The following is a 72,089-nucleotide window of genomic DNA, read 5'->3' as shown; positions in this document are numbered from 1 at the left end:
AACCAAAAATCATTGCCAAAACTCATATCAAGGAGCAATTTTCCTACGTTTTCTTCTAGGAGTTTCATGGTTTCATGTCTTTTGTTTAATGATATTTATGAATGGTGTAAATAAGGTTCTAGTTTCACTTTTTTCCATGTGAATATCCAGTTGTTCCAGCCCCATTTATCGAGGAGACTGTCCTTTCCTCCATTGAGTATTATTGGCTCTCTTGTCAAATATTAGTTGACTGTACATGGGTAGGTTTATCTCTGGACTGTTGATTCTGTTCTATTGATCTATTTGTCTGTTTGTTTTTTCCATTATCATACTGTTTGGGTTACTAGAACTCTACAGTTAAGCTTGAAATCAGGAAGTGTGATGCCTCTGACTTTGTTATGAAGATTATTTTGGCTATTTGGAATCTTCTGTGGTTCTACATAAATTTTAGAAGTTTTAAAAATATTTCTATAAAAATGTCATTGGAATCTTGATAGTGATTTTGGAAGTATAGACATTTTAATAATATTAATTCTTCTGATTCATGAATTCAGGATTGTTTTCCATTTATTTGTGTCTTCTGTTTCTTTCATCAATGTCTTATAGTTCTCAGTGTAGAGACCTTTCACTTTCTTGATAATTTATTCCTAAGTATAACGTAGGAATTGTTGTTTTTGATGTTATTGTAAATGAGATAGTTTTATTTCTTTTTCAGATAATTCATTATTAGTGTATAATAATGTTATTGATTTTGGTATGTTAATTTTGTTTTCTGCAACTTCACTGAATTTGTTGATTAAATTTAACAATTCTTTAATAGTCTTTAGGACTTTTTATACATAACATCATGTTATCTGCAAATAGAGACAATTTTTATTCTTCCAATATTACATTGATTGATTTGTGAATATTGAATACCTTGTTGCCGAGGAATAAATCCCACTTGATTGTAGTGTGAATAATCCCATTTTTAATGTACTATAGAATTCGATTTCCTAGTATCCTATTGAGAATTTTTCCATCCATGTTCATCAGGGATATTGACCTGTAATCCTCCTTCTTAGTGGTGTCTTTGAAATCAAGGTAATGCTAGCCTCATAAAATGAGTTTGGACATTTTCTTCTACTTCTACTTCATGGGACATTTTCAGAAGAAAAAGTATTAATTCTTTAAAAATTTGGTAGAATTCCCCTAGGAAGCCATCAGGCCTGGACTCTTTGTTGGGAGATTTTTGATTACTGATTCAACTTCTTTGCTGATTATGAGTCTGTTCAAATTTTTTATTTCTTCCAGTTTCAATTTTGATAGTTTCTATGTTTCTAGGAGCATAACTAATTTTTTTCCAGATTACCCAATTTGTTGGCATATAATTGCTCATAATATTCTCTTAGAATTGTTTGTATCTCTGTGGTGTTGGTTGTGATTTCTCCTCTTTCATTCATGATTTTATTTATTTGGGTCCTTTCCGTTTTCTTTTTGATAACTCTGGCTAGGGGTGATAATTTTTTTTTTAATTCTTTCAAAGAAGCAGCTCCTAGTTTAATTGATCTCTTTTACTATTTGTTGTTGTTGTTTCTGTATCATTTATTTCTGCTCTAATCATTATTATTTTCCTTCTTCTACTGGCTTTAGGCTTCAGTTGCTTTTTTATAGCTTCTTTATAGCTTCCTTAGGTATAAATTTAGGTTGTGTATTTGAGATTTTTCTTGTTTCTTGAAGTAGGCCTGTATTGTTATATACTTTCTTTTATATGTCTTTTTATGACCACTTTTGCTGTATTCCAAAAGTTTTGGATGGTCAAATTTTCATTTGTTTCCATGTATTTTTTTATTTCTTCTTTCTTTCCTTAACAAATTCATTCTTTATTAAGATGTTCTTTAACAGCATGTATTTGTGGTCTTTCCAAAATTTTTCTTGTAGTTGACTTCAAGTTTCATAGCATTGTGTTCTGAAAATATGCATAGTATGATCTCAATCTTTTCATATTTGTTGAGGCCTGATCTGCGACTCAGTACATGATCTATTCTGGACAATGTGCAATGTGCACTTGAGAAGAATGTGCATTCTGCTGCTTTAGGATGAAATGTTGAGAATACATCTGTTAAGTCCATCTGGTTCAATGTGTCATTCAAAACCATTTCTGTGTTGATCTTTTGTTTAAATGATTTGTCCATTACTATAAGTGGGATGTTACAGTCCTCTACTATTATTGTATTATTATTGATGAGTTTCTTAATGTCTCTATTATTTTTTTAAGATTTTATTTATTTATTTGACATGCAGAGATCACAATTAGGCAGAGACACAGGCAGAAAGAGAGAGGAAGGGAAGCAGGATCCTGCCGAGCAGAGAGCCTGATGCAGGGCTCGATCCCAGGACTCTGGGATCATGACCTGAGCCGAAGACAGAGGCTTTAACCCACTGAGCCACCCAGGTACCCCTTTTTATTATTTTTTTAATGTACTTGGATGCTTCCAAGTTGGGGGCATAAGTATTTACAGTTGTCAGATCTTCTTGTTGGAAGAACCCCCTTTTTTATGATATAGTGCACTTCTTCATCTCTTGTTATGGTCTTTGGTTTATTTATTTTGAGGGGGAAGGGGCAAAGGAAGAAGAAAGAGAATCTTAAGCAGCATGATCCATGCCCAGCACAGACCCCAACATGGAGTTTGATCTCACAACTATGAGGCTTAACCAACTGTGCCACCCAGATATCCTGGAGTGTCTGGTTTAAAATCTAGTTTTTCTGATATAAGTATGGCTTTCTTTTGATGCTCATTAATATAATAAATGGTTTTCCATCTCCTCACTTTCAATCCATAGGTGTCTTTAGGTCTAAAATGAGTCTCCTGTAGATAGCATATAGAAGGGTCTTATTTTTCTGGTTTTTTGTTTTGTTTTGTTTTTATCCATCCTGATACACTATGTCTTTTGGTTGGAGCATTTAGTTCTCTTGCATGCAGAGGGATTATTGAGACATGAATATAATACCATTTTATTACCTGTTAAGTCTTTTTTTTTTTTTTTTTTTAAGGTTTTTCTGGAGATTTTCTCTGCTCCTGCCTAGTCTTTGTCACTTTTGGTCCTTTTTTTTTTTTTTTTCCTACTGAAAGTGTCCCCTTTAATATTTCCTGCAGGGCTAATTCAGTGATCAAGATCTCCTTAAATTTTTGTATTGTCTAGGAAACTCTTTATCTCGCTTTCTATTCTGAATGACATCCCTGCTGGATAGAGTATTCTTGGCTGCACATTTCTCCCATTCAGGATGTTGACTATATCATGCCAGTCTCTCTGGCCTGCTAAGTTTCTGTGGAGAGGTCTACTGCTAACTTTGTTTGTCTTCTCTTTTAAGTTAGGGATTTCTTTTCTCTGATTTTAGGAATCCCTTATTTCTGCATTTTGCAAATTTTACTATGATATATATGGCGTTCACCTGCTTTTGTTGATTTTGATGGGAATTCTCTGTGCCTCCTATATTTGGATGTCTGTTTCCTTCTCCAGATTAGGGAAGTTTTCAGCTATAATTTCCACACATAAACTTTCTGCTCCTTTTTCCTCTCTCTTTTTCTTCTAGGGCTCCTGTGGTACAAATGTTATTATCTTTGGGGTGCCTGGATTGCTCAGTCAGTTAAGCATCTGCCTTTGGCTCAGGTCATGATCCCAGGGTCCTGGGACAGAGACCTAAATTGGGCTCCCTGCTCAGCGGGGAGCCTGCTTCTGCTTCTGCCTGCCACTCTGCCTATGTGCTCTCTCTCTCTCTCTCTCTCTCTGTGTCAAATAGATAAATAAAATCTTCAAAATAAAAACATACTATTACCCCTTACAGAATTCCTGAGTTTCCTAACTCTACATTCAAGTCCAATATATTCTTTCCCTCTTCATTTCAGTTTCACTTTTTTTCATAATTTTATCTTCAATATCACTTATTCATTTCTCTACTTCTTCCATCCTTGTGGTCATTACATCCAGTCAGTTTTGCATCTTAGTTATTGCATTTTTTATTTCAGCCTGACAAGTTTTTAGGTCTTTTATCTTTGCAGTAAGGTACTTCCTTGGTGTCTTCTATGCTATTATATAGCATATGCAATATTATATATATATATATATATATATATATATATATATATATATATGTATAGCTATGCAAGCCCAGCTGTTATCCTTATGATTGTTGTTTTAAGTTCTGGATCAAACTTATTACCAGATGAAACTCTACTACTTTGAATAGATCCCTGGCTGTGACCTCTACTTTTTCGTTCTTTTGTGATGAATTCCTCCATCTTGTCATTTGTCTAGGTCTCTGTCTTCTTCTGTGTGTTAGGAAAGCCTGTTTATGGTTCCTGCTTCTGAGAGTAATGGTTTCATTAGGAAAAGGTCATACAGACACCAGGACCTGGCACTTCAGGAAGTGTCTCTGGTGTGTGCCATGTGCAATCTGCTGCTGTTTTGACTGTTGTTTCCCTCAGGTCAGTCCTCGAAAGAGTTTCTCCTTGCCTGTAGTGGGGAGTGATTAGAGCTTGTCCAGAGCATGGCAAGTTTTAACTAGGTGTGTTCTGGCCTGCTTCTTTCAAGAGGCCTGATCTAATTTTCACTTAAAGATAAAGATTTGTAGCATTCTTGGTGTAGGGAGGAGTTGTCCTAGTCTTCTGGGGGAAGGGGATCCATTGCTCTGGTTCTCAAGCACATTTGCCCTAGTAAAGAACCACCTGCAGAGCACAGGGGTCAGGGCTTGGTATAAGTGGCTCAGGCCTCCACTGTTGGCACTGTACTGCTCACTGAAGTCAGTCCATGTTGATGAGCAAGGAAGAAAAATGGCACTAGCACTCTTCCTTATCTCTGGAGAGGGGAGTTAATACCCACCACTCTCTAGGAAGCCCTCACTGAGAAGCAATTTTCCCTCATATATCCCAGGAATCCCTCAGATCCCTACCTTCACCTTTTCTGTATTGGGGTCATCTGCCCACCTGACAGCACAATATGCTGGTGTTTTATCTCAGACACATGAGCTGAGTTTCAAAACCAAACTTTAGGGACCCAGCATGCACAGACCCATACTGGTCCTCTGTGGGAGTATCTTGCCACACTGATTCTAGTGCCAGTTTGTCCCAGAAGGGCAGTCACACCAACCTGCAGGAGCTTGGAGTTTAGAGTAAAGCACAGCAAAAAGCCTGAGGATAGCTGCCCTCAAGCTGCCCTATGCTTAAGGGTCAGGGGAGTACAATGGTGCCTACTGGCTCTTTTGGTCCCTGAGAGGCAGTGCCACCTCTCCCAGATGCACTCCAAGAAGGTAGAAATATATCTCCCAGTACATCCTAGGACATCCTCAGAACATGTAACAAAAACTACATATTTTTGATGTAGTGTTCAATGACTCATCAGTTTCTGCCCTCTTTTGCCATGGGAGAATGTCAGTACCCACTGGGCTCAACATCAGCCATGGGGTGGACTTCTAAAACTCCATGAGTTCTGTTGGTTATAAAAACTCAAGAAAATCAGTCCCTCTCATTTTCCAGTTAATAGCTTTAAGGAAATGTTTTCCTCATGCTATCCCCTATGCAATTCCTTCTTTACCCCCCATCAGAGCTCCCTCCTCTCTGTAACATCTGTGATCTTTTTCTCTCACAAATCACATCTCTGCACCTCTTATGTTCCATGATGTGGACTCTTCTCTTCCTCTAGTTGTGTGGTTTGTTCTGTCAGTCCTCAAATCGATGTCTTGGATGTTCAGAATGATCTAATATTTATCTAGCTGTGTTCAAGGGACAAGGCAAGCATTGGGTCCTCCTATTATCTTAACTCCATCTCAACTCCTTCCTGCTATCATAACTCTTTCTAGCATTAATTCATCTTTAAATGGTTGGTGAAATTCACCAATAAAGCCATTTGTTACTCGGCTTTTATTCATTGGGAGATTTTTGACTACCAATTTAATTTCCTTACTAGTCGTATATTCAGACTTTCTATTTTTTACCGACTCACTCTTTGTAGTTCATATGTTTCAAAGAATGTTTCCATTTCTTAGAGATACTCCTGTTTGTTTGACATATTTTTGTTCATAGCTTCTTACAATTCTTTGCATTTCTATGGTACCAATTGTAATCTCTTTTTGGTTTGTTTGTTTGTTTATAATTTTGTTGATTTGAGTCTTCTCTATTTTTTGATTGGTTAGTCTAGGTAACAGTTTGTCAATTTTATCTTTCCAAAAAATCAACTCTTCATTTGATTAATCTTTTGTACTAATTTTATGTTCTCTATTTTATTTATTTCTGTTTTCATCTTTATTATTTCCTTCCCTTTGCTAACTTTGGGCTCAGTTTCTTCTTCTTTTTTTTTTTTTTTAATTTCCTGAAGGCATAGTTAGGTTGTTTATTTGAGATCTCCCTTGCTTCTTAATTTGGGTATTTATTGCTATAAACTTCACTGTTAGAACTGTTCGGTTACATCTCATAAGTATTATTATGTTGTACTTCCTATTTCATTTGTCTCAAAGCACTTTTTTATTTATCCTTTAATTTTTCTTTGATCCACTGGTTGCTTAGGAGAGTTTTGTTTAATTTCCATGTATCTGGGAATTTTCAAGTTTTCCTTTTGTTATTGATTTCTAGTTTTATACTATTGTGAACATCTTAATCTTCTTGAAATTGCTAAGACTTGTTCTGTGGCCTAACATATGGTCTATCTCAGAAAGTGTTCCATGTGTGTTTGAAAAGAATGTGTATTCTGCTGTTATCAGATAGAATTTTCTGTAGATGTCTCTATAGCATTGTTTAAAAACATGCTTGATCAATCAACCCACTGTTGAGAGAGGAGTATTAAATTTTCCAGCTATTATTGTATTGTTGCTTATTTCTCCTCTTAGAGCTATTAGTTTTGCTTTGCATTTTTAGGTGTTCCTATATTGGACACAAAAATATTTACAATTTTTATATCTACTTGAGTATTTATTATTAAATAATTACTTCCTTTGTCTCTCTTTTCTTTTTTTCTTTTTAATTTAAATTCAGTTAGCCAACATATACTACATCTCCATTTTTTTTTTTGATGTAGTGTTCAGTGATTCATCAGCTGCATACAACACCCAGTGCTCATCACATCACATGCTCTCTTTAATGTCCATCCCCCAATTACCCCATCCACACCCACCACCCTTTCTGCAAACTTTAGTTTGTTTCCCAAAGTCAAGATTGTCTCGTGGCTTTTTCTCTTTTTATCATTTTTAGTTTAAAGTCTATTTTGTCTGACATAAACCGAGCTATGCCTGCATTTATTTATTTATTTATTTTTGGTTGCCATTTGCTGGAAATATCTTTTTCCACTCATTCACTCTTAGGCTATGTATGTCTTTAAGGAATAAAGTGAGTCTCTTATGTGCAGCATACCATTGGATCTTGGTTTTATTAATCAAGTCAGCCATCCCATGTCTTGATTGGAGGACTTAATTCTTTATGTTTAATTATTGATAAGTAAGGACTTCTATTGTCATGTTGTTAGTTGTTTTCTGACGTTTAGTAGAGACATTGTTACTTGTTTATTATTCTGCTGTCTTTTTATGTGTGTTTCAATGCCTTGTGGCATCAGCATGCTAGGACTTTGTCATTTTCTTTTTAATTACTTTCTTTTTAATTACTACAGATTTTCCTTTGTGGTTATGATGAGGCTTACATAAAACATCTTAAAATTATGACACCCTACTTTAAACTAATAATAATTTAACTTCAAAAGCATTCCTAAGCTTTAGACTTTTACTTCTCCCTCCCTTCAAATGTTAGGTTATTGATGTTAAAATTTACATATTTTTTAATATTGTGTAACTTATAGATTATTGTAGTTATGGTTATTTTTATTACATTTTTTAACTATGAAACTAGAGTTACACACCATTTATCATAATACCAAATCCAACTTTGACAATATACTAACCATTACTAGTGAGTTTTACATTTCCCTCTTTTTATATTTTATGATGTTAATTAGCGTCCTTTTGTTTCTACTCAAAGAACTCCTTTTAGCATTTCTTATCAGACAGGTTTAGTGGTGATGAATTCCCTCAGCTTTTATTTCTACAAGAAAACATTTATCCCTACTTTATTTCTGAAGAAGGCCTTTGCCAGAAATTGTATTCTTGATTAATAACTTTTTCTTTCAATATTTTTCATATTTCACCTCATTCTCTTATGATATGAAAGTTTCTGTTGAGAATTCTGCCAATAACCTTATGTAATATCACATGTAATATCACTATTTCATTTTGCTGCTTTTAAATTCTTTTGTCTTTGAGTGACTTTTGACAATTTGTTTATTTATTTATTTATAATGTGTCTCAGTGCATCTTTATTTAAATTCAACTTATTTGGGATTCATTGGGCCTCTTGAGTCTGGATGATTACTTCTTTCCCCAGATTTGGAAAGTTTTCAGCCGTTGTTGCTTTAAACATGTTTTATGTCCCTATATCTTTCTTTTCTCCTGGAATTTCCATAATAAAATTTCTTTTTAAAATTGTGTACCATAATTCCTGTAGGCTCTCTTCACTTTTTGTTTCTTTTTTTTTTTTTCTTTCTGCTCCTCTGACTGAGTAGTTTCACATGCCCTATCTTCTAGGTTGCTGATTCTTCCTTTTGCATAGCCAAGCCTGCTTTTGAAGTGCTCTGTTGAATTCTTTAATTCAGTTACTATATTTTTCAATCCTAGAATTTCTGTTTTATATATATATATGTATATACTATATATATACTATACATATATACTATATATATACTATATACTATATATATACTATACATATATATATAGTTTCTGTTACTTTGTTGAACTTCTTATTTTGTTTATATATTGTTTTCCTAATTTCATTTAGTTGTCTGTGTGTGTGTGTTCTTATACTTCACTAAACTTCTTTAAGAGGATTATTATGAATTCTTTGACAGTTCACAGATCTCCATGTCTTTGGGTTTAGTTAATAAACCTTTATAAGTTTCCTTTGGCACTGTCCTATTTACCTGGTTTTCATGATTTTTGATCCTTTGCATTGGTAACTGCAAATTTGAGTAAGTGGTCTTTTTCAGAGTTTGTATGTTTGCTTTGGCAGAGACAATTTTCTTTACAATTCAACTCAGATTAGGTTTCTAGACAGGTCTTCTGGTAACATCTCTGGGCAGGTAAGGCTTGATGTTAGGGTCGATTTTGGAGTCAAGGCAACTTTTTGAGCTCTGAGGTTAGAGGTGGAGAGGGGGATTGTGCCACTGGCTGAGAATAGCTTGATAGAACTGCTGGCTTGGTTCCCTACCCAAGTGAAGCTCTAAGATGGGCCTTACAATTACCTAAAATCTCTGGTCAGGTGTATTAGATGATCAAGACTGAACACTTTATTTAGCAGCAGATGGGACTATGAATTTAGCTTCCCTGCCCTGACCAGGCAACTGGACAAGACCCAATGCTTGCATATCTCATTGTCTGGGGACCCAAATCAGGCAAAAGTATGCATTGAATATCCTGGTCAGGTGAGGCCACCAGTTTTTCTCTGGAGACAAATCTGTGGGCTGTGCTCTCTGTTAAAATGCTGCTGTAAATAAAGCTGTTGGATGGACAACTCAACATCTGTGTGCTCTGGTAGGCAATTAAATGGTCTGAAGACTGTATTCAGCAATAAGTGGGGCTACAAATTAGTTTCCCTGTTTGAGTGCAGTGGGAGAGGCAGCTCCAAGACCATTAATGTTCTTTGTGTGTGATCTTGACATGTCTCAAGTTCCTTTATTGAACAAGCACACTGGATTTTCTCCAAAGGTGATCAGTTCTACAAACTTGCCTCTTGGTTCAAGTTGTCAGACTATGCAGTTTCCAACTCTTCTCACCAGGTCTCCCTTTTAAATGGGTCTGTGAGCCATGCTTTGCAGTAGATATGGTTATGACTCTGGTTTCTGCTTCTGTGGAACTGGGAGGGTCCACTTCAGGCTAGTCCCAAATTTTCCCAAATATGTTTTCTATGTGAGAGGAGCTGGGAGCCATGATCCATGTGGGTAGGGCTATGACTGAGTTCTATGCCTGGAGATAGACAGACCAGGTTCCAGGGCCAAAAAACCCTCTCATCTGGGGACCTAAATCAGGCAGACCTGCACCCTGCCAAGTTTCCTGGTCAGACTGCATCCCTGGCTTAGTTCTGCAGATAAGGAAAACTGATGGTTGGGATTACTACTTGGACTCTGTAGGTAGGAACTCAGTCCAACAAGATTTGAGTTCTGGTTGTTGGAAGCCCCTCCCTAATTACCTGTTGTTGAGCTCCATAGATTCCCATGCAATCCCAATGCAGCAAAACCACAGTAGGAGCTCCCACGAAGTCACCCACAAAACTGGGGATAGGCCTGGATATCACTCCTGGGCTCTCTTTTTCTACTCTAGTAACCACAGGCTTAGGGGAGACCTCTTAGCATGTTGCTCTGTCACTGCCCTGGAGGAAGGACAATTCAGTCTCTTAGTCTTCTGATACAGTCTCTCTTGGTGTCTGTGGTACAGAAAGGCTCTCCAGCCTCACTCCTGTGTTCTAGGATTCTCACAACAGTGTCTTATTCAAAAATAGTTGTTAGTAGTGCTTCTTGTAAGGAGGAGCAAAATCAGGAAAAACCCATGTCATCATCTTGGTGATGTCATTCCCTCTCATTCTTTTTAAAACTTCATTTATCTACATGAAATGGAAGTAGATTATATCCCTCTGACTTGGTGACCATTTAAATTTGATCTCTTAGAGTCCACAGCCTTAGTGGTAGAATGCAGAGGCTGGATTAGATCAGTGCTTTAATTCTTTCCAGTTTTCACATTCTAAAATCCTGAACATAGTTTTCTTTTGTATAAATTCAAAGGAAATTCTTGAGCATTTTATGTGTCCTTGCCTATGCAATGATTTCAGGGATTAACAGAGGAAGTGTAGTTGCTAAGAGTCCAGAGTAGGAGGCAATCTGCTGGATGCAAAGGCTGACCTCACCACTTACTGTCTTTGAGACCTTGACCAAGGAAACCAGTCACTAATTCCCTTGATTCTAAAGCACCTCATTTTCAAAGTAGAGATTATAAAGGTGCTTGCCTCCCAGAGTTGTTTTAAGATTTAAGTTAGTTCATGATTATTTGAAGCATTTAGAATAGTGTCTGGCACAGAATTAGTGCTTATAAGTTTATTAAGTAAAATCTCACATATGGAACCAAACTTAGAAGAAGGATCTCACACATGGATTAAGGAAGGAAATTAACATAGGAACCCTTTTTGGGAAAGGTTTACCAAAGTTAACCTGGAATATGAAAAAGATACAAATAACATGTTATTATTAGATTCAGTGTGAATGGAAATTAGCAAGTGCAATATGCCTACTTGGAAACAACCTCAACATCAGGTTAGGAATATTTTCTTTTTTAAATGGGTTAATAGAATCTATTCATAAGAAGATTTAGGTGACACAGTATAAATGACTAAGGATTTTCACTTCTCAAGTTGAAGACAAACTGTCCTTCAAGAAATACCCACTAATCCAGTGTGTTTACTCTTCCCTTATTTAAATTACCAAAGCCAAGTATTTTGATGTATTTAGTTGTGTCCTTTGCATATGAAAAGGTATTTTATTTGTGAATTCTTAAGCATTTGCCATTCTTTCCTCTGAAGAGCCCCCCAAAAAACTGATGCCAACAACTTTATGAAAAATAAATAAAACCTTACTAAAAGACCTGTGTGAATAGCTAAGTGAATGGGTCAAGAGACATTCAAGAGGCAATGTGGGTGGAGATATCATTTCTTCCCACATGAATCTGCAGACTCAATGCCATTCCAAATAGAAATATATAGGATCATTAGCAAAAATTGACAGACTAAACCTAAAGCATGTCTTGCTATGTATGTGGGTTAGCAGAGCTAAAACAATGTTAGCAGAGCTAAAAAAATTAAAACAAAGATGGGAACTTAAGTGTCTAAGTCTTAAACCTATTAGAAATCCATGGGGATTAAACAATATAGTATGGACACAAAATTTGCAGTTTAGTAGAACAGGATAGCCTAAAAATAGCAATATGATTAATTCAGGAATTGATATAATATATGATAAAGATATCATTTAAAACCATGAAGAAAAAAGATTTTTCAGTAAATACAGGCACTAAAATTGACTACCAATTTGGAAATAAAAGTGAAATAGCTAATTCACATCATTTATAAGAGTAAATCCTAGATTAATTTTAGAGTTAGTAACAAAGAAAATAAAGAAATAAAGACAACTTAGAGGGGTGCTTGGGTGACTCAGTTGCATAAGCATCTGTCTTCAGCTCAGTTTATAATCTCCAGGTCCCAGGATCAAGCCGCATGTCTGGCTCCTGGCTCTGCAGGGAGTCTACGTCTCCATCACCCTTTGCCCCTTTCTTCTGCTTATGCTCTCTTTTTCCTTCTCTCTCTCTCTCTCAAATAAATAAATAAAATCTGAAAAAAAAAAAAAAGAAAGGAAAAGAAAAGAAAGGCAACTTAGAAAAGATAGGAGAACATCTTTATGACTTACCAGAGAACAAGGCCCCCATATTCAATTAGTGATAGTCTTAGAGGAAGAGATTGAGATATCTCACTCCTTCAAAACTAAAAACTTATGTATGAGCACAGATACCATAAATACATTATATTCAGATTATATAAAAAACACCTAACTACAAATAAGAAAAAAAAAATCAATCTAGTCAAAAATCTCCAAAAAAGAAGAATGATAGGCAGATAGCCTAAAAGAAAACACAAATGGCAATTAAGCATATAGATGTGTTGAGACTGAGATATCATTGAGCTACAAGAAAAGAAAAGCTACCTGGTTGCATAGCAGCCATTGTCTCCTAACATCACAAAGGCCAAGCCACTGGCCCACAGGGAAAGAAATGGAACACAGTCATGTGCCTTTCCCCTATCTTTAACAGCCCTACATAGTCATAACTATCTAAGTGTTCTTAATTGTTAGCTTTGACAAAACATAACATAAGTACATTTACCCAAGAGCATATGGAGCCAAATGTGAAAGATAAATTGGCAAATTTGCCAAATATGGAGGCAAATATGAAAGCAGACGTGGTGGGAAACATAAGGATGTGAATATCCTTCAGTACATTAATGGAGTATGAGCAGAGAGTTCTTTGTGTTGTTGGGAAAAACATCTTCATGTTTTATTCATGCTAATGACTTAAGTGCACTAATGGCTTTCTACAACTTGAATGGTGAAGCGAGGTAGTATTAGTGTAAAGGACACTAAAGTCTCTGATGTCATACTGAAGACTCAATATATATCTTATGTAGATAAAGCAGTGACATAAATATAGTACCAAAGTTGAGAGAAGATTACCAGCAGACATCTTCAAGCAGTTAGGAGTGCTTGCCTCCGGGAATGGACCCTGAGTTCGGAACTCAGAAAGAGGCCCCATTACTTCTACCAGAAGAATTAGATATTCAGCTAAGCAAAATAAATTGATTTTTTAGAAATAAAATGAAATAAAATGAAAAAATGGGCTATAAGCCAACAATATGGTAAAATCTCCAAAAAGGCAATTTCCAAAAATTTTTTACTTTAACAGTAAGCTGTAAGATTCATGTGGGTTTACTTATATAGTGAAATTTGTTAGGACTCTCACTTTATTTCCTTCCAAAGCAGAGAGTCAATTTTGGCACTTCTTACATCTATCTGTGGGAATAATTTCTTCACCACTCTAAATGAAGATTTCAAATACGTTCCAGTTCTTATCCCATTGACACTGATGGCCTCATCCCATGGGCTCATTTCTTCTCATTATCTTCCAGATGAGAATCGGGCGGAGGCGGGCCAGAATCTGTCCCTCAAGTTATTTACCAAATCAGTTTGCCTTTGAGGGACACATGGTATCTCTATTTATATTTCTTTTTCTTATTTTTATCTTAGAATTAAATATGAAGGAAAGAATTCATGAATTTGGAGAACATCATTCCTAAGAAAGTAAAGAAACGATAATACTTCTTTATAGATAAAAGGGGGTTATTGAGTTATATGTGGAAGCAAGACAAAAGAAGTGATCCTAATCTGATAACTCTTAGAGCCACCTGGGCAACATAATGAAGGAGAAACATAGTAGAGGGGCTTGAGACACTTTTACTGAAAATTATAATTTCTTTGCAAAAAAAAAAAAAAAAGTGACAATAGTTTTGTTTGATGACCAGTAATGACTTCCACATAATACAGACACTACTTCTTCTGGAGCTGTTAGATTCTATTAAACTAATTAATCTTATCTAGTCTACTGACAGATAAAATTCTCACATGAAACTAAAAGCGAAAAACCAAGAAGGAAATGTAAAATAAAGATCCAAAGAGACTTCTACTTTTCCACTCCTCTTACCCATAATGCCATCTGATATCTGAGCTCTCAAAAAAAAAAAAAAAAAAAAAAAACCTCAGCACCAAAAGTCCCAGCCAGCCAGGAGTCTAACACCCCTTGACTTGGCTGAGTTATCACAAATCTCCTTCTCTTGAATATTACTTACCTTATCTACTTAACCACCCCTGCCCTAAATATTCAAGTTCTCTTTCTACAGTGCCTGATCCCTTCAGTGCACACTGAGTCTTTAGTTTACTACTGAAATCAGTTTTTACGTTTTTCCTCTTTCTTTTATCTTGAGCTCTTTTGTTATTCTCATGCAGAGAAAGAGAAGTAATTGTATTCACCAGGTCCGCTTTAGGGGAATTGGCATTTGTTCAGAAGAAATTCCATGGTACTCAGTTTGGGATAGAAGTTAGGAGTTTAGGATGGCAGTTTAGGTGGGAACAACCATACATGGGGTAAGAAAGCTGTGAAAGTCCTTCCACTGTGAAGGGAAGAAAAAAAGAGAAGAGGGAAGAGAGAGGACATATTCTCCCAAATATTCAGTAAAACTAATGTAGATATTCATGGATTTATGTTTGAAACCAATGAAGATGGTTTGAAACCACAAAAAAAATGACACATCATGTCAAGAATTGTAGAGGTGAAAAAAGAATATTTTTGAGGATGAGGGAGACAGAGACAAAGGAAAATGTGGAGAAGGGGCACAGGATATCACAGAAACCCTAAGATTGGCTGTAGAGTCTCTCTACATGAAATGAGTGAGGTGGGGGCCAACACAGTACCATAGGTCTCAGTTCTGGTTTCACAATTATGATCTAACAGGTAGGGAGATTAGACAACACAGAAAACAGCTTTATTGCCAAAACACAAAAGCAGAGAGAGGAGTCCAAGATGGCAGAGGAGTAGCAGATCTTAACTTCCTTTAGTCCCAGGAATTCAGCTAGATAGCTATCAAATCATTCTGAACACCTGTCAACTCAACTGAAGATCTTAGAAAAGTGACCACTCTGCAAGATAGGAGGTGCAGAGAAATGAATCTGAGGTGATACATGGGAAGTTACACCATGGTGGGAGGGAGCTACTGTAGGTTGGCTACCAGCAAGTGATCTAGAAGTGGAGCAAAAAATCATAACTTTTAGAAGTCTGCTCAAGTGAGGCACATTGCTCAGGTGGCTAAATGGAGGTGGACTCCAACCTGGTGATGATGGAATAAAAGGTTAACTGAGGACAAAGCAGAAGCTGGCCCCTCCCCCTGCCCCATGTGATATATGTAACATTCCTTAGGCACTCTGACTGTCCAAAAGGAAAAACAAATGGTTAACTGATAGAGATCACAGTTCTGCAAGACAGGAGTCTCCTTCCATTTACAAATGTCCTTGTGATTTACAAGGAAGAAGCTTTCTTATCAATACCCTAACTTCCAGGGACCCATAACTCAGTTCCTAATGCCCTCAAATCACCCCCCTGCTCCATAAAATTGAGGGATGCTGATGTGGAAGGAAATGTAAATAAAACTGAATTTCTTCTAAACCTAAATCTCATTGACAAGGATGTGTGATAGGAGGAATGTAACATTCCTCAAGAAAATTCCCAACTGTCTTCATGTTAGTACCTCATCAGAGGGAAAAGCAGCTTGCTTGGTAATAACTAGGTCTTCATTATCCTGAGATTCTTCTTTACTATATGACAGACCTTCTGAACACCCCCTTTGTCCTCACCTCCCCAGCTCCTAAGAGTATAATCAACTACACCTCACAAACCCAGAGCAGTTCTTTCTGCCCACAGGTTCTGTCCCCATGCTTTAATAAAATCACCCTTTTGCACCAAAGATGTCTTACGAATTCTTTCTTGATTGTTAGATCCAGATCGTATCCCCCCAAACCTCACTTATATTCTAAAACTTTATCACTGGGACAGTGTGATCTCAGGATCCTCAGGGTCACAGGAAGACCAGAAATGCCTGAGTGTGGCAGAGCTTCCAGGCATTGGAGCCAGGAAACTGGCTGTAATCAGTGAGCCCAGGAGTGGGCTTTCAGCTCAGGGTTTCAATAAACCACAAACTGCAGCATAGTTGAGCTACTGCTCTCTGATCAGGGACCTAACAACACCCAAAGAACAAATAATCCAATCAAGAAATGGGCAGAAGTCATGAACAGATATTTATGCAAAGAAGATATCCAAATGGCAAACAGACACAGGGAAAAGTGGTCAACATCACTTAGCATCAGGGAAATACAAATCAAAACCACAGTGAGATACCACCTCACACTAGTCAGAATGGCTAAAATAAACAAGTCAGGAAATGACAGATGCTGGTGAGGATGTGGAGAAAGGGGAACCCTCCTACACTCTTGATGCAAGCTGGTGCAGCCTTTCTGGAAAACAGCATAGAGGTTCCTCAAGAAGTTGAAAATAGAGCTACCCTACAACCCAGCAATTACACTACTGGTTATTTACCCTAAAGATACAAATGTAGTTATCCGAAGGGGCACATGCACCCAAATGTTTATAGCAGCAATGTCCACAATAGCCAAACTATGGGAAGATCCCAGATGTCCATCAACAGAAGAAGGGATAAAGAAGATATGGTATATATAGACAGTGGACTACTACTCATGCATTAAAAAAATGAAATCTTGCCATTTGCAATGACATGGATGGAATTAGAGGGTATAATGCTAAGCGAAATAAGTCAGTCAGAGAAAGACAATTATCATATTATCTCTCTGATATAAGGAATTTGAGAAACAGGGCAGGGGGTCATGGAGGGGAGGGAGGGAAAAATGAAACAAGATGGGACCAGGGAGGGAGACAAATTAAGAGTCTCAATCTCAGGAAAAATACTGAGGTTTGTTGGAGGGGAGAGAGGTAGGAGGGAAAGGGTGATTGGGTTATGGACATTGGGGAGGGTATGTGCTATGGTGAGTGCTGTGAGTTGTGTAAGACTGATGATCCACAGACCTGTACCCCTGAAACAAATAATACGTTATATGGTACTAAAAAAAAAAAAAAAAAAAAAAAATACCCAGAATCTAATATATGGCTCTGTTCTATTCACCTGTCTGATCACATTCTCTTTATTGCTGTTGTTGTTTATCTTCTTACATTTTTTTTGCTTTTTTAAAGACTTTTTAAATTTTCATTTTACAGTTACATCCTATCCTTTCAATGTATTTAATTTTATCTTTATATATATATATATATATATATATATATATATATGTTTTTTTTCTTTACAATTTAGAGATGTAGTTTTGTCTATCAAACTGACCAAAATACACTTAAGAGATAGTGTATTGCTCTGTTCTATTCACCACCTTGTTTATATACCTTCCTTTTTTTGTTGTTGGTTTTTTCTTTTTTGTTCTTTCTTCTCTTTTAATTTTGATTTTTATAGTTATAGTCTATCCTTTCATTGTTTTTAATTTTATTTTTCTACATATATAAGTTTTTCTTTCTTTACAACTTTGGGATCTAGTTTTCTAAAAAACAGACCAAAGTACACACAGAATCAAGTGTATTGTTCTATTCTGCTCACCTGTCTAATTATATTCTCTTTTTCTTTTTTTTCTCCTGGTTTTGGGTCTCTTCTGATTTGTTTAGTACATATTTCTCTGGGCTCACTGTTGCCATTCTAGTATTTTGTTTTCTCATTCACCTATTCTCTCCTGGAAAGAAAAACAAGATGGAAAACTCACTTCAAAAAAGAGAAGAGGCATAACTGACTGACAGGGACCTAATCAGTATCAACAGAAGTAAGATATCAAAACTAGATTTCAGAATAATGGTTATAAAGATACCAGCTGAGCTTGAAAAAAAGAATAGAAGACACTAGAGAATCTCTTTCCTAAGAAATGAAAGAACTAAAATCTAACCAATTTGAAATTTTAAAAAAGTTATTAATGAGATGTAATAACAAATTGAGGCTCTAACTGCTAGGATAAATGAGGCAGAAGAGAGACCCAGGGATATGGAAGACCAAATGATAAAGAATAAAGTAGTTGAGATTAAAAAGAGATAAACAACTACTGGATCACAAGGGGAGAATTCGAGATATAAGTGATACCATAAAGTGAAACAATATTAGAATAATTAGAATCCCAGAAACAGAGGAAAGAGAGAGGGGGCAGAAGGTATATTGGAGCAAATTATAGCAGAGTATGTCCCTAATCTGGGGAAGGAAAACAGGCATCAAAATCCAGGAGGAACAGAGAATCCCCTTGAAAATCATTAAAAATAGGCCCACATCCTGACATATAATAGTGAAACATACGAGTCTCATGGACAAAGAAAATCCTGAAAACAGTTCAGGATAAGAAGTCCATAACATACAAGGGTAGAAACATTAGACTGGCAGCAGACCTATCCACAGAGACTGGAAGGCCAAAAGAGACTGGCATAATATATTCAGAATGCTAAGGAAAAAAATGGAGCCAGGAATATTTTATCCAGCTAGGATGTCATTCAAAATAAAAGAAGGAGTTACAAAAAGCTTCCAGTACAAAGAGAAACTAAAAGAATTTGTGATCACCAGAACAGCTCTATAAGAAATGTTAAAAGGGATCCTCTAAGCAAAGAGAAAGCCAAAAAGTAACATAGACAAGATAATGTAACAGTCACTCTACAGGTAATTCAATGGCACTAAATTCATATTATTCAATAGTCACTCTGAATGTAAATGGGCTAAATTCATCAATCAAAAGACACGAGGTATCAGATTGGATAAAAAAGAAAGACCACTGATATGCTGTCTGTAAGAGACTCATTTTAGACCTAAAGACACCTCCAGACTTAAACTGAGGAGGTGGAAAATAATTTATCATGCTAATGGATATCAAAAAAAAGCTGGGATGACAATCCTTATACTAGAAATATTAGATTTTAAAGCAAAGACTGTAATAAGACATGAGAAAAGACACTATGTCATAATTAAAGGGTCTATCCAACACGAAGATCTAACAATTATAAATATTTATGCCCCTAACATGGTATCAGTCAGTTATATAATGCAATCAAAGAAACACATCATAATAATGCAATAATAGTAGGGGACTTTTACATCTCCCTCACTGCAGGAACAGATCATCTAAGCAGAATATCAACAAGAAAATAAGGGCTTTGAATAACACACTGGGCCAGATGGATTTCACAGATATATTCAGAACTTTCCATCCAAAAGCAACAGAATACACATTATTCTCATGTGCATATGGAACGTTCTCCAGAATACATCACATTCTGGGTCACAAGTCAGATCTCAACTGGTACCAAAAGACTGGGATCATTCCCTGTATATTTTCAGACCACAATGCTTTGAAACATGATTTCAAGAACTCAAATACAGGGAAGCTGAAGAACATTCTACTAAAGAATGAATTGGTTAACAAGGAAATAAAAGTAAAATTTTTTAAAAATCATGGAAACAAATGAAAACAAATATACAACTGTTCAAAACCTTTGGGGTGCAGGAAAGATAGTCCTAAGAGGGAAATATAGCAATACAAGCCTTTCTCAAGAAACAAGAAAGTTCTCAAATACAAAACCCAACCTTACACCTAAAGGACGTGGAGAAAGAATACCAAATAAAGCCTAAACCCATCAGGAGAAGAGAAATAATAAAGATTAGAGCAGAGATCAATGAAATAGAAACCAAAAGAAGAGAACAGATCAATGAAACTGGGTGCAGGTTCTTTGAAGGAATTAGTAAGATTGATAAACCCCTAGCAAACTTATCAAAAGGAAAGGAGAAAGAACACAAATAGATAAACTCATGAATGAAAGAGGAGAGATCAAAATCAACACCAAAGAAACACAAACAATTATAAGAACATAACATAAGGAACTATATAGCTACAAATTAGGCAACCAGGAAGAAATGTATGCATATAACTGCCAAAACTGAAACAGGAAGAAATAGAAAACCTGAACATACCCATAACCAGCAAGGAAACTGAAGCAGTAATCAAAAATCTACCACCAAACAAGAGTCCAGGACTGGATGGTTTCCCAGAGGATTTCTACCACACATTTAAAGAAGAATTAATGCCTATTCCTCTGAAGCTGTTTCAAAAAACAGAAATGGAAGGAAAACTTCCAAACTCTTTCTATGAATTCAGCATTACTTTGATCCCAATCCAGACAAAGACCCTGTGAAAAAGGAGAATTAGAGACAAATATCCCTGATGAATATGGATGCCAAAATTTTCACCAAGATATTAGCCAATAGGATCCAACAGTACATTAAAAGGACTATTTACAGTGACCAAGTGGGATTTATTCCTGGGCTGCAAGAGTGGCTCAACATCCTTAAATGAATCAATGTGACACACTACATAAATGTAAGAAGAAAAGAATCATATGATCCTCTCAATAAACTCAGAAAAAGCATTTGATAAAGTACAGCATCCTTTCTTGATTAAAACTTTTCACAGTGTAGGATAGAGGGAACATACCTCAGTATTATAAAAACCACATATGAAAAGCCCCTAGTAAATATCATTCTCAATGAGGGAAAACTGAGAGCTTTTCCCCTAAGGTCAGGAACACAGGAGGAATGTCCACTATTGCCATGTTGATCAACATAATACTAGAAGATCTAGATTCAGCAGACAACAAAAAGAAATAAATGGCATCCAAATTGGCAAAGCAGAAGTCAAATTCTCACCCTTTGCAGATAACATGATACTTTATGTGGAAAGCCCAAAAGAATCCACTCCAAAGTTGCTAGAATTCATACAGGAATTTAGTAAAGTGGCACAATATAACATCAATGCACAAAAATCAGTTGCATTTCTATACAAAAACAATAAAACAGAAAAAAGAGAAAATAAGGAGTTGATCCACTTACAATTGTACTGAAAACCATAAGACACCTAGGAGTAAGTCTAACTAAAGAGGCAAAGGATCTATACTCAGAAAACTATAGAATATTCATGAAAGAAATTGAGGAAGACACAAAGAAGTGGGAAAATGCTCCATGCTCATGGACTGGAAGAACAAATATTGGGAAAATGTCTATGCTACCTATAGCAGTCTACACATTCAATGTAATCCCAATCAAAATATCATCAACTTTTTCCACAGAACTGGAACAAATTATCCTAAAATTTGTATGGAAGCATAAAAGACCCCCAAATAGCCAAAAGAATGTTGAAAAAGAAAACCAAAGATGGGGGCACCACAATGCCTGATTCCAAGTTATATTATAAAACTATAACCATTAAGACAGTATGGTACAGGCACAAAAGCAGACACATAGATCAATGGAACAGAATAGAGAGCCCAGAAAGGTACCCTCAACTCTATGGTCAACTAATCTTCTACAAAGAAGGAAAGAATATCCAATGAAAAACAGGCAGTCTCTTCAACAAATGGTGCTGGGAGAATTGGACAGCCACATGCAGAAAAATGAAACTGGACCATTTCCTTGCACCATATACAAAAATAGACTAAAAATGGACGAAAGACCTAAATGTGAGACAGGAATCCATCAAAGTCCTAGAGGAGAACACAGGCAGAAACCTCTTTGACCTTGGCCCCAGCAACTTCTTGCTAGACATGTCTCCAAAGGCAAGGAAAACAGGCAAAAATAAACTATTGTGACTCCAACAAGATAAAAAGGTTTTGCACAGCAAAAGAAACAGTCAACAAAATGAAAACCAACAGACAGAATGAGAAAAGATGCTAGCAAATGACATATTAGACAAAGGGCTAGTATCCAAAAATCTATAAAGAACTTAAAAAAGTCAACATTCAAAAAACAAATAATCCAGTCAAGAAATGAGCAGAAGACATGAACAGATATTTCTCCAAAGACACCCAAATGGATTAAAGACACATGAAAGAAATGCTCAACTTCACTCAGCATCAAGGATATACAAATCAAGACTGCACTGAGATACCACCTCACACCATTCAGAATAGCTAAAATTAACAATTCAGGAAAGACAAATGTTGGCAAAGATGTGGAGAAAGGGGATCCTTCCTACACTTTTGGTGGGAATGCAAGCTGGTGCAGCCACTCTGGAAAACAGTATAGAGGTTCCTCAAAAAGCTGAAAAGAACCACCCTATGCACTACTGAGTATTTATCCAAAGATACAAATGTAGTGATTTAAAGGGGCACCTACACCCCAATGTTTATAGCAGCAATATCCATAATAGCCATGGAAAGAGCCCAGAGGTCCATTGACAGATGAATGGATAAAGATGTCAAATCTTGACATTTGCAATGATATGGATGGAGCTAGAGGGTATTATGTTAAATGAAATAAGTTAATCAGAGAAAGAAAATTATCATATGATCTCACTGATATGTAGATTTTAATAAACAAAATAGAGGATCATAGAGGAAGAGAGGGGATAAAATGAAACAAGATGAAACCAGAGAAGGAGAAAAACTATAAGAGACTCTTTATCATAGGAAATAAACTGAGGTTGCTAGAGGGGAGAAAGGTGGAGGGATGGGATAACTGGGTGATGGGTATTAAGGAGGGGATGTGACATGGTAAGCACTGGATATCATATAAGACTGATGAATCATTGACTTACACCTCTGAAACCAATAATACATTAATTAATTGAAATAAAATTTTCAAAAATGAAAAAAAAAAAAGCCACCCAAGAATGAGAAAATTGACTCTGTAGTCAAGGTAGTCTTGGCTAGTATATGTGTGGGGGGGGGGCGGTGATGATAAATAACTCACTTTGTTGCTAGAAGAGCAACCTACATCCAACCTTCACACATCAGACAAAACCTCATGTTGTGTCTGTACAAGGTATCATTCATTTAGGGAAACTCTAGGATAGGTATTTTCTTTGGGAAGCCATCACATCATGTTTCTAAAGGGAGAGATTGTGTTTCCTGTCACTTTATACACAAAAAGGAATCTTCATAGCACAAATGTCACTTATTAGTGACCACAAACTTTATGACTGCTTTAGTCTGATTTTTCAATGAAGATATCCATACCAAACACAGACCAGAACCATTAAAGATTTATAGAAGAGCACATATGGGAGTAGACACTAAAAGTGATTCTGTATGCATTTCTCAAAGGGTTTATTTATACATCTCTTATCTTCCCTAGCTCTACTCTTATCAATAAGTGAGAATTTAATTACTTAAGGATAAAATTGTAGATACACTCATTTTTCAATGAACAAACATTGTTCTAACTTTAGATTTAAAAAAAAAAACCTGCATACATATCCAATAAACAGTGATAGCAATTGTTGCTAAATTTTATTTTATTTTTCCTTATTGGGTTCCTTTCTGGGGTTGGAGATGTTCTATATTGAGTTATTATATCTATTCCATGGAGACAGAGATGCATTCCTCGGAAGAAAGCTACCACTTCCAAGGACCTAGGCACTTCTAGGTGGGCCAGAGCAGTAAACTAAGAATTTTGGAGTGGACACTGGTGAGGTTTTCTGGCTCCAAATAAAACTTAAGCTTCCCTCTAAATTTCCCAGCATGGGTGGCAACAATAGCTCTTTCCTGTTGGATGACTTTAAATTGGAGTTCTCTTGAAAACTCCCCTGTCCTTGCCCCACATTGATGCAAGATCATCTGAAGCTGCCCCTTGTCTTCTTTTCTAAATTCTATTCTTGGCTTTGCCCCACATCTCAGAAAGGATGCATGTCACCTTTCCTCTTGCTATTACAATTCCAGCAAGTGGTTCCCAGTGCTCCCATCTCAGGTTCAGTGAGGCCCTACTGATTTCCAGGTGTGAGTCTAGGATCAGATTTCTAAAGCCTTGGGCACAGCCATCACTGCAGACAGCCCACACTCCAATATCTTCACAAGGACAAGTGAAGGATTCTGGCCTTCTGGCAAGAAGAGAATGGGAAAGAATGGGCAGTCCATCAGTTTCCCATCTGGCTATCCTGGGGTGGCAATAACACAGGGATGTGAGGATGTCCAGGGTTCTTCCCTCACATGACCTGCCAAATCAGGCTGCTTTTGAGTGTATTTAAATCCTTAAATCCTCCTTTTGAAACACAAGTTTCTATTCAGTGCAGCTTTAGTCATCCATGTCAAAATGCAAAGCCAAGAGGATACGGCAGCCTTGAAGAGTTGTGGATTTGGTCCTCACCTGGCAAAGATCATGTTGGATATTGGCATCATTTGAAACCTTTAACTGGAAAATCTGGTGGCATCAGTGAAAAACTTGATCTCAGGCTCTTTTTAAATCCCAGAGTCTTCATGCAACCTGACTCTTCTTTAGGATCTTGATTATTTTGTTCAATTTTTACAGGTGTACTAAACCACAAATAACTAGAGATTTTATATTATTTTGGGTTTTTTTTGTTACAAGCTTAACTTCTTAAGCTTTATTCGCATAGTCATATATTGAGTGCTTACTATGTGTCATATCTTTTAAATACCCCATATGCCTAAGTATAAGTATATTCCCACCCTAAAAAGGAATGTTACATATCTATATGTAACATTGTAACCATGTTACATATGTAACCATGTTACATATCTGTCAGCCTTTCAATTACTTTATCTCAAACAACATATTAATGCTAAGGGAAGATACTTGAGTCTAAATTAATCTCAGTAGATTAGTTTGGGATTTTTATAGTGGTCACTTGATGAAAAGAAAGGGGGGAAAAGAGGCAAAGAAATCTAACATAGTACTCAAGAAAATTTAGTATAAGGAAGGAAGGAAGGAAAAGAAAGAGAAAGAGGAAGGGAGGATAGTAAGGAAGGAAAGGAGAGAGGAAGGGAGGAGGGGAGAAGAAACATCATTTACAACTAATATGTATGAAAGGAGAAACATCCTGCAGACACACAGATATTATGAAAATATCAAGGGAATTCTACAATATCCCCTATGCTTATAAATCTGAATGGATGAGATGGACCAATTTCTTGAAAGACACAAATTGCCAAAACTCACTCAAGAAACTGGGTAGTCCTATAACTCTCAAAGAAGTTTATTTTTTACATAAAACCCTCCACAAGTAAGTCTCTAGGACGAGATAAATTCGCTGGTGAATTCTACTAAATTCTTAAGGAAGAAATAATACCAATCTTATACAACCCCTTCTAAAATGTAGAAGAAGGAATGTACCTATTCATTTGATGGGACCATAATTATTTTAATTCAAGAACATAAAAAAGACATTAGTGGAAAAACAGGTGAAATTCAAATAATGTGTGGAGTTTAGATTAGTAATATTCTATCAACATCAATCCCTTAGTTTTGGTAAATGTACATAGTTATGTCAGGCATTACCAGCAGAAGAAGTTGTGCAAGAGTTAGACCAGACTACCCGTTCAATCTTTGCAACTATTCTTTAAGCCTAAAATTACCTAAAAACAAAAAGTTTTAAAATAATATGCTGTATGGTGACTAACATGACATAATAAAAAAAAATACACTGTGAGTTAGGGATATCTATTTCCATTTTTCAGACAAGAAACCTATATTTTAAAAGAATAAGCAATTTACCAGCCTCAACCCAATATTTAAATCCAAGTGTGTCTGACTAAATCTATCAATATATCTCTGCTATTTTATTTCTCTTAATTACCAAATGTACCTTAAAACTTATAAGACAAAAAAGTTCAAGACATTTCACAAAGTCTATTGCATTTGATGTAGTGATTAACCTATGGAAACTTATTGTGCTATGTATAATGTTACATGCTGATATAGTCTTATGACTTGTCCACTATATTGTCTGAACATTTGGATGAAAACACTAAGGCTACTTCAACTGCTCAAGACCATGCAATAACTAAGCAGGAGAGCTAGAGTAAGGAACTGTGCCACTTGATGCCAAAGCCCAAGCTTGCTTCTCTCTATTATTCCAGGTGTCTGGATATTATGATGGTTACTTTTATTTGTCATTTTGGCTAGGCCTTTTAATGAATTTCGTATTTAAAACCCATTACCCTCTACAATGTGGCTGGGCCTTTGTTAAGAATAGAGTGAATTCTTTCAAGGAAAGAAAAATTCTGCTTTCAGACTGACTTCAGACTTGAGCTACAATATCAACTCTTCCCTGGGTCTCCAGTCTGACAGCCTGTCCTGCAGAATTTGGACTTGCTAACCTCCACAATCATGAGTCATTCCTTAAAGTAAATGCCTCTCTGTCTCTCTGTCTCTTTCTCTCTCTGTTTCTGTCCTTCTCTCTCTCTCTCTCTCTCTACACACACACACATGCACACACACACACACACATATGTGTATGTGTTTATATATTGTATGCATATATGTACACATCCCTATGTAAAAAAAGGCATTGTATATGTTTATGTGCATGTGTACCTATGTTATACATGTATGTATATGTGTACATTTACATGTGTACATAAAATAAATAAATAAATGTGTACATTTATATGTACACATTTACATGTGTACATATAAATGAGAGAGAGGGGTTTGTTTTAAGGAATGGACTTAGAATTGTGGAGACTAGCAAGTCCAAATTTTGTGTGTGTGGATGGAGAGAGAGAGAGAGGGAGGGAATACATGTAACGTAAATATCAGCTCTTATTTCCCACTGTTCCTGTTTCTCCAGTGAGCCCTAATAACAGATTTCCACACTAACTCTGAAGAATAAAAAAGTCAAATATTATTATTCCCACCTCTCCCATCAGAGGTACAAAAACCAACCATCAAACATCCTTTGGCTTAGGCAAATGACCCCAGAGCAGACAGAAGGTATATTGTAGTCTAGAACAAGAGAGAAGTATGAAATATAATTAAATATTGGTTTACTTGCATGTGATATGGAAGGGCAAATGGTGGAAAGAGGTTGCAAGGAACCAGATGGAACTTAGGGTTGAACCAGTGCAATGACTGCCTTGGGTAAAATGAAAAAGAAGACTCATACGTAAGGTTGGGTCAGAAGGCAGTGGAGTCCAATAATCTGGGACCTCAACAGAAGACTAAATCCAATAGACATGTTTCTAATTGAATCCTGCCTGTCTCCCTTACTCAAGACCTATACATCTAATTACCCACTGGCCTCTCTACAGAGATGTTAGGCTCCTCAAACCCAAAATGCCCACAACTAAAATTTTCCCACAAACCTTTTTGTTTTGCCTTATGGAAGCTAAAATCCAGTAAACAGTGCTGCCACCCTCTCACATCCAAAGGAAAAATATGACTGGCATGCTTTGCTCTTCCTTCAATCTCCAGGCCCTGTTGATGTTCTCTAGTGAATTTCTCTTAAGACTGCGTGCACTTTTCTTCTTTCTTTTTTAAGATTTTATTTATTTATTTGACAGAGATCACAAGTAGGCAGAGAGGCAGGCAGAGAGAGAGAGAGAGGAGGAAGCAGGCTCCCCACTGAGCAGAGAGCCCAATGTGGGGCTCCATCCCAGGGTCCTGGGATCATGGCCTGAGCTGAAGGCAGAGGCTTTAACCCACTGAGCTACCCAGGTGCCCCCCAAGTGCACTTTTCAACCTCCATGGGTACACCCAGTTGACATCTCCATTGTAATTTTCCTGAACTATTACAATACTCACCTGAACTTGCTCTCAGCTTCAATTTTACTCTTCTCCAACACAGCTGGATGCTGCACTTGCTACAGTGGAGAAACAGCACAACTAAGGAGCTGTTTTCAAGTATTGATTTCATCAAGTATCCTTTCCTTCCATTTTGTTTTTAGGGTAAATCTAATATCTTTAACATGGTTCTACGCAAAGGCCACTGCTTTAGCTCTCCCACTCTTTCCTTTGTTCTCCATGTTTGGAACAACTATATGCCTTTCACACACACCCCCCTCCAATGCTGGGCCCTAACACAAATATTTATTCTAATACAATGTGTTTTGCCAAATCTTCAGCCGATTACCTTCTACTCATCATGCAAGTTTTTTCTTAAGCCTTTCATTGTCTGAGATGTTTCGCCTACTCTATTCTCTAGTGATGTCTACTTTGAATTTCCTCTGATAGGAAACCATGCTTCATTCATGACACTCCATCTCATTCATGACACTCCATGTCATTTGTCATTACTTGATTTCTGCCTGTCTTCTGCAATTGTGGAAACATGGTTGCTTCTTTCTGAACTGTGACAACAGCAGTGGGCACAGTGTTTAATATATTGTACTCAATAAACATGTTTTCAAACAAATTAAATTATTGAAAAGGTAAAATAAATGCGACCACTTGCTTCCATAAAGCAGATTTGACATTCATTATGAGTCAAATAAAATATAATCAGTTGCATCCAAAAGTTAATGGAGAATACAAGTAAATAATATAGGACAATTTGTATAACTGTGAGATCCGAGTCACATTTTTTGTCCCAGTATTGTACACATGAGAAACAATTGATTAGGAACTATGAATTTTTCTATCTGAAAAATGAAACAAGTAGATAGTGATTTAAGTGAGAATAGCAGCACATATTTATTAGATTAGATTAGAATTTTATCTGACTTGAGCTTTTAATACTAGCATCTTTTCCCCAAATAGTAAGGTAACTTAAGCATCAGTTAAGTCCTAACATATAATTGTCAGTATTCATTGAAATTTGGTGTTTGCTTGCACCCAGAACAAGCAACAAGGAATAAATAAGATACAATGAAATAAAGATAACAACCCAAAGTTATTACTGCAACTATATATTCAGCAGCACCAAGGAAAACCAATATTCATGGCTATGATAACTGTCTGACCATATTTCTTTTGAGATAAATGGATCATAAGAATTAAACACAATTTGTATTTGGGCTATGTGATTTGATTAATTTTGTGATTAAACATGTGTCCTTCCGGGCGCCTGGGTGGCTCAGTTGGTTAAGCAACTGCTTTCAGCTCAGGTCATGATCCTGGAATCCCGGGATCGAGTCCCGCATCGGGCTCCCAGCTCCACGGGGAGTCTGCTTCTCTCTCTGACCTTCTCCTCGCTCATACTCTCTTTCACTGTCTCTCTCTCAAATAAATAAATAAAGTATTTAAAACAAACAAACAAAAAAAATGTGTCATTCCTTGGATAATAAACTCTAAATATAGTCAGGGTTGCTGGGTATCTCCTTCTTGAGGGGCCTACCATGGTTTCTAGAACACCACAGGTGCAAAAAATTGTTAAATATATGATGAATAATGGTTAGATTTTATAAAATACATGTACACATAAATGTGTGTGTGTGTACACACACATATATGGTAAATATGCATATATAAATATAAAATAATTAAATATATATAAATGTTTAAACAATTTCACAATACAATCCTATATACTTATGACCTAATTCCCAAGGCCAAGATTAGCAAAGCTAATGGGAATAGTTTGTAGAGAATTTGCACCCAGTGATTTTCATGGAACAGATTTCCTGAAAAAATAATGGACCCAAACAAAACCTATCAGAATACTGTATCTATTGTCTCTTCTTATTTCTATTGAGTTTCTTAGCTGCATTTCCCCCCTCGGGGCACTGTGGCATCCAATTTATGATATAAAGGGCAGAGTCCCTTTTCTCAATTTCCAATTTGAAAAACCTTGTTAAGACTCTGAGTGGGCTTGGGTTACCTGCACTCTCCTGAACCAATCCTATGGTGAGAGGGATGTGGTACTCTGACTGACCTGACTCAAGTGAAAGTGTGGCTCTGCAATGGGCAGCTCCAGCATAATCAAGGAAAGTAGAATTTGCCCAAAGGAAGAAGGCACATGATAGGTTCCCAAAAGACAGGTTCTCCTACATCCCACTCTGCAGCACCTGAGTGAGACAAAGAAACAACCCAGTGAGTTGAAGTGCAAAATTTAAGAGAGTAAGAGGGTGTAAATGTTCACGGAGTAAGTTACAATGTTCATCTAACAGATCTACTATGAACACTGGACACAGTGACTTGCACTTCCTGTCTGAATGAATAGCACCATGACCATTCACAGCTCTCACCTCAGGCTTCAAGTAAACGAAAGAACATAATTACATTTTTTCATCATCATTATCATTCCATCCAGCCACACATCTGGGCAGAAGTCTCCTGTGGTGAAAGCCGTGGACACCCAGCATGCTGTGTGCACTGTAATGTGCAGACATGAAAAACAAACCCAAACCCATTTACTGTGTATGGCAAATACCCTGGTCACACCCAACTCAACTTTTCACAGAAGGCCCAGGGTATGATCTGTATGATCTTTAAAATAATGGATAGATTCCCATATACACCTGTATAAATAGATTTATTAACTGAAATGTACTTTAAGAAAAGATAAAATCTGTAAGTAAACTGATTTATAAGTTTTTAGATATGCTGCAGCTGTCACCAATTTTCATTTGACTTAAGTGGGATGTGGTTTCCCTGAAGCTGTTCTTTTGACAGTGAGAAAATCTTGATCCCCAAAGATTCTACTTATAAAAGCAGGTCTACACTGTCCTCTAATATAGGCACAAGACACATGCAGACTTGAGCACAGAGGGGTGAAATAGCATAAGAAGTTCACACTCTTGATTGACAGCCTCCAGAATGAGAATGTCCACTAACACACTGTCTTATTATGAAAATGAATTTTAACAGGCTTATAATTTTATTTTTAAAAATTCCATTATACCAACTGTGAATTACAGAAATACCTCAGAGATATTGCAGGTTCAATTCTAAGCTGTTGCTATAAAGCAGATATTACAATAAACTGAGTCAAATGAGTGTTTTGGTTTTGTATACAAATGTCATGTTTACACTCTACTGTAGTTTATTAATCATACAATAGTATTATGTCTAAAAAATGTACATACCTTAATTTAAAAAATGTTTTATTGCTAAAAAATGTAAACTATCATCTGAGCTCTCAGTAAATTGTAATCCCTAATCACAGGTCACCATAACAAATATAATGATAATGAAAAGTTTGAAATATTGTAAGAATTACCAAAATGTGACAGAGACACAAAGTGAGCAAATGTTGTTGGGAAAATGATGCTCAACTCAGGGTTGCCACAAAACTTCATTTTATGAAAAACATAATATCTGCAAAGTGCAATAAAGGGAAGAGCAATAAAAGGGTGTATGCCTATAATGAGTACTGGCTTGTAAAGAAAGTGGAAATATGGACAGGACAATGTGTGAAAGGAAAGAAAGACATATCAGTGACAGTTCTCTGTATAGAGACAACTAAACATGCATTTAAGATTCAGGACACTCACCAAAACTGTCATTTGAGCAAATGACTCTTATTTCTGTCTTCTTTGTTTTTAATGGATCTTGTATGTTTTAGAACACTACTTCATTAGTTATGATATCTCCACCAATCACTGATTGATGCTGGTCATAGTCTCATCATCCCTAGAAAACAGCATCACAACTTGATGAAAACTTTGGAAAAAACAAATTAGGCTGCTGAGAAAGTCTTTGAGTGCTCTAGGTTTTCACTGGTGTATTTTTAATCCAGAAGATAGATGTGTTGATTCCAAACACCTTTTGAATTCTCTGCCGTGTTTTCAGATTTGTCTCACTGCCAAGGTCTGGGACACAGGAAGGAACAGAGCACAGAAGCACATGATTGTCATGACACAAGGGATAGATAGACTTTTTCCTGAAACAGAAGCCACTCAGCCCTGGTGAAGCCCTCCTCCCACCACATGTCCTAAAAGTTGGTGGGTAACTTGGGGTTCTTCGCTTGTCAGACTGAATGACATCATGTTCTGAGTGAGCTGTAGCTAGGAAATGAGGAAGCCTGTTGTTGGGACTTATATCCCAGTCTCAGGCATTCTCAGTCTGCTCTTTGTAGACTAAAGGGAAAGCTCTTCATACAGAATCTGAGTTGTCATTCAGAATCTGACTCGTCAGGGCTTTGTGGACTGGTCTAATTCAACTAAGATTGTCCTGATATACAATATTTAATATAAAATCATGTCAGACAGTAAGAAAAAAATATCCTATGCAAAAAACATATATTAATTGAAAAGTTGTGGCATTAAATGGTATAATAATATTTCACATATTTCATTTTGATTTAAGCATAATAAATATTCTAAGCTTCTCAGCCTGGGAAAGGTAGGTAGTTCAGTGGAAATGAATGACAAATAATCCATAATTAAGGACAGTAGAAAACTAAAAAGGACCAAGAATTATTTTAAGATGTTCTCTTTTTGTGGTGAGATGGTGTTTATCCAGAAACATCTAAAATAGAACATAGCTTTAGAAAAAAAAAGTATAACTTCCAGCAATTAGTAGGTCTATTCAAGAACGCAAGACATAACTGAAGAACTTGAATGTCAAATGTTGTGATTTTGCAATTTAATAAAGGGCATGTGTGTTTAAATTATATAGTAGAAGTGGTCCTCATTTAATTGGTTCTGTGCCATTTGTAAATTTGGGTATCTATTATTTAGAATTTACAAGGAACAATGCTTATTATAATTGGAAAAGCATAATGTCCCTGCCACCAGATGGCAATGTTCATCAGGTGTAACAGTGCCTCCATGGGTGAATGCAGGCAATAAGTAAAGTGTTAATGGCTGCAACTCAATGAAACATTGAACAAATCAGCCTTGTTTTGTTATTATTTTTCTCCTGGGAGTATCAGTGGGGTGTATTCTAGAGAAGGCCACCCAACAAGAGGGTCTTTGATGGTATTGTCTAAGCTGGTGTGATGCATATCAGATTTGATGGAAAGCATGGGCTAACAGAGAAGTCTACATCTGACAGTTATCTCTGGATAATGGTCCAAGGAAGGAATGAAAGTGCAAAATCAAAATAATGGGGCCATACTCGATAAGAATGATCAATGCTGAGGCTCCTGTGCATGAATCACTGAGGGAATTAGATAGCCGTGATGGTGAGTGGATAGAGGGTTATGGAATTCTAAAGACATTCTGGAAAGCCATTATGGAATGGCAAGAAGGATGATGAGAAGGATATCCAAAATGTCAAAATAAAATAGATAATTGGAAAGTATTGGAGGGTTAATTATCTGGAAGCAGGTGGAAAGGGGTATACCAACCTGCTTCTTGTGTTTGAGCTGAGGGTGATGAGGAAAAAGTAGCAATTCCAGGAAAGAGTGTCTTTAAAAAATGGCACTGTCAAGGAAAGATCCAGATTCCTTCAACTGAGAAAAATAAGGAATGTAAGGGGAAAAATCCATTCTAATAAATTAGAACTATTTCTCCCCAAACTGTCCTATGAGATATTGAAGAAGTATTCCATGGAAAAAGAGATTCAATATTTGGAGTCACTCTATAGTGGGTCTTTAAAAAGATCAGGCTTTTTGAAGAATTTGAGGTGGGAAGTTGAATAGGTAAAGCATGGGGAATTTTAGGGCACTAAAACTATTCTATACAATACTGTAATCATGGATACATAACAGCATACATTTGCCAAAGTGTCACAAGCTTTAATGCACAAGGAATGAATGTTAATTGTGCAAACTTAAAAAAAATAATTTAGGAGGTTGTGGAATCCCTTGGATGGAATCTAGAATTTGCCAAGAAATCTAACTGTGCTACAAATATATGAAACAATCTCCCTGAAGGAATGAGAGAAAGGTGCTACCTAAGTAACTCTGTAAATGTGTGATATTTGTTAGACTAAAGGCAAAAGGAACTACACTTAATCACTATTGATCCCAGGAGGGTATGGGTTAATAATTCTGATTCTGTAACACATATATACCAGAGTTGAGCAATGAATGAATGGCAGACAGTGGGAGCCGGTGGTCTCACTGTTGGAGTGGGAGTTTACCAATAAGCAAGGGAAGGAGGGATATAATGATTCATGTAGTAATGGATTGGAGTTGTAGATATTAGTATAAACTCATGTTTGGCTTAATAGAGATAAGATTAATATGACTACAGTAGTATTTAGACACATGTGTATACACAGGCTAGTATACATACATACATCTCCTTGCTCATTGATGACATGGCATAGAATCGACAACACTCCACTATCCATGAGCATTCGTAACACCAAGATATTGATTTCTAATCCCATTCTGCAATAAAAGGAACAAGGACTCTGTGGAGAAATGGCTGTTTCTGGGCATGTGGAAAAATACAAGATAAACCTGGAATATCTTTTTTTATTAATTTTATTTTTATTTTTTATTTTTAATTATGTTATGTTAATCACCATACAGTACATTATTAGTGTTTTTTTAATTAATTTAATTTTTAACATATAATGTATTATTAGCCCCAGGGGTACAGGTATGTGAATCACCAGGTTTACACACTTCACAGCACTCATCATAACACATACCTTCCCCAATGTCAATAACACCACTACCCTCTCCCTACCCCCTCCACCTGGCAACCCTCAGTTTGTTTTGTGAGATTAATAGTCTCTTTGGTTTGTCTCCCTCCCGATCCCATCTTGTTTCATTTATTCTTTTCCTACCCCCCAAATCCCACATTGCCTTCCAACTTCCTCATATCAGGGAGATTATATGATAATTGTTTTTCTCCAATTGATTTATTTTGATAAGCATAATACCCTCTAGATCCATCCACGTCATCACAAATGGCAAGATTTCATTTCTTTTGATGGCTGCATAGTATTCCATTGTATATATATACCGCATATTCTTTATCCATTCATCTGTTGATGGACATCAATGTTCTTTCCATAGTTTGGCCATTGTGGACATTGCTGCTATAAACATTCGGGTACAAATGCCCCTTCAGATCACTACACTTGTATCTTTAGGGTAAATACCCAGCAGTGCAATTGCTGGGTCATAGGGTAGCTCTATTTTCAACTTTTTGAGGAATCTCCATGCTGTTTTCCAGAGTGGTTGAACCAGCTTGCATTTCCACCAACAGTGTAAGAGGGTTCCCCTTTCTCTGCATCTTCACCAACATTTGTGTTTCTTGACTTGTTAATTTTAGCCATTCTGACTGGTGTGAAGTGGTATCTCATTGTGGTTTTGATTTGTATTTCCCTGATGCCGAGTGATGTGGAGCACTTTTAATGTGTCTGTAGGCCATCTGGATGTCTTCTTTGCAGAAATGTCTGTTCATGTCCTCTGCCCATTTCTTGATTGGATTATTGGATGTTTGGGTGTTGAGTTTGATAAGTTCTTTATAGATTTTGAATACTAGCCCTTTATCCGATATGTCCTTTGCAAATATCTTCTCCCATTCTGTCAGCTGTCTTTTGGTTTTGTTGGCTGTTTCTTTTGCTGTGCAAAAGTTTTTGATCTTGATAAAATCCCAATAGTTCATTTTTGCCCTTGCTTCCCTTGCCTTTGGCGATGTTCCTAGGAAGATGTTGCTGCGGCTGAGGTCGAAGAGGTTGCTGCCTGTGTTCTCCTCAAGGATTTTGATGGATTCCTTTCTCACATTGAGGTCCTTCATCCATTTTGAGTCTATTGTCATGTGTGGTGGTGTAAGGAAATGATCCAATTTCATTTTTACTGCATGTGGCTGTCCAATTTTCCCAACACCATTTGTTGAAGAGGCTGTCTTTTTTCCATTGAACATTCTTTCCTGCTTTGTCGAAGATTAGTTGACCAATAGAGTTGAGGGTCTATTTCTGAACTCTATTCTGTTCCATTGATCTATGTGTCTGTTTTTGTGCCAGTACCATGCTGTCTTGATGATGACAGCTTTGTAGTAGAGCTTGAAGTCTGGGATTGTGATGCCACCAACTTTGGCTTTCTTTTTCAATATTCCTTTGGCTATTCGCGGTCTTTTCTGGTTCCATATAAATTTTAGGATTATTTGTTCCATTTCTTTGAAAAAAATGGATGGTACTTTGATAGGAATTGCATTAAATGTGTAGATTGCTTTAGGTAGCATAGACATTTTCACAATATTTATTCTTCCAATCCAGGAGCATAGAACATTTTTCCATTTCTTTGAGTCTTCCTCAATTTCTTTCATGAGTACTTTATAGTTTTCTGTGTATAGATTCTTAGTCTCTTTGGTTAGTTTTATTCCTAGGTATCTTATAGTTTTGGGTGCAATTGTAAATGGGATGGACTCCTTAATTTCTCTTTCTTCTGTCTTGTTGTTGGTGTAGAGAAATGCGACTGATTTCTGTGCATTGATTTTATATCCTGACACTTTACTGAATTCCTGTACAAGTTCTAGCAGTTTTGGAGTGGCGTCTTTTGGGTTTTCCACATATAGTATCATATCATCTGTGAAGAGTGAGAGTTTGACTTCTTCTTTGCCGATTTGGATGCCTTTAATTTCTTTTTGTTGTCTGATTGCTGAGGCTAGGACTTCTAGTACTATGTTGAATAGCAGTGGTGATAACGGACCTCCCTGCTGTGTTCCTGACCTTAGAGGAAAAGCTTTCAGTTTTTATCCATTGAGAATGATATTTGCGATGGGTTTTTCATAGATGGCTTTGATAATATTGAGGTATGTGCCCTCTATCCCTACACTTTGAAGAGTTTTGATCAGGAAGGGATGCTGTACTTTGTCAAATGCTTTTTCAGCATCTATTGAGAGTATCATATGGTTCTTGTTCTTTCTTTTATTAATGTGTTTTATCACATTGATTGATTTGCGGATGTTGAACCAACCTTGCAGCCCTGGAATAAATCCCACTTGGTCGTGGTGAATAATCCTTTTAATGTACTGTTGAATCTTATTGGCTAGTATTTTGGTGAGAATTTTTGCATCTGTGTTCATCAAGGATATTGGTCTGTAGTTCTCTTTTTTTGATGGGATCCTTGTTTGGTTTTGGGATCAACGTGATGCTGGCCTCATAATATGAGTTTGCCTTCCATTTCTATTTTTTGGAACAGTTTTAGGAAAATAGGAATTAATTCTTCTTTAAATGTTTGGTAGAATTCCATTGGGAAGCCATCTGGCCCTGGGTTTTGTTTGTTTGGAGATTTTTGATGCCTGTTTCAATCTCTTTACTGGTCATGGGTCTGTTCAGGTTTTCTATTTCTTCCTGGTTCAGTTGTGGTAGTTTATATTTCTCTAGGAATGTATCCATTTCTTCCAAATTGTTGAATTTGTTGGCATAGTGTTTCTCATAGTATCTTCTTATAATTGTTTGTATTTCTTTGGTGTTGGTTGTGATCTCTCCTCTTTCACTCATGATTTTATTTATTTGGGTCCTTTCTTTTTTCTTTTTGATAAGTCTGGCCAAGGGTTTATCAATCTTATTAATTCTTTCAAAGAACCAGCTCCTACTTTCATTGATTTGTTCTATTGGGGGTTTTTTTGGTGTTGTTTGTTTCTATTTCATTGATTTCTGCTCTGATCTTTATGATTTCTCTTCTCCTGCTGGGTTTAGACTTTCTTTGTTTTTCTGTCTCCAGCAACTTTAGGTGTAGGGTTAGGTTGTGTATTTGAGAACTTTCTTGTTTCTGCAGAAAGGCTTGTACTGCTATATATTTTCCTCTCAAGAATGCCTTTGCTGTGTCCCACAGATTCTGAATGGTTTTGTTTTCAATATCATTTGTTTCCATGAATTTTTTCAATTCTTCTTTAATTTCCTGGTTGACCCATTCATTCTTTAGAAGGATGCTGTTTAGTCTCCATGTATTTGGGTTCTTTCCAAATTTCCTCTTTTGATTGAGTTCTAGTTTCAGAGCATTGTGGCCTGAATATATGCAGGGAATGATCCTAATCTTTTGCTACTGGTTGAGACCCGATTTGTGACCCAGGATGTAATCTATTCTGGAGAATATTCCACGTGCACTAGAGAAGAATGTGTATTCTGTTGCTTTGGGGTAGAATGTTCTGAATATATCTGTGACGTCCATCTGGTCCAGTGTGTCATTTAAGGCCTTTATTTCCTTGTTGATCTTTTGCTTGGATGATCTGTCCATTTCAGTGAGGGGAGTTTTAAAGTCCCCTACTATTATTGTATTATGGTCGATGTGTTTCTTTGATTTTGTAATTAATTGGTTTATACAGTTGGCTGCTCCCATGTTAGGGGCATAGATATTTAAAATTGTTAGATCTTCTTGTTGGACAGACCCTTTGAGTATGATATAGTGTCCTTCCTCATCTCTTATTATAGTCTTTGGCTTAAACTCTAATTGATCTGATGTAAGGATTGCCACCCCAGCTTTCTTCTGATGTCCATTAGCATGGTAAATTGTTTTCCACCCCCTCACTTTAAATCTGGATGTGTCTTTGGGTCTAAAATGAGTTTCTTGTAGGCAGCATATTGATGGCTTTTGTTTTTATCCATTCTGATACCCTGTGTCTTTTGATTCGGGCATCTAACCCATTAACATTCAGGGTAACTATTGAGAGATATGAATTTAGTGCGATTGTATTGCCTATAAGGTGACTATTACTGTATATTGTCTCTGTTCCTTTCTGATCTACTACATTTAGGCTCTCTCTTTGCTTAGAGGACCCCTTTCAATATTTCCTGCAGAACTGGTTTGTTGTTTTGCAAATTCTTTTAATTTTTGTTTGTCCTGGAAGCTTTTTATCTCTCCTTCTATTTTCAATGATAGCCTAGCTGGATATAGTATTCTTGGCTGCATGTTTTTCTCACTTAGTGCTCTGAATATATCATGCCAGCTCTTTCTGGCCTACCAGGTCTCTGTGGATAAGTCTGCTGCCTATCTAATAGTTTTACCATTGTATGTTACAGACTTCTTGTCCCGGGCTGCTTTCAGGTTTTTTTCTTTGTCACTAAGACTTGTAAATTTTACTATTAAATAACAGGGTGTGGTCCTATTCTTATAGATTTTGAGGAAGGTTCTCTGTGTCTCCTGTATTTTAATGCTTGTGGCCTTTGCTATATTAGGGAAATTCTCTACAATAATTCTCTGCTGCCCTCTCTATACCTATATTCTCTCTACCTTCTTCTCCCCTCTCTCTTTCTTCTTCTTCTGGAATCCCAATTATTCTAATGTTGTTTCAATTTATGATATCACTTATCTCTCGAATTCTCCCCTTGTGGTACAGTAGTTGTTTGTCTCTCTTTTGTTTACCTTCTTTATTCTCTGTCATTTGGTCTTCTATATCACTAATTCTCTCTTCTGCCTTATTTATCCTAGCACTAAGAGCTTCCATTTTTTTATTGCACCTCATTAATAGCTTTTTGATTTCAACTTGGTTAGATTTTAGTTCTTTTATTTTTCCAGAAAGGGCTTTTATTTCCCCCAGACAGGGTTTCTCTAATATCTTCCATGCTTTTTTCAAGCCCGACTAACACCTTGACAATTGTCATTCTGAACTCTAGATCTGACATATTACCAATGTCCATATTGATTAGCCTTCAGTACTGCCTCTTGCTCTTTTTTTTTTTTTTTTTTTGTGGTGAGTTTTTCTGCCTTGTCATTTTATCCAGATAAGAATACATGAGGTAGAGAATAAAATACTAAAAGGGTGGCAAAGATCCCAGGAAAATGTGTTTTAACCAAATCAGAAGAGATCCCAAATCATGGGGGGAAGAAAGGGCATAAAAAGATGTTCAGAAAAAAAATTTTTAAATAAGGAAAAAAAATATTAAAAAGAAAATATTTATATATTAGACTGGTGAATAGAACATATTCACCCACTTAATTTTGGAAGTGCTTTGGTCTCTTAGAAGGAACTACCTCCCAAAATTTTAAAAAAAGAAAAACTTTATACACACACGTATGCACAAAATAAGGGTAAACACGATGAAGGGATGGAATATGACTATAAAGATGAAATTCTAAAACAATTTTTCTAAAAAAGGAGTTGATAAGATAAGTTGGTTGGGGGAATAAAGAAAAAAAAGTGGAGAGAATTACTTCAGGCTGGAGACTAGAACAAAGCCCTATGCTGGATTTAGGGTATATTTTGATCTATTAGAAGTTGTATCCCAAATTTTTTTTAGAAGAAAAAACCCTATGTGTATACAAAAAATAAAGTTAGATACAATGAAAGATAAAATATGATTGTAATAATGAAGATTCAAAAAGTTTTTTTTTTAATGAAAGGTGTTGTTAAGATAAACTACTTTAAAAAAGTTAAAAGAGGAAAGAGTAAAAGTTAAAAAAATTTTAGCATTAGAAAAAATTAAATTAAAAAATTAATTAACTTTGGAAGACTAAAGAATCACGGGGAGAAAGCCATGAATTCCATGCTTTGCTTTCTCCTCCTCTGGAATTCTGCTGTTCTCCTTGGTAAGTGAACTTGGTCTTGGCTGGATTTCTTGCTGATCTTCTGGGGAAGGGGCCTGTTGTAGTGATTCTCAAGTGTCTTTGACCAAGGCAGAATTTCACTGCCCTTACCAGGGGCCAGGCTGAGTAATCCATTGAGGTTCGCTTTTGGAGCTTTTGTTCCCTGACCGCTTTCTGTAGAATCCCGGAAGACGGGAATGAAAATGGTGGCCTCCCAATCTCTGGCTGGAAGGAGCCAAGAGCTCAGGGCCCCAGTCCTCAGTGCACCCTCAGAGAAAAGCACTCAATCACTCCCATCTCCCTGGCCTCAGGCCACACTTTGAGCTCACCCAGCCTGTGACCAAGAATCTCTTTGGCACACAGCCCCGCCTGGAGTATCCAAACCCAGGAGATCGCTGTGCTCTTACAGGGGGCTCTCCCTGAATATTGTGGGGTCCCTGCTCAAAGATCAGTGATCTGACTGTGCCACATATCATGGTTTAAGGTAACCCTGAGTTGAGAGCTCACTCCTTCTGTTGGGTCGGCGGCTCTGGGAATGCAGGAGGAACAATAAAAATGGCCACCGGGCTGTCATCTTCCAGGCCACTCTCTTCCTTTACCCATGACTCTCCTGCCAGAAGGATGTATGCCAAGGACATGTCACCATAAGTAAACCAATACCTATGCAGGAAACAGGAACATCAGGACTCCCCCAACCCCCAATCACTGAATACCTTACCTTATATGGCTGTGAACCTATGCCCTGTCTTAACCTAAATAAAAGACCCACTCAACCCCCTCCTGGGTGCGACTTCTCCGACTCTCCTCTCCGGAGTCATGGAACCTTGCCTGAGGGCGCCTTTAATGAATTTGCCTTGCGCCTGTCTCCCCTGGTGTCATGTTTATCTCGCCTATAAAACCGTACATTTGGTGCCGAAATCCAGGAGGAGATCAAGCCTGTAAAACCTTACATTTGGTGCCAAAACCTGAGAGGAGATCAAGCCCCCACCCTGGTGAAGAGTCTCTCTCCTCTCCCTACCCATACCTGGACCTGCCTCTCTGAATGTCACTTCCGAAGCTGTGGTGAGTTTCCCCCAATTCTGCATCTCTCCAGAAAGCCCTGTCCTAATCATGGCCATGTCAGGGTGGACCCCGCCAGTCACCAGGTAACCTCCATGACTGGGAATTGGGAGATGTCCTAATTTCATGGCAGTCAACACTGTCTCTCCACAACCCAGTGTTGGATGAGGGAATGCCTTCTTCCAACCCTCGGATTGCCTGGCAAGGAATCATGGGGACCTCCCAATCCAAATTCGACCCCAAAACACCCCTAGGGTGTCTATTGGCTGAACTTAAGACCCTGGAACTGGACCAGGACCTGCAAAAGCGACATCTCATACATTACTATACTGTCGTTTGGCCACAATACTGATTAGACAATCAATCCCAATGGCCTCTGGAAGGCACTTTTGATTACCAAATTCTCACAGACCCAGATAACCTTGGCAGACACCAAAGCATATCCAGGTTTTCTGAACTGGCGCCCTGGTCTACCCCTCCCCCTCCCCACTCCTATCCCAACTCTTGAAAAATTTATCAGCAGTAAATGTGAAACTTCAATCAAAGTTTACTGAGGGTCAAATAAGCTCATGTTATTTGTTAAAATCTGTTACCAAAGAGATGACTAAACTGATGGTTAATTGTCTGTCTCAAAGTTTTAAGGATAACTGCTGAGATGGCTTTCAAAGTCTTTGGTAACCTGAAAGTTTAAAGTTTTGCTTGGATAACAAATAAAATTAAATTTCTTGAACATCTAGGTCTTTTCCAAATAGGATAAAGTGCTAAAGCATTGAGTACTGGATGTAGGTTTGTGTTTTTGACTTCTTACTGCAAAGAAACTAAGAATATTTAAATCTGTTGGTAAACATGTTTTGCACTTAACTGATTCATAAATTTGCCATCAAAAGAATTCTGTTATAACAGTTCACAATTGGTTAATACTTAGTCTTCACTAAAGATTAAGGTGTTTCTAAGAGTACAAAATTCTGCTAAGTGTAACTAAGACTGATGGAAATAAGGGAAACAACTCTACATGGAAAAGTAGAAGATATGTAAGAAAGATTTAAGGAATGGAAATACATTTTGTTGAAGGTAAGAGAAGGTAATTTTGTCCTAAATGAGATGGTTGTTCGGAAGGAAATGGCTTGGGACAAAACCTGAATGCAAAGGAAAGTTGTAAAAGGTTGTGAAGAGAAATCTTTGGAATGGAATTTTAGGTATGGTCAGGATGGACTAAGATTGAAATGAAAAAAAGAAAAAAAAAAGAGACACTGGTATAGAAAAGCTGGTTTTCTTTCTGTTTAAAAGGGCAAAGTTTTCTTAGGTTAATTAATCTGCTGTTAAGAAGGAAACATAAACAGTTATTTCCTCTTTGCCTGTCCAGAAAAACCATCTTCCACATTTTGCCTATATCTCAAGTGTTTAACATTCCTAATTATATTTAGGCATGTGTTTTAAACCTTTCCAAGATTTTAGCAATCATCAACAAGATTTAAATTGTAAATGAGATCTCTTTGACTCATAAGGCTTTTCCTTGGTATGCTGTTACTCAGGAAGTACTGCTAAGTCAATAATAAACCTTGGATTACATTTGGATAACTGCTGTAACTACTCTAGAGGTTCTATACATTTCCTAAAGTTTTAATGTTTGATAAGGTCATCACTTAATAATTAATTATTGAAATGTTATATGTCACAGAAGTAACTTGATTTTCTTTCCAGTTAAATTGTAAATTCTCATCTCATCAGCTCTTTAACCATATCTATTCTGAGTTTTTGTCATTTATAATTGTTTTAATTCTTATAAAATGAATTCCGCCTTAAAGGAGATTCATATAAAGGACTTTCAGGACAATTACAGGTATTTGATATGTTAAAAATCCTAAAGCTGAAATAGGTAAGAATTTCCAGAAGTAAAAGCTGCATTCAAAATAAAGCAGAATTAGTAACATGGGAGTAAGTGAACTAAAAGATTATAGTGTTGTGTCTCTTATTTTAAACATTGCTGGTTCTGTAATGTTTGCCTTTCCACACTAAGGAAATTTTTACTTGTTACCTATGACTTACAGAAATGTAAAAATATTCATTTATAAACAAATCAAGGCATTCAACTTTTCTCTCTATCTGAACCCTCTGAAACTCAAAAGGTCTCAACAAGTATTCTTTCTTCCATGGCAATCAGTCATTTGCATAAGCTCAATAAGAATCTGTTCTCTGTGTAACATGACACCATAGGAAACACTGGTTATTTTACCAAGGCTTTGACTGGAATGTCATATTTAAGAAAGACTCAGATATGACCAGACAGCTTAAAGGAACTAAGGTTGACTTTATAAAACATGGAGCCATAAAGCCCCTTGGAACTGTTGGCCTAATACCTTGCTTACAGAGTTCCCAGCAGCCTCACCAGGTGAATAAAGAATGACACTTCCTGCCAGATGCAGGATCCTCAGGATACTTTGGGGACCTCAGGAAGAGGAATTCACCCAAATTGGCTGATATTGCAGGCATGTCTGATGGCAAGTATGTGGCTTGGCCTCTGGCATGGAGAGGCTACTAAAAGTTCAACCTAGAGATTCCTTATAAAGAGTTCCAGCAAAGCAGATTCTAAAAGATCTATATGATCACTCACTGTTCTTGCTGAGCTTATGTAAATAATTAGGCCAAATCTGTTAGCCTGCACAGAAAAACCAGTTTCTATGTTTTGTTTTATCAGATCTTTAACCCTTTCATTCTCTTTTGCCTCTTATTACTAATCACCCCTTATGTTCTTCACTTCATTCATCCATGAGGTTTCCAGGATTACTGTCAACCAACTCCTCCTGCATCCCTACACCCACCTACCCACATCTGAAAAATCCCATAATGACGTCCCTCCCCCCCAGCAGGAAGTAGCCAGATCTGAGTCACCACCCCTATTACACCAAAAATGTCAGAATGCTGGGTCAGCGGCTCTGGGAATGCAGGAGGAACAATAAAAATGGTCACCGGCTGTCATCTTCCAGGCTGCTCTCTTCCTTTACCCATGACTCTCCTGCCAGAAAGGACGTATGCTGAGGACATGTCACCATAAGTAAACCAATACCTATGCAGGAAACAGGAACATCAGGACTCCCCCAACCCTCCAATCACTGAATACCTTACCTTATATGGCTGTGAACCTATGCCCTGTCTTAACCTAAATAAAAGACCCACTCAACACCCTCGCGGGTGTGACTTCCCTGACTCTCCTCTCCGGAGTCGCAGAACTTTGCCTGATGGTGCCTTTAATAAACCTTGCCTTGCGCCTGTCTCGCCTGGTGTCATGTTTATCTCACCTGTAAAACCTTACATTTGGTGCTGAAATCCAGGAGGAGATCGAGCCTATAAAAGCTTATACCTCAGCTCTGTCTCTGTAGCTGGCTTCCCTCACTCTAATACCTGTGAGCTCTGCAACACTCAGACACCCCCAATCCTTCTGTGACGCTGCGGGACCTGAGACCACGCTGTCCCCATGTGGGCTTCGCCCTGGCTTAGCCTCTGGAGTGATGTCCCTCAGTGGAGCAGACTTTTAAAAGTTCTGATTTTGTGCTCCATTGCTGTTGTTTGCCAGGAGCCATCCCCTCCCCTTGTGGTCTATCTTCCCGTCGCTTTGGATTCACTTCTCCGTTGGTCCTACCTTTCAGAAAGTTGTCAATTTTCTGTTTCTAGAATTATTGCTCTTCTTCTCTTCAGTCTCATGTTGGATTTGTACATGTTCGGAATGGTTTGATAAGCTATCCAGTTGATCTCCTGCTACCTGGTGTTATTTCAGCCTATTATTCCTCTGCCATCTTGACTCCCCAAAACATTAGTTTCTGATGTAGGGTTCCATGATTCATTGTTGGCATATAACACCCAGTGCTCCCTGCAATATGTGCCCTCCTTAACACCCATCACCAGGTTCACCCAGCCCACCACCAGTCTCCCTTCCAAAACCCTCAGTTTATTGCTCAGAATTCAGTCTCTTGTGGTCCATCTCTCCTTCCAATTTCCCCCCTTCATTTTTCGCTTCCTTCTCCTAATGTCCTCCATTTCCCTCAACTCCCTTCTCCTCTCCATCTCCCCATGTCCTCCATGTTATTTGTTATGTTCCACAAATAAGTGAAACCATATGATAATTGACTTTCCTTCCTTAAGTTATTTCTATTAATATAATCTCCTCTAGTTCCATCCATGTTGATGCAAAAGCTGGATATTTATCTTTTCCAATGGCTGCATAATATCCATTGTTTACATGGACCACATCTTTATCCATTTGTCTGTTGAAGGGCATCTTGTCTCTTTCCACAGTTTGGCTATTGTGGGCATTGCTGCTATGAACATTGCAGTACATATGGCCCTTCTTCTCACTTAATCTGTATCTTTGGGTTAAATACTCAGTGGTGCAATTGCTGAGTCACAGGGTAACTCTATTTTTAATTTTCTGAAGAACCACCACACTGTTTTTCAAAGTGGCTGCACCAACTTGCATTCCCATCAACAGTGTAAGAGGGTTCCCCTTTCTCCACATCCTCTCCAACATTTGTTTCTTGCCTTGTCATTGTTTGCTGGTGTAAGGTGGTATCTCAATGAAGTTTTGATTTGAATTTTCCTGATCGCTAATGATGATGAACATTTTTTAATGTGTCTGTTATCCATTTGTATGTCTTCTTTGGAGAAGTGTCTATTCATGTCGTCTGCCCATTTTTTGACTTGATTATTTTTTGGGTGTTGAGTTTGAGAAGTTCTTTATAGATCTTGGATATCAGCCCTTTGTCTGTTGTGCCTTTTGCAAGTATCTTCTCCCATTCTGTGTATTGTGTTTTTGTTTTGTTGACTGTTTTCTTTGCTGTGGAGAAGCTTTTGATCTTGATGCAGTCCCAAAAGTTCATTTTCGCTTTTGTTTCCTTTTACCTTTGGAGACATCTTGAAAGAGGTTGCTATGGCCAATGTTGAAGAGGTTACTGCCTATGTTCTTCTCTAGGATTTTGATGGATTCCTGTTGCACAATGAATGAGGTCTTTCATCTATTTTCAGTTTATCTTTCTTTATGGTGCTAAAGATTTCCAATTTCCCCAGCACCATTTAAAGACTGCCTTTTTTTCCACTGGACATTTTTTCCTGCTTTGTCAAAGATTATTTGACCATAGAGGTGAGGGTCTCTACTCTGTTCCATTGGTCTTGGGGATCATAGCTTTGTAGTATAGCTTGAAATCAGGCAACGTGTTGCCCCAGCTTTTTTTTTTTTTTTTCAATACTTTGTTGGCAATTTGGGGTCTTTTCTGGTTCCATACAAATTTTAGGATTGCTTGTTCCAGCACTTTGAAAAATGCTGATGATATTTTGATTGGGATGACATTGAAAGTATAGATTGCTCTGGGAAGCATAGACATTTTAACAATGTTTATTCTTCTGATCCATGAGCATAGAATGTTTTTCCATCTTTTTGTGTCTTCTCTAATTTCTTTCATGAGTGTTCTGTAGTTCCTTGAGTACAGATCTTTTACCTCTTTGGTTAGGTTTATTCTAAGGTACCTTATGGTTTTTGCTATTATTCTAAATGGAATCAGTTCTCTAATTTCTCTTTCTACATGTTCACTGTTATAAGAAAGCAACTGATTTCTGTGCATAGATTTTGTGTTCTGCCATATTACTGAATTGCTGTATGAGTTCTAGTAATTTAGAAGTGGAGTCATTTGGGTTTTTCACATAAAGCGTCATATCATCTGAAAAGAAAGAGTGTTTGACTTCTTCTTTGCCAATTTGAATACCTTGTATTTCTTTTTATTGTCTGATTGCTGTTGCTAGGACTTCTAGTACTACGTTGAACAACAGTGGCAAGTTTGGGCATCCTTGTTGTGTTCCTGACTTAAGGGAAGCCTCAGATTTTCCCATTGAGAATGATATTCATTGTGGTTTTTTCACAGATAGATTTTATAAAATTGATGAATGTTCCTTCTATCCCTATACTCTGAAGAGTCTTAATCAGGAAAGGATGCTGTATCTTGTTAAATGCTTTTTCTGTATCGATTGAGAGGACCATGTGTTTATTCTCTCTTGTCTTATTAATTTGTTCTATCACATTGATTGATTTGCAAAGGTTGAATCACACTTGCATCCCAGGGATAAATCCCACCTGGTTGTGATGGATAATCCTCTTAATGTACTGTTGAATCCTATTAGCTAGGATTTTCTTGAGAATTTTGGCATCCATATGCATCAAGGATACTGCCTTTTTGGTGGGGTCTTTGCCTGGTTTGAGGATCAAGGTAATGCTGGCCTCATAGAAAGAGTCTGGAAGTTCCTTCTGTTTCTATTTTTTGAAACACCTTCAGGAAAATAGGTATTATTTCTTCTTTGAATGTTTGGTAGAATTCCCCAGGAAATCCATCAGGTCCTGGACTCTTGTATTATGGGAGGTTTTTGATCACTGCTTCAATCTCGTTACTAATTATTGGTCTATTCAGGTTGTCAATTTCTTCCTGTTCCAGTCTTTGCAGTTTATAGGAATGCATCTATTTCTTCTAGATTGCTTAACTTATTGGCATATAGCTGTTGATAATGATTTCTGATGATTATTTATGTTTTCTTGGTGTTAGTCATGATCTCTCTCCTTTCATTCATAATTGTATTAATTTGGATCCTTTCTCTTTTCTCTTGGATAAGTCTAGCCAGTGGTTTATCAATCATATTAATTATTTCAAAGAACCAACTTCTAGTTTTGTTGATGTGTTCTGCTATATTTCTGATTTCTAATTCATTAATCTCTGCTCTAATCTTAATATTTCCCTTCTCATGCATAGGTTAGGCTTAATTTGCTGTTAATTCTCCTGTTCTTTGAGGTATAAAGAAAGTTTGTGTGTTCAGGATTTTTCTATTTTTTTGAGTAAGGCATGGATGGCTATGTATTTCCCTCTCAGGACTGACTTTGCCATATTGCATAGGCTTTGGGCCAATGTGTCTTCATTCTCTTTGGTTTCCATGAATTGTTTAAATTCTTCTTTGATTTTCTTGGTTTGTTTCCCAAACATTCTTGAGCAGGGTGGTCTTTATCTTCCAAGTGTTTGAATTTCTTCCAAACTTTGTCTTGTGATTGAGTCCCAATTTCAAAGCATTGTGCTCTGAAAATATGTAGGAAATAATCTCAATCTTTTGGTATCGGTTGAGACCTGATTTGTGACCCAGTACATGGTCTATTCTGAAGAAAGTTCCATGTGCACTTGAGAAGAATGTGTATCCTGTTGATTTAGGGTGGAGTGTTCTGCATATATCTATGAGGTCCATTTGGTTCAGTGTGTCATTCAAAGCTCTTGTTTCTTTGTTGATTTTCTGCTTAGATGATCTGTCTGTTGCTGAGAGTGGACTGTTAAGGTCTCCTACAATTAATGTATTATTATCAATGTGTTTCTTTATTTTGGTTTAACAGTTGGCTTATGTAGTTGGCTGCTCCCATGTTGTGGGCATAGACATTTACAATTGTTAGATCTTCTTGTTGGATAGACCCCTTAAGAGTAATATAGTGCCCTTTTGTATCTCTAACATAGTCTTTAGCTTAAAATCTGATTTGTCTGATATGAGTATTGCTACCTTAGGTTTCTTTCGAGGTCCATTGGCAAGAAAGACATTCTCCACTCCTTCACTTTCAGTCTGGATGCATCTTCAGGTTCAAAATGAATCTCTTATAGACAGCGTATGGATGGGTCCTATCTTTTTATCCAATCTGAAACCCTGTGCCATTTTATGAGAACAATTAGGCCATTTACATTGAAAGTGATTATCAAAGATATGATTTTATTGTCATCATGTTGCCTGTGAGATTCTTGTTTCTATAGAATATTTCTGTAAATTTCTGTTCTATATGACACTTGGGGTCTTTCTCCTTTTATAGAACCCCACTTAGTATTTCTTGCAGGGCCAGCTTAGTGATCACAAACTCTTTCAGTTTTTGCCAGTTTGGGAGCTCTTTATCTCTCCTTCCATTGTAATTGACAGCCTTGCTGGGTAAAGTATTCTTGGCTGCATGGTCTTCTCATTTAATACCCTGAATATGTCTTGCCATCCCTTTCTGGCTTTCCAGGTCTCTATGGACAGGTTTGATGTTATTCTGATGTTCCTGCCTCTGTACTTAAGGATCCTCTTTCCCCTAACTGCCCTTGGTTCTAAGATTTCCATGTTTTACTATTGCTATTACATTCTGGGACATTGTTCTGTTCTTCTTATCTTGAGAGGGGTCCTCTTTGCCTCTAGGACATGAATGCTTGTTTCATTCCCTGGCCCAGAGAAGTTCTAGGCTATGATTTGCTCAAATATATTTTCTAGACCTCTCTCTCTCCCTCTCAGAGATACCAATAATTCTGACATTGGAACGTTTCATGGCATGATTTATTTCTCTAATTCTGTTTTCATGGGTTCTAAACTGTTTGTTCCAGACTTCCTCCTGAGCTTTCTTTTCTATTATTCCTATTCTAGATCACTAATTCATTCTTCTGCTTCATTTACCCTAACAGTTAGAGTATCTGGATTAGATTGGATCTCATTGATAGCACTTTTTAAGTTCTGCCAGATCAGCTTTCACTTCTGCTCTTAGATAATCTATGTTGCCATTAATGGTTTTCTCCAACCTAGCTATTGCCCACATAACTGGTACCCTGAAGTCTATTTCCAACATTTTGCTTATATCCATATCCATTAGTTCTGTTGCAGAGGTCACAGTCTCTGATCTTTCCTGTTTTGGGAGTTCTTCATCTTAGTCATACTGTTGAGGGGTGGTTGAGGGAATGTACAGAGTCCAAATCACTGACCACAACCCATGCAAGAAGCATCTGTTTTATAGTGATCTTAGGTTTGTTGGACTTTTGTTATTTCATCCTGTCTTCTGGTGGAAGGGCCTGCCATGCTGTTACTCAAACTACCCTGTTTGGACAAAGTTGTCCCCTTGTGGGGGGGGATGGGCTCTGTGAAAACCAGTTTTAGGGGGTTCTCTCAGGTGGCTTTCTCTGGTGGCTTTCCACGTCTCTTCCGAGAGTCAGAGAAGAAGTGACCATATCCAAACCTCTGTCTCAGAAGAGAGAGATCACAGCCTGTTCTTAGGTAAGCATTTCAGACCACACTGTCTCTGTTTTTGTCTGTGCTGCTAAAAAACACAGCATCCTGGGTTGTGCACCCCACAGTAGCATTCCCAGCCCTCGCTTCCAGGTCCAGGCACATCTCTACCCTTTGTGCTTCTAAAATGGCCAGCTGCCCCCAGTTTTCATGTGCACCCCTGCAGCTCCAGGTGTCAGTCTGAAGGGCTGAATCTATACCTACAGAATATCTTCAGTGGTTGGTTTTGATGTATGAAATGGGGAGCCATGATTCTGTGTGCAGATATTGGAAGATAAATGGAAGGGAGAGGAAGCCTCTGGGATCCTGTGCCATCAGAGTGCAAAAGCCTCCCATGCTGGGGACCGGGCATAGACTCATGGACTGGCAGTGACAGGGAAAGGACTTTAGGGCAGCCTGGAATGTCTTTAAAAGTATTAAGAAAGTGTGTCTTGTTGTTGTTGCTGTTTGTTGTTTGTTTGTTTGTTTGTTTGTTTGTTTGTTTTAATATGATGGTATATGCTGAAGGGTCACAGGACACAGCAGCCAAATAAAAGAGCTTCCACTGCCCAAAGCTGACACCATTTGAGCAACACAATAAAGTATTATTGGATTATAACCCAAATTTTAATAAACACCCATGATTTGAATGAATAAATAAATAAATGGGGGTGGGAAATGACAAATATCCCTTGCAGAAAGATCTCTAATATTTTTGTAGACACTCCACCTTCAAGCATGTGGAATATAACTTCCCATCCCTTTACTATGGTCCACACAGAGTCCCTCCTTTGCAAAGACTGCACTATGGAAATGAAATTGAGAGGAGTAACTTTACACTAGAGACACCTAACAACCAGTACTTTAGGCAGACAATCAACATCCACATCAACAATGGAGGGTCATTTGAAAGGCCCAAAGAACAGACTCTGCCGGGGGCTTGTTCCAACCAGTAAGTGTCCCCAACAAAAGAACGATTTGGAGCTATGGGGCTGTAGGAAGTTCTAGTTAGTTTTCTTTCATTAACCTTGTAAGAAAATTCATTGCCAATATACACAAACTATTAGGGGGGCTAGACCCCAGCAGAGGATGCAAAGATATCTAGTGACTTCCAGAATTTCTTGGCTCCCCACAGACATAAATAAGTGACCCCACTACCTACCAGTACTTTGTCTGCAAACAGTTATCTTATGCTTCTTGCCCCTAAGAAGTATCTGCACCTCAGTATCAGGGAGCAGGACCTGTTCACATTCCAGCATTACATCATTACCCTTATGACCCCCAAACATTCCAGAGGCTAATAAGTACTGCCAAATACGCCCAAAGCATTTTTGGTTTTCAGCAAATTGTAAAACATCTTGATGTTATTGGTTCTGAGACCATGTTAAAAAAAATTACAACTTACAGAAAATAAAAACAAAGACACAAAGATCATCATTTCATGGTAAGACAGGCAAGTCATCCTTGTGGGCATCATTTGTTCTCACTAATTATTTGCTCACAATATGGAGTTATAGTAACATTAGCAGCATTTAACTCTTCATATTGATATATCCATTGTGTGTTTTTTCCAACACCACCAAACAATTAATTATCCATAGACACTGGCAGGGTGTCCCACAGATTCAACTTGATTCTGACACCATCTTTCTAGAGACAGTATCAGATCCCACAGATTAAGGGCTTAGTCCCCAAGACTGCCCCCACTTCAGACACCAATCACAAGTCCAGGCTATTACCTGTGGTTTTGGCTGGTGAAAAATCAGAGGTTTCCCTTGTCCCCTTCCATGGGTTTGACTAATTTTCTAGATCATCTTGCAGAACTGAGAAACATTTTACTCACTAGATTACCAGTTTATTACAAAGGACATTGAAGGATACAAATGAATAGTTAGAAGGAGGTATACATAAGAGCTGTTTCCATGAAGCTGGAGCTATGCACATGGATGCATTCTGGTTCAGTAACCTGAAAGCCTTCCAGACCCCATCCTTTTGGGGATTTATGGAGACTTCATTACACAGACATTAAATCATTGGCTATTGGTGATTGACTCAACTGCCAGCCCCTTTCCCACCTCCAAGGTCAAGGGGTTAAAAGGTCAAGGGACTTTGAAGTCAAGGTTCCAACATTTAATCATATGGTTCATTTCCCCAGCAACCAGCCTCCATCCTGTGGTTATCTAGGGGTTTTCCAAAATAATTGCCCATTAACATAAATTCAGGTGAGTTTGAAAAGGGTTTGTTATGAATATCAAGACACATTTATCACAGTCACCATTTAGGAATTCCGAGGGTTTTAGGAACTCAGGTTAGAAATGGGAATGAAGATGAAATATGTATTTCTTGTCATAAATCACAATATGTTGTGTTCTTTAAGTATTATTAAGTGTATTTTCTGTTCTCACAAAAACCACACAAGGAAACACACTTGAAATGCCCATTTATAGATAATAAGGAGGGGTCATACACCCAGTGAGTTTTGAGGCCAGGACTCAGGTCTGGGTATGTCTCCTTCCACATAATCTCAACCACTCCTCTCCATGGCTATCCAACTGTCCCAGGTAGACATCAGTGTTGGCAAGAGGATATTTCATCTTCTCAATGGTGGACACATCATCATATAGGTTTGACTAGTAATAATCGGAAATAAAAACAATAAAATTCTAATAAATGGATAAAAATAAAGATATATATCAAAAACTTGCTCCATGTTGCATCACAATTATCAAAAGTTGAAAAACCAGTGAATGGAACTATTTATTTATTAGACAGATCATTTTCCACAATTATTCATAGCCAAATCTGGCACCTGATTTCCAACCCAAAAGTATGAAAGAAGAACAATAAAAGAAGAAAGTGATAGTCTTTTCAACCCCTCAGGTCCTGTGTGTTCCTCTGTTAGCAAGAGCAGGAGTCATAGGTTCTCTGTGTGGAAATAAACAAAGACTATCCAAATGAGAACAAGCAGAGGCTATTTATTCAGCACTTGCTAGAGCAAAGAAGTCAGTCATCACCATTTGCACTTGGCTGAGACTCAAAGGCAGGCAGAAGAGAGGGGAAGCTTATAGGAAAAAAGGAAGAGTTTCATGATAGGAGACTGTTGGCATAGGAGGCTGGAAGCAGGCTAGCTAGAAGTGGAACATCCTGTGTGATTGGTTTGGTTTTTCCTTTTGGTCTTGATTTGGGACCAGGGAGCAAAACCCAGGGAAGCTAGCAGTCATTGACCAAGTCCCAACCACTCTTGACTGATAACTCCAGAGGTTGTGGTTTGGCTTTCTAGGCAGGTTGCTGCAGAGGATGTATGGGGTTCTATTGGCATATGTGGTCTGGTCACCTTCCAAATGTCTATTCAGTTTCTCATCTGGGTAACCTTAATTACAGATGACTATCCTTCACTTTGAGACTGAGAGTGGGTGGTGTATATGGGGTGCATAAAAGGGAAGTAGAAGGTCCATCCTAGAAATTATGTAGTGAGATGAACACAAATACGGAAGAAAATAGGAACATGTGCACATAAACATACACACACACACAAACACACACACACACACACAGATTGGCACTCCTACCACTATGTCAGGGACACCTGTCCTCTCATCACCAGAGGTCTTCTCAGAACATGTCTTAGACTTGCTTCCTACTTTATGGCACACATAAAGGTAACGTTTCTCTCTGGAAGCCATAGACACTACTCAAAATTTGCTTTTTCTCCATCATTACCTTCTGCCAGTAACTGTGTGGCATAGCAGCTCATGTGATTTTCCCAGAGATATACCCATTTGCCAAAATGGAACATGAACCACATCCCTGTAATTAAAGCTTGCTTCCATCTCAATCTTCTAGTCCATCTAATTGCAAATAATAATGATATGGATCAGCCACCCCCAGGACTACACAGCTGCTTAGTAAATTTGCAGTCTTCGATTTAGTCAAATTCCAGATTTTCCATCTTTCCTTCCTTGTAGGCATTGGGAGGCCTCTGCCTCAGTGAGAAAGGCTGTTCACCTCTTTGCCACTGTCTTCTCTTAGTGATGTACTGCTCTCTGCAGTGATGTGTGTCCATTTCCACTGTCGAACTGTCTGCATGAATGCTCCTTCTAGACACTAAACATAAGTTAGCACCTTAACTAAATTTCCAGAGGCAGCAGAGGAGCCCTTCTGAACAAGAGTCTGAATTCTCTGCCCTTTACCTGCTTGAAAGATCATATCTAGCTGCCCCCACCTGCAGGGGTAACTTTGTCAGCTAGTACATTTCTCAAATCTTTAGGCCTAAACAGGTCAGCCAAATATGGCCACAGGCTGATACCTGTTTTGTAAATAGAGCTTGTTGGTACAGTGGCCATCTGTGTGCATATTGTCTGTGCTGCTTCGCAGAGACAACAACCAAGTCAGTAGTGAGAGGAGAACCCTAATGGCTAAAATATTTACCTGGCCCCTTAAGAAAAAGTTTCCAACCTCTAGTCTAAATATAAGTTTAAGCTTTGCAGTTTTGAACTTCAAAGTTACACTGATCCCTTTTCTCTTCACAGAGAGGAGATTGGCAATAACCCTCTGATGGCCCCAAAGCTCTGGTGGATGAGTGAAATACTTGACACAGTCAGGTGCACTCACAGATGAAGCAAGATCACTTCTCTCCGAGATAATGTGTGAAGAGCTCACTCCACACACCCTACATCACCCTCACTTTGAGGAAGTCTGCTGCCCAGATAGATAGCGATCCCGTCTTTGTGCCTTCCTTGACTTGTCCTTCTCGGGCAGGCAGCATAGCCCCTGCCCAGGCCATGGGTGAGCTGTGGGACTCACTTTGGTTTCTGAGGTGTTTTCAGGTAGGATGCAGTAGATGCTTAACATGGGTCCTGTGGTGGCAAACTTGCAATCCTACGGTGGATCTGGGACTGATGGAGTCCACTCTTCCCATGTGACCTTTTTGCTTCTCACACTGCTTATGATGTCCTGAGGATCATCCTGAGCAAGCGTCACCAAAGAGCCAGTGCCCCCTTGGAACATCCACAGGAAATGATGTGGATAGGAAGAATTCTAACATCCAGAAATGTAAGAAGGGTTATGTTACAGAACAGGTCAAATATGAAAAGTAATTGCCTGAACTGTAGTCTGGACAAACGGATAGAAGTCTGTTTCCACAAGTTAACTTTATCTCTTTGGGGAAAAAGAGACAAAGCATGAATCGGTTTCAAATGGTTTTCTGCTCCAAGTTTAATCAGCACAAGTTCCAGAAATGATCATAGAATGGCAAGGCTCTTAGGATGAAGAAAATGAACTTCATTACCATTCAATAAAGTAGAGAGTGATATGCAGTTACTGCTTCACTCCTAAGAAAGCAAGGCTGTTTGCAGCAGTTTCTGAGTCTCCAACAAAGGGTCCTTTGTTATTCAATGCAATTTACAAATGCCAAGTGTTTGCATGGCTCAGGGATTCCAGAGCACTGTCCTCAAAACCCTTCACTGGATAGGAGTGGGAAGGAAAGACAAGAAAAGCAAAACCTGGCCAACTCTCCTGCATGCCTACCAGCATGCTCATCCAGGAGCCAGGCACTCCTCTGCAAGGATGACTTCTAATTTTCCCTGGGGCTCTGCTTCAGAATTTCCCCAAGACCTGAATAGAAACACTGGATCCCACACATGAGTGCAAACATGCACACACACATATACGCTTACACATGTATACCATATACATACCTGCACATGCATACACAGGCACATCTATACATACCCACATCCCCCTACGTACACATACACATGCATATGCACGTTCGCATGTTAATACCTTGTTGACTGTATGAACTTTCTCATTGTTTTAGAGGGTGTTCACATTTAAGTCTCCATTCTTACTCTGTCCCTTAGAAATAACTCGTACACATGCTTTGACAGCTCTGAAGCACAAACAGTCAGCCACAACCTAGCAGCTTTAGAAATCATCTCAGGTGGAAATGCTTTTTTAAAAGCATATTTAGGGGTGCCTGGGTGGCTCAGTGGATTAAGCCACTGCCTTCAGCTCAGGTCATGGTCTCAGGGTCCTGGGATCAAGCCTGCATCAGGCTACCTGCTCAGCGGGGAGCCTGCGCCCCCCTCTCTCTCTGCCTGCCTCTCCGCCTACTTGTGATCTCTCTCTCTCTCTCTCTCTCTGTCAAATAAATAAATAAATAAATCTTTTTAAAAAATAAAGGCATATTTAATTGCTCATTGCACAAGCTAAGGCAATGTGAGGAAGATTCAGAGAAAACCACGGGGGAGCACAGAGATCTCTGAGGTGCTAGGAAGACCAGCCCTGGTGGACTGGGACATTTCAAGTCAAATACTCAGAATTTTTGTTTCCTTTTGCCCTAATATGTCTCTTGCATGCCTTTCCTTTCTAATCTTTCAGTTTTCCTCTTTCTTTCTCATATGAACACTTAGGTTTGAATTTTACTTTGTTAGCCAAACTGAAAATCTTTTTTTTTTTTTTTTTTGGTAAGAATTCAGTTAAGTCCATTTACATTTGCTGAAATGAAATGACCAATATATTTGATGTTAGTTCTGTCATAATGTTTATCATATTTCATGGTGTATTCATTATATCCTATTGCTTTACATTTCATATATTTCAAGTAAGCTAATACTTTTCACACAAAAGCATATTCTTGTAAAATTCAAAATTAAAGAGGAGAATAGCCAACAAATACAAAAGGATAAATGAAACAATGAGCCATCCATGTCTCCTTTGAGGTCTGATTTCTGTCCATACATTTGCTTAGTGAGTTCTTCCAGAACACTGAATGAGAAATTAGATCCATGAGCCCATAGCAAGGAATGGGGGAGAGAAGAGAGTGACTCTGTGACATGGGACCAAATCCATGGTCCACACCAGAAATACACAATAGTCAGGAGAGCATTCTGTAAACATAGAACATCACACAAATATAAGCAATAGCTATTATCATTGTCCTCAGCCCCAGGTAGGGTGTAGAGTCAATAACTTGATGAAATACATGGACTCCTTAGAAGGGTGACAAGTACACCTAGGCTGGTTCACAGGTAAGTCAGGCATCCCTCACCATGTGGTTAACCTTGCAGCACACAGGAGTCACATTCACAGCACAATGTCAACTGAAACAATACTATATTCCAGGGTTGCTGGGAGGCCTGAAAATCTACATACCTGTGATTAAATGGGATGCAAACCAGGAAAATTATACTCACCATTTTGGTTTGGTGTAAGGATAAGATATAATAAATGCAGTTTCTGTAACTGTTCTTGGTAATAATACATACTCAGTAAACAGTAGTAATCGTTATTTTCCTTTTAGTTTGTTAAAGTAAAAAATAAATCTGTTATATGGCCCTGCTCTGCATGCATTATAGAGATGCAATAGTGTAATAGAGATGCAATTTCTTAAAGTAAAAAATTAATCTGTTATATACCCCTGCTCTGCATGCATTATAGAGATACATTATAGAGATGCAATTTAGAGAAGCTACTCACATTTAAAAATGTTCCTCTGATCCTTAGTGGTCCTTTGACCTTTACTCAGACCTCACCTCTGCCACATTCTTGGGACATGACTATAGAACAAAGCTGTGTGATTCTGAACAGCCAGGCTTGCAGCAGACGCATGGATAGGTTGTTACCCAAAGCTAAGGAGATAGCTACTGACTCCAAACTCATCCACAGAAGGTGAAGGATGGAATTCTCTTTGCTGAGGAGCTCTAAAACCAATATCAGGTTATTCTACATCTCATGTAACCGTCAAATGAAGGAGTAGTGATGACAATGCTGATAGCAAGGCTTCATGGTGCTCACTCATCATGTTCCTAGCAGAGGTGAATATGCAGAACCAGGCTAAGTTCTCAGTAGTCAGTACACGGGAAGGCACCACCACATGCCAGTCTCAGCTACCTCCATGTCCCTCCGCCAAGGTGCTGAGACTTGGTAACAGATGGAGACAGAAGGTAGAATCTCAGCTGTTCCTAGAGCCCTGTTTGCTAAGACCTGACATGCTCCCTGGGGAGGAAAGCTGGACAGGATTATTCCTGTCACTTGATGTCCCCACACAATTAGGGAGCAGTCCTTTATTCTTCTAGAATTCAGGCCAAATACCAAGGACACTTATGGCTCTCTGTGGCTTGAGCTGCCTCTTTCATGGTTTCCTGAAGTTCCTAAGCTGCCTTTTCTCACCACCGTGGTCCCAAGGTGCACCATTACTTCAGGTCTTTTTAACCCAATGAGGCCTGTGACCTAGCCTGTGCTCTACTCTGACAAGTCTTGTGTGTTTATGGGGCAGCCCCAAAAGAATGTATGAAAACATTTATTAAGGTAATCACACCTGGGGGATGAGAACTGCTCATGGCTCAAGAGCATTCTGCTCTCTTCCACCCTTGCCACTACTCCTACCTCCCCAGCTGTGATGCAGCTCACCTCTTACCTAGATGGAGAGGGTCTGAGATGGGCCTATGCAGTTCAGCATTGCCTAACTACATGCCTGCTGTTGTTCTCACCCTGCTTTTGTTTTATGGGCTCTGCAAACTGGGAAACCAGAGAGTCTGCGCCAGCGTGCATGCCACCACTACAACCCACCTAAATAGCCCTGGAAGTGTGATGGGCAATACAACATTTCCCTAGTCTTCTTGCTTTTCTTTATTCATTTTCCTTTAGCCAGATTTGTTTACTTCTTTTTCATTATTCCCTCTGTGTTCTATGCACTGAGGAGAGTCCCTCCAAATGTGGTTTTGAATTAGGTCTTAAACTAACAAGTTAACACCTCCCCATTAGACAATCAATCAAATTGTTCCAGGCCTCAGAGGTTTCTACTACTCCATCCAACCTCTTTGAAAACCTGCTTAAAGCAGGTGGATCTTCTTGCCTTTTATTGTTGAAAGACCCATGATTGTCCTTATCTCCCTGCAAAGAGGAAACTACCTAAGATCCAGAATAGAGTTTAGAAGCCCTTACTTATTTTCTTTTGTCTAGGATTCATTCATAGTGTGTTAGCTGCAGGCACTGAGTACACTATATTTTATTGACCTTGCTTGCATAAGAGAGGAACAGCACCCCACCCTAAGGAGGTACATACCAACTTTCAAGGCAGAAGGTTCAGTCAAACGCTCGTGCTCTATCAGAAGCCACCTTCCACGAACAGGAATAGTGAACCTGGGATCTTTCTCACTAGGGAGTTCCTGCCATTCTGGCCAGGGAACAGGGAAGCCTGAACCTTGTGGACTTTATCACCATCCAACATGGCCTGCCTGGAGGTCCTGAGATGCCATCCTCCTACTTCCCTGTGGCCTTCTAAGAAAATAGGACTCATTAAAACTCAAACAAAACTATGAGTTGTTTTTCCTCAATCTTATAAAAATCAGTATATGTACCAGTACTAAGTGCTCATCTAGTCACACAGAACTGTAATATTTGTGAAAGGGGATTTATTTTATCAGTTTGAATAATGTTCATTTTCTCAAGTTCTCACCCCCTCTTCTTCTCTGTGTACCTGAATATGGCTGTTGCTGAGATGCTGGATGTTAAAGCACTGACTCAGAATCAGTTTAGCATTGCCAAATAATGGGACTTTATCCTGAATTCTTCAGGGTTCAATAAAAGGACAGATTCAAATAGACTTGTTCTATCTGGTCTACAAGGAGTACTAACACCCTTAGCTGGGCCACTAGGGCATTGTCAAACAAAGACCAAAATCATGATTTTCATACATTTATAAAATGAACATGTTAAAGAGTTTATTTAACTCATTATCAATGGAGGGAACTAGTAAAAGATTACAGCCAGTTACAATGAAGGAGAACTAAGAACAGACATATTAACAGATCAGAAATATTGACAGGAATGTATCAATGGAGGCAAATTGGCCTCTTCAACCATGGGGAGGAAGTTAGTTGGAACTCCCACAGCACTGTGGAGTATACATGGCACAGACGGGAAATATTTTTCATTGCTGTGACTTGTCTGCAAGTTTCTGAGTTATAAAATAGTTTCCTTAGAACCAGAGTGGATACCCTAGAAGGGTGAGCCACAGACAGGGCAGTTTGCCCCCAAACATCTTTTTATATGGGTAGGCAGGCACCCCCACAGTTCTGGTTACTGGGATCAATTGCTGGGGCCCCAGGTCTGCCTCTGCCTGTGGTGGAGGCTGTGGATGGAGATCTGTGTATTTCTAATTCTAAAAACAACTTCCCAGATGATTGGGTTCCTCATTAATTTGAGTGAAGAATTAACCTACAACTTATATTCTCCACAGTCTCTTTTCCAATTTTCCTCTCTCTGAGATCACACTCAGGGCTCCCCAAAGCTACATGGAGTATTGACAGGAGGGACATTTGGGATATGGCCAAGTCCTCAAAATCAAAGCTAATCTAGGCACTATCTGTTCCATCTGCAGAGTTTAATCAGCCATGCCTTTATAGTGGTCTATTTTTCAAATGAAATATCCCTGGAATGCATTCATTTATTTAATGATGCTGATAATAATAATTTGAGTAATTAATATTTAATGACCACATCATATCATATTATATGCTAAGTCCTTTCAGGCATTATCTCATTAACTAATCACAATGATTTCAAGGAATGGTTATTATTAATATTCCCATTGTGTAGGTGATAAGGCCAAGATCCTGAGAGGCAAGACACAAGCAGAGGTAAGGCTGTGACTTCTATAGCCTTGGCACCTGTAGAGTGCTCTGGATTTTCTTATTTCAAGGCACCAGTGCTATAGAAGGGACTACAGAAGGTGCATTTGTGTGAAGAAAAGAAAAGGAAAGTGTGAGAAGTAGAAGGGAAGACAGAAAGAAAGCAAGGATCCCCAAGGACAAGATTTCAGTCTTACTCCTTGGAACACAAAAAACCTTTTGGGTGAGAAAGAGTCTTTGTTCTCATACTCTCTAACTGTTTATAAAAGGAAAATAACAGAGCAAGCAGGCCTTTAAACCAACCGAACAGCAATTGAGCTACTCCATCCAGAGTAATGGAGTAGCAGCTCCAGCTGCAGATCAAAGGTCCAAACAGCAAGTTACTGAAACTCCACCTGCCTTTCAGGTCATTTGATCACCAAAGACCAAAGGACTTGTAGAAGCTGAGGGATTTAGCTGTGTCTATTTTCCAAAACAAATGTTCTTCTTAAAAGTATGTCTTGAAATGACCTTTGCCTCAGTGATTCAGAAGAGAAGACAGACTAGGCTGCCCCTCAAGCCCCCACCCCACTGCCACACATACTAATTTATCCAAGATGAGTATCCTTCTGAAAAACTAGGGAACACTGTTAACAGAGGGTATTATGAGGCTCAGAAGCCTCAGTTCTCTAAGGAGCCACCAGGCCTCTGTCACAATGAAGCTGTCAAATGTGGACTGTCCTGTGCTAAACACAGAACCAGATGGAAAAGGACATGTAAGAAGCTTTGGCCACAAAACAGTCATTCAACAAATATCTGTTGAAGTAGTAGGAATTAATGACAATTGTGCCTACAGGCTAATCTTTACCCTAGAGGAACAGAACAGATTACACTAACACTTTTGTAGAAATGAATGGATAAAAGGCCTTTTCTTTTTCAATCAAAATTTAGATTTTCTAAGTTCAAGGCTAAGAACTCAGAGTAGTATAACTCAAATAGAATCAGATCGCCTCTGCATAGAATATTTTCATGGTCTGTTCTTGGAGACTGATGTTAAATTCTAGGCATTCAATCCATTATTGCTCCAAATGAAATGCTCTTAGAAGAAAACATAGTGGATTTTCAGCACATTCTCCTCCAATTTCAGCCAGAAATATATTTTTAATGGACACAATGAATCCTTTAAATGCATTTTAATAACAAAAATGATTTGCAGATACCCTCAGTAAACTGCTGTTATGTGCCCCCCTACACACAAGGCAACCCACCAGAAAAGAAATGGGGACACAGCAGCCAGCAAATCGCAATGGACTTGGTAATTTCCTAATATGCAGTGCTTGTCTGGCACAGTCCATTCAGAAGGCATCTTTTTTCAGACTATCGTTAATCATCTTATGACTACTATTATTATAACTAGTCTTATGACATCACAGCATTGTCCCAGAGGTCCTTACCACAGCCTCACCATGCAGAAATCAATACCTCCATGTTATGACTGAGAAAGCAGAGGCTTAGGGAAGGCTTACCCTGTACTAAGAAGCAAACTTTTCAGGTTCCAAAACCCAGGTATTTCAACACCATTTATGCCACTGGCCACACTGAAGTCTCCTTTCTGACCTCCCATTTGCCCTCCAAGGTAGGTCAGGCAGGGCCTAACATCTGCAAGATCTCATGGTCAAAGCATTTCTCTATTGCAATTTCTCCTTCCCCTAAATGAAATAATACCCTAGAATAAAATGCGTCTTTAAGATAGATTCATTGTTATCTAGCAATACTATTATTTTCTATTCACAAGTAATAAACTGAGACACAAGAAGTATGCAGATCTCACTGAGGTATACAATTTAGACAGCAACGTTATTAGCTCAACAGCTATGCTTTCTCCTGGTATATATTTCATACAGATTTTTCCATCTATATGGAAGAAGAGCCTGCCCCAGAGAAAAGAGAGTCTAAAAAGTTTCAAAGTAAAAGACAAAATGTTTCACAGTGTTAATAAGGGGAAATCTCACTGAGGATGAAATTTGGGAGGCCAAAGGGGAAACTCTAACACTCAGGGGTCAATTATAGACCTACTGGAAGAATCCGAATGAGAAAGAATCATCAGTTACAGGCCCCAGAGAGAAAGCTAGACATTGCATCTCCCACAAGAAATCAAACACCCAGGCAACACAGTTAATGAACCCTCGCTTTTCTCCAATGGACTTCCCTTCAAAACAACCCCTCCCAACTTTCTTCTTCTCCATAAAATAATGTTCCCTTGTTTGTTGGGCTTGCTTATGATTTTGCTTTCTTAAATTGCAATTCTCTGTCAGTATTGAATAAACCCAGTTTTGCTGGTAAAGTAACTAACTGTTTCATTTTTTAAGGTTAGCAATAAATCTGTCCTTCCTCACCTTCAAAGGAATTTCAACCTGGGATATGAGAAATTATGAGAATTACAATAAAACTATTCAAATTATGAAAATTAAAGTAAAATTTCATTATGTGAAAAAGAGATGAAAATACCCCTCCACCCCACCCCTATTCATAGCAAAATATGGCTCCATGTTAAATATGTCACTTAGAAAATGTATTTTCTTAGAACTCTTTGGGGCCATAAGTTGTAAGTAATTAACATAACACAGTTGATCCTCATTATTTGTGGATTTATTTGTGAATTCACCTGCTCACTAACATTTATTTGTAACCTCAAATCAATACTCACTGCCCTTTTCCAGTAATTCAGAGCATGGCAAAGAATTTGAATCACTGATATATACATTCCCAACTGAGGTATAACAAGGCAACATTTTGCCTTTTAGTTTCAGCTTTCATGCTATAACAAGTGTTCCTTTTGCAATCCATTTACTATCATGTTTCTTTGATTTTTGTGGTCCTTGTTGGAGATTTTGCCATTTAGAATGACTCCCAAGCATAGTGCTGAATTGTGTGGTCTGGTGTTCCTGTTACCAGATGGAAAAGGAAAGAAACCTCAGTTGAAAATAAAAGTAAAGCAGAGCAAAGTTTTATTAAAGTATGCCCCAGGGTAGGAGCAGGCCAGTCAATGGCTCAGGAACTCTGGGTTGTGGGCTTATATAAATTTTTTCTTTTGGGGGTCACAACATTTGAGTGACTGGCCTCAATTATATAATTAGCCAGTTGCCGTTCTCCTACCAAAATGTATTCAAAGTACCTGCAAGGGGTAGGAAAATGCAGCTTTATTTCATTCTAGTAAATGTAAATGTAAATGTAAGTCAAATAAGGACATGTGCAACAAGCACAATAAACTTAACTCTTCCTCTGCTGAGATACTGTAACCACATCTCTGTCAGGATATCTAAAGTCCATCTTCCTGTCACTCATGCCTAGCCTCCTGCCTAATATTCCTAAAAGCCAGAAGGTTGTGATGTGCCTTATTGGAGAAAATATGTGTCAGATAAGCTTCATAGTCTGGCAGAAGTTACAGTGCTATTGGGCATGGGTTCAAGGTAAATAAATCAACAACATGTGTTAAATAATTGTCTTTAAACAGAAATACACATCAAACAAGGTTCTATATTAATTGGCTGACAAACATGTGACCTAATCACACTGACTAATTGTGATTAATTAGGCACTGGAGCCTAATCCTGTATTTTACCTAGAAGCAATGATTCATAATTCACCAATGCAGTGTTCTAGGTAACTTCACACAACACAACTAACTACTGGGAGAATGGCAAGAATCAGGATAGAAGACATGCTGTGATAGCCTTTCTTTTGTAAACTGACTCCTCTGATTTGCCAATTTCAAAGTAAGCAAGAGTTTACTTAGCAACTACTAAACCAGCTTGTTTGTGTGGGAGAGAGGGAGGCTTTAGAAAGAAGTGGCAGACACTTTGAAACTGGGTAAATTAGAAATGTGCAAACCACCCCCCGAATAATGCAAAATTAAAGTTCATTTTGATGCCTTAACCTCTGTTCTGAGAAGAAACAGGAGGTGGACCTCAGGGGAAGAAAGAAAAAAATTTCAGGCCTGGGCCTTTCTGGGAATATTCTCTTATAACCCCAGTTTTTAATCTAAATGTAATGCTGAGTATTCACAGGAGCCAAGTTTCTTGCAAAGAAATCAGGTTTGGAATAAAAGCTGCATTTCCCACCTTCTGATTGTAATGCTACAGCATACTGTAAGAAGCTCTCCTGCATTACCCCTCACTTAAGATGCATTTTTTGCAAATTCCTCCCTTGGACCTCCTGCCTGCCTGTCTTTTCATTAGTGCCTAGTATCCATTTGTCTCCTTTTACTCCCTTTTCACACTGTCCCAGAAATGTGGTTTTGCTCATGGTAGTGTTACAGGGTTGCAGCGTTCTTGTCTCATGGAGTTGAAGAATGAATCTCTTGGAAAAAATGGTGAAGTGAAATCTTAAGTGAAGGTGAAAACAGAAAGGAAAGGAAAACCTCTCTAGAGTGAGAGGGATCCTGAATGTGTTGCCATTGAGGGCTTTTATGGTCTGGTCAGTGTATATAGAAAACTGACCAGGGAACTTGGTAAATTTCATGTCAACAACATGGCAGATTTGTAAATATCATGAGAATATCCTGCCTATATATAGAAGGAACAAGGTGTTCTTGTAAATATCATGAGAGCAAACAAGGCATTTCTTCTCTCTGGTTATTATCTCCTCTAATTCTCTACATCTGGGATTTCTGTGAGCCTGCACACAGGGCCCCCTATCTGTTTCTCCCTATCTAGCCTCACCTGTTCCTTACTCAGGAGCAATCAATACCGAACTACACCATACCAACTCCCATCCCCACTCTGTGACCTGCTGGTGTTTATATCTTGGCCGGACCACAGACCTCATACACACTGTAGAAGATTTTGTTGCATGTGATGTGGTAAGTAATGACAATTGCAATAACAATTAGGCACTGAATCACATTTATTTACTAAATCCTATCTGTGAGACTTGATCCCACTTCCAACAGACAAAACTTTGACAGACATTTCTACCAAATATGTTTTTAATTATTTGCACTTAATCTGATCCTGTCATGCTTACCATTTGCTCCAGAGAAACCAGGACCATTCAAGTTTTAGAAACTGTACATTTATCAGTGTTCTTGCCTGTAATAGGAAAAATATAGTATTCTGACCAGATGTCTTTACACATTAAGGAATTGGAATATCAACAAAAATGTGGCCAACCCCATGCACAAGAAGGGAAATAATCAAGATTACAGCAGAAATAAATGAGAAAGAAACTAGAGTTATAGTAAAACACATCAACGAAACTAGAAGCTGGTTCATTGAAAAATCAATAAGATCGATAAACCACTGGCCAAACTAATTCAAAAGAAAAGAGAGAGGACCCAGATTAATAATATTATGAAAGAAAGGGGAGAGATTATGACTTACACCAAGGAAATAGAAACAACCATCAGAAATTATTATCAACAGTTACATGCCAGAAAGTTAAGCAACCTAGAAGAAATGGATGCATTCCTGGAAACCTATAAACTTCCAAGACTGAATCAGGAAGAAATTGACAACCTGAATAGACTGATACCTAGTAACGAGATTGAAACAGTGATCAAAAACCTCCCAAAAGCTTTTGATCTTGATAAAATCCCAATAGTTCATTTTTGCCCTTGCTTCCCTTGCCTTTGGCGATGTTCCTAGGAAGATGTTGCTGCGGCTGACGTCGAAGAGGTTGCTGCCTGTGTTCTCCTCAAGGATTTTGATGGATTCCTTTCTCACATTGAGGTCCTTCATCCATTTTGAGTCTATTGTCATGTGTGGTGGTGTAAGGAAATGATCCAATTTCATTTTTCTGCATGTGGCTGTCCAATTTTCCCAACACCATTTATTGAAGAGGCTGTCTTTTTTCCATTGGACATTCTTTCCTGCTTTGTCGAAGATTAGTTGACCATAGAGTTGAGGGTCTATTTCTGGGCTCTCTATTCTGTTCCATTGATCTATGTGTCTGTTTTTGTGCCAGTACCATGCTGTCTTGATGACAGCTTTGTAATAGAGCTTGAAGTCCGGAATTGTGATGCCACCAACTTTGGCTTTCTTTTTCAATATTTCTCTGGCTATTCGAGGTCTTTTCTGGTTCCATATAAATTTTAGGATTATTTGTTCCATTTCTTTGAAAAAACTGGATGGTACTTTGATAGGAATTGCATTAAATGTGTAGATTGCTTTAGGTAGCATAAACATTTTCACAATATTTATTCTTCCAATCCAAGAGCATGGAACATTTTTCCACATTTCTTTGTGTCTTCCTCAATTTCTTTCCTGAGTACTTTATAGTTTTCTGTATATAGATTCTTAGTCTCTTTGGTTAGGTTTATTCCTAGGTATCTTATAGTTTTGGGTGCAGTTGTAAATGGGATTGACTCCTTAATTTCTCTTTCTTCTGTCTTGTTGTTGGTGTAGAGAAATGCAACTGATTTCTGTGCATTGATTTTATATCCTGACACTTTACTGAATTCCTGTACAAGTTCTAGCAGTTTTGGAGTGGAGTCTTTTGAGAGAAGATATTTGCAAATGACATATCAGATAAAGGGCTAGTGTCCAAAATCTATAAAGAACTTTGCAAACTCAACACCCAAAGAACAAATAATCCAATCAAGAAATGGGCAGAAGATATGAACAGACATTTCTGCAAAGAAGACATCCAGATGGCCAACAGACACATGAAAAAGTGCTCCATATCACTCGGCATCAGGGAAATACAAATCAAAACCACAATGAGATATCACCTCACACCAGTCAGAATGGCTAAAATTAACAAGTCAGGAAATGACAGATGCTGGCGAGGATGTGGAGAAAGGGGAACCCTCCTACACTGTTGGTGGCAATGCAAGCTGGTGCAACCACTCTGGAAAACAGCATGGAGGTTGCTCAAAATGTTGAAAATAGAACTACCCTATGACCCAGTAATTGCACTCCTGGGTATTTACCCTAAGGATACAAACGTAGTGATCCGAAGGGGCACGTGCACCCGAATGTTTATAGCAGCAATGTCTACAATAGCCAAACTATGGAAAGAACCTAGATGTGCATCAACAGACGAATGGATCAAGAAGATGTGGTATATATACACAACGGAATACTATGCAGCCATCAAAAGAAATGAAATCTTGCCATTTGCGACGACATGGATGGAACTAGAGAGTATCATGCTTAGCGAAATAAGTTAATCGGAGAAAGACAATTATCATATGATCTCCCTGATATGAGGGAGAGGAGATGCAACATCAGGGGTTAAGGGGGTAGGAGAGGAGTAAATGAAACAAGATGGGATTGGGAGGGAGACAAACCATAAGTGACTCTCAATCTCACCAAACAAACTGAGGGTTGATGGGGGGAGGGGGGTTGGGGGGGTGGAGTTATGGACATTGGGGAGGGTATGTGCTATGGTGAGTGCTGTGAATTGTGTAAACCTGGCGATTCACAGACCTGTACCCCTGGGGATAAAAATATATTATATGTTTATAAAAAATAAAATTAAAAAAAATTAAAAAAAAAAAAAACCTCCCAAAAAAACAAGAGCCCAGGATCTGACAGATTCCCTAGGGAATTCTGTCAGACATTCAAAGAAGGAATAATACTTATATTCCAGAAGCTGTTTCAAAAAATAGAAACAGAGGAAAACTTCCAGACTCTTTTTATGAAGCCAGCATTACCCTGATCCCCAAACCAGGCAAACACCCCATCAAAAAGGAGAATTTCAGACCCATATCCCTGATGAACATGGATGCCAAGATTCTCAATAAGATCCTAGCTAATAGGATTCAACAGTACCTTAAAAAGATTATCCACCATGACCAGGTGGGATTTATCCCTGGGATGCAAGGGTGGTTCAACATTCTCAAATCAATCAATGTGATAGAAAAAAATCAATAAAAGAAGAGAGAAGAACCACAGGAACCTCTCAATTGATGCAGAAAAAGCATTTGACAAGATACAGCATCCATTCCTGAATAAAATGCTTCAAAGTATTGGGATAGAGGGAACATCCCTCAACTTCATAAAATCTATCTATGAAAAACCCACAGGGAATATCATCCTCAATGGGGAAAAGCTCACAACCTTCCCTTTGAGATAAGGAACATGAAAAAGATGACCACTCTTGTGATTATTGTTCAACGTAGTACTAGAAGTCCCAGCATCAGCAATCAGACAACAAAAAGAAATAAAAGGTATTCAAGTTGGCAAAGAAGAAATCAAACTCTCTCTCTTCATAGATGACATGATACTGTATATGGAAAACCCAAAAGACTCCACCCCCAAACTACTAGAACTCACACAGCAATTCAGTAATGTGGCAAGGTACAAAATCTATGTATAGAAATCAGTTGCTTTCTTATACATTAACAATGAAAATATAGAAAGGGAAATTAGAGAATCAATTGCATTTACTATAGCACCAAGAACCATAAGATACCTGGGAATAAACCTAACCAAAGAGGTAAAGGATCTATTCTCGAGGAACTACAGAACACTCCTGAATGAAATTGAAGAAGACACAAAAAGATGGAAGACCATTCCATGCTAATGGATTGGAAGAATAAACATTGTTAAAATGTCTATACTGCCTAGAGCAATCTATACTTTCAATACCATCCCGATCAAAATATCATCAGCATTTTTCTTTTTTTTTTTTAAAGATTTTATTTATTTGTCAGATAGAGATCACAAGTAGGCAGAGAGGCAGGCAGAGAGAGAGAGAGGAGGAAGCAGGGTCCCTGCCGAGCAGAGAGCCCGATATGGGGCTCGATCCCAGGACCCTGGGATCATGACCTGAGCCGAAGGCAGAGGCTTTAACCCACTGAGCCACCCAGGCGCCCCTCAGCATTTTTCAAAGTGCTGGAACAAGCAATCCTAAAATTTGTATGGAACCAGAAAAGACCCCAAATCGCCAAGGAAGTATTGAAAAAGAAAAAAAGGTGGGGCATCACGTTGCCTGATTTCAAGCTATACTACAAAGCTGTGATCACCAAGACAAGCATGGGACTGGCACAAAAACAAACCACGGAACAGAGTAGAGAGCCCAGATATGGACCTGCAACTCTATAGTCAAATAATCTTTGACAAAGCAGTAAAAAATATACAGTGGAAAAAAGACGATCTCTTCAATAAGTGATGCTAGGAAAATTGGAAAGCTATGTATAGAGGAATGAAACTTCTCTTACACCATACACAAAGGTAAACTCGAAATGGATGAAAGACCTCAATGTGAGGCAGGAATCTATCAACATCTTAGAAGAGAACATAAGCAGTAACGTCTTTGACATTGGCCACAGCAACTTCTTTCAAGACATGTCTTCAAAGGCAAAGGAAACAAAAACAAAAATGAACTTTCGGGACTTCATCAAGATCAAAAGTTTCTGCACCACAAAGGAAACAGTCAACAAAACAAAGAGGCAACCCATGGAATGGGAGAAGATATTCGCAAATGATAGCACAAAGAGCTGATATCCAAGATCTATAAAGAATTCTTCAAAGTCAACACATACAAAACAGATAATCACATCAAAAAATGGGCAGAAGACATGAACACACACTTCTCCAAAGAAGACATACAAATGGCTAACAGACACATGAAAAAATCTTCGGGGCACCTGGCTGGCTCAGTGGGTTAAAGCCTCTGCCTTCGGCTCAGGTCATGATCCCAGAGTACTGGAATCAAGCCCCGCATCAGGCTCTCTGCTCAGCAGAGAGCCTGCTTCCTCCTCTCTCTCTGGCTGCCTCTCTGCCTACTTGTGATCCCTGTCAAATAAATAAATAAAATCTTTAAAAAAAAAAAAAAAAAAAAACTTCATCATCATTAGCTATCAGGAAGATTCAAATCAAAACCACATTGAGATACCACCTTACACCAGTTAGAATGCCCAAAATTAACAAGACAGTAAACAACAAGTGTTGGAGAGAATGTGGAGAAAGGGAAACCCTCTTACACTGTAGTTGGGAATTCAAGTTGGTGCAGTGACTTTGGAAAACAGTGTGGATATTCCTTAAGAAATTAAAAATAGAGCCTGCAATTGCACTACTGGGTATTTACGCCAAAGATACAGATGTAGTGAAAAGAAGGGCCATCTGTAACCCAATGTTCATAGCAGCAATGGCCACAGACACCAAACTGTGGAAAGAGCCAAGATGCCCTTCAATGTACAAATGGGTAAAGAAGATATGGTTCATATATACAATGGAATATTATGCCTCCATCAGAAAGGATGAATATCCAACTTTTGAATGAACATGGACAGGACTGGAAGAGATTATGCTGAGTAAAATAAATCAAGCAGAGAGAGTCAATTATCATATGGTTTCAAGTACTTGTGGAGCACAAGGGATAACACGAAGGACATGGGAGAAGGAAAGGAGAAGGGAGTTGGGAGAAATCACAGGGAGCGATGAACCACGAGAGACTGTGGACTCTGAGAAACAAACTGAGGGTCCTGGAGGGGAGGGGTTTGGGGGGCTGGTGAGCCGGGTGGTGGGTATTATGGAGGGCAAGGACACATATTGCATGGAGCACTGGGTGTGATCCATGAACAATGAATCTTGGAACAGAGAAAAAATAAAATAAAGTTTAAATAAAAAAATAGTATTCTGTAGACTGGAAAGACAAAAAGGAGCTACAGATATTTATGTTTGGAGAGATAGCAAAGGGAAAGATAACAACATTTATAGCATATAATTAGAATCTTGAATAGATACAAATCTTACCCATTTCCTGGGATCCTGTCAATGTTTACACTGCAGACGGTTTCAAGTGGAGTAATTCGCACCAGAGGTTTATTTCATAGACTGCATCTACCACATACTCATCTTTCACAGTATTTTCAGATAATCTGCCATTAGTGGCATTCAGTTTGGGCTGAATATGGAATCAGAAGGGAAAGTTTTTGGTTTTTCCCCTCCCCCCAGCTGAGAAATGGATTTAATAAGTGTCTGAAAATAGCAATAGGAATGTCAAAGGAAAGATAAATGAAGGTCAAATCTGAAATTCTAATTTGAAATGACCTAGCTGTCAAACTGGACAAATATCACA

Source organism: Lontra canadensis, unplaced genomic scaffold (genome assembly GCF_010015895.1).
Source record: "Lontra canadensis isolate GAN:19392208 unplaced genomic scaffold, GSC_riverotter_1.0 scaffold135, whole genome shotgun sequence".
NCBI classification, from domain to species: Eukaryota; Metazoa; Chordata; class Mammalia; order Carnivora; family Mustelidae; genus Lontra; species Lontra canadensis.
The sequence above is the reverse complement of the archived record's forward strand: the minus strand, read 5'-3'. Positions refer to the sequence as shown.